Below are 72,089 nucleotides of genomic sequence, written 5' to 3'. Positions count from 1 at the left end.
TGTCAAGAACCAAATTTCCCATGCCAAAGACCATGGTGTGATGGACCATTGGGGTTGTTGGAGAGCAATGGTTGGGTATATTCAACACATTGTTCATTCAAGATGTTCTCAAGTGAAGAAGCCTGGAATTGTTTGAATGATCGCTGGATTTTCTGGTGGGGTGATTCAAATCACTGTGACACAGTGAGAAACATCCTTAATTTCATTTTAGGTGTTGATATGAAGGCTGTCCCAAGAAGAGTTGATATGAACATCAGCAACCCGAGGAATCCATCACAAACAGTTCGATTTACCAACATTTTCAATGGACATCCTAACGAGACAGGCAATTATCAAGGCTTGAATTCGTTGGTGGATGCTGACTATAGAGAACTTTTGAAAGGGTACTTTTCTGGAAATATTGTTCCAGACACTATAATCATGAATTCAGGCTTACACGATGGAGTTTTTTGGTCTAGCCTTAGGCATTTCATTAAAGGCGCCGACTATGCTGCATCATTCTGGGCTGAGGTATTTGATGGGGTGAGGCAGAGAGGGTTGACACCACCAGAAGTAATATATAGGACCACAGTCACCACAGGCGGATACGCTAGAAGATTGGCATTCAATCCAAATAAAATGGAGGCCTTCAATGGGGTAGTCTTGGATAAGTTGAGGGCATATGGTTTAGTTGATCGCGTCATTGATGATTTCGACATGACTTATCCTTGGCACTATGATAACCGATGCAATGACGGGGTGCATTATGGCCGTGCTCCTGCCAAGCTGAAATGGAGGGATGGCCAGATTGGACACCAGTACTTTGTGGATCTTATGCTTGGTCATGTACTGCTCAATGCATTATGTACAAGATAAAAGTTAGGCAGATTGTGATGTCAAGGATTGCATTGGCTATGAGTTTGGATGGCAATTACCAATCTGAAAATGCAAGCCATTTCAAGCTTTTGGATGGTGATATTCTTGATCTGTCTGTATTTTACTGTTATTATTATGTTTTCTGAAGCTTCTTCCACGTTGTAGGTCATATACAAGGTGTAGTGCGAATACTAAAGGTTGTATAGGAGAATATCTGAAGAATAGTGTCTGTGTATTATTCATTTTTGAGCTTCTTGTAGTCCCATTTGCTTGGACTACTGTAGATTGAAATAATTACTAGTATTACAATTTACCTCATTTATTACATTTACTCATTCATTATGCATTTTTGGACAAATAAATTTACATTGTGGGATAAGTGAATTCGGTTTGGTGGTGGTTTTTGGTTCTATGAAATTACAAATTAAATCAAAACCAAATAAGTGGGGTTCTTCCTCTTAAAAAATGAACATCCAAATAATTTTACTTAAATGGTTTCAAATGAATAACTTAGTACAACAATGTATTATAACATCACATCGTGTCCATGTTTTTTTTTTCTGTAAGGGGATGAAATTGCAATTTCTATGTAATGCAAATTGAAATGTCTCGATTGTACCGGAATGTTGAATTATGATCTAACTTTTGAGACAAAAGTCGTCATTCTACAGAAAGATTAGCAAAGATACTTGTAAAAGATCGTAGAAATGGCGTGGGTAGCCACTATTTAAGGTGGTATTTATTTTTTATCCAGCAATTCTAATGTTGAGCAAAATAACCATTACACTATTAAAATTAATTTGAAAAGATATTTTTACCCTTTCTTCCATTATTTTTCTTCCCAAACCCTCGCTTCTCTCTCTCTCAAGTTCGATACCCATTAATGATCTCTCAAATTGTGATATCTCATCATAGAGCGATTTCAACTAATTCTTCCTCTTTAAATTTTGCCAAGTGATATAAATAACTACTAGTGTCGCTAAAACTATTGGTAGTTGGGATTTCCTTCACAAAATGCTTGTGGATGAAAATGAACAGAATGAGTGGCTTTCAGGATTACAAGCACCGATGATTTTTGAGTGATGAAATTTGATATACAGTATACATGAGTCCCAAGGGGAAACTGCAGATAGATGAGTCTCTTTTTACACGAGACTTAGACTAACAAGCTCAAAAGAGTCAGGTTCGAGTTTCAAGTTCAAAAGTTAAGGACGTTTGGTCCTGAACTTAGAATTACAAGTTCAAAAGTTAAGGACACTTGGTCCTAAACTTAGATTAACAAGTTCAAAAGTTAAGGACAATAGGTGCTGAAGTCCTGAACTTATACTAACAAGCTCAAAAGTTAAGGACAATAAGTCCTGAACTTAGGCTAAGAAGCCAATAAGTTCAGGATCTATGCTCAAAAGTTAAGGACAATAGGTCCTGAACTTAGGCTAAGAAGCCCATAAGTTCAGGACCTATTGTCAAAAATTAAGGACAATAGGTTCTGAAGTCCTGAACTTATACTAACAAACCCAAAAGTTAAGGACAATAGGTCCTAAACTTAGACTAACAAGCTAAAAAGTTAAGGACACTTGGTCCTGAATTTACAGTTACAAGTTCAAAAGTTAAGGACACTTGGTCCTGAACTTAGACTAACAAGCTCAAAAGTTAAGGACAATAGGTCCTAAACTTAGACTTACGAGTTCAAAAGTTAAGGACAAGTAGTCCTTAACTTAGAGTTACAAGCACGAAAATTAAGGACAGGTGGTCCTGAACTTCGAGTTCCAGATTCAAAAGTTAAGGACATGTAATCCTGAAGTCCTGAACTTAGAGTTGCAAGTTCAAAAGTTAAGGACACTTGGTCCTGAACTTTATGAGCAGAAGGGTGTTTTCCTCCAGGCAGGTAAAGTTTATTAAAGCAGTGGCTAAAGACTAAAGACATTTTAAACACTGGCTTAAAAGTAAATACATGTGTTATTAGTGGCTAACAGTGCACTTCCCCCTAAAAGATCAGCATACGGAATAATGAGGGGAAAGTGCACGGTTAGCCACTAATAACACATGTATTTACTTTTAAGCCACTGTTTAAAATATCTTTAGTCTTTAGTCACTGCTTTAATAAACTTTACCTGCCGGACGAAAACACCCTTCTGCTCATAAAATTTAGGACCAAGTGTCCTTAACTTTTGAACTTGCAACTCTAAGTTCAGGACTTCAGGACTACATGTCCTTTACTTTTGAACTTGCAACTCTAAGTTTAGGACTTCAGGACTACATGTCCTTAACTTTTGAACTTGGAACTCGAAGTTCAGGACCACCTCTCCTTAATTTCTGTGCTTGTAACTCTAAGTTAAGGACAAATTGTCCTTAACTTTTGAACTTGTAAGTCTAAGTTCAGGACTTATTGTCCTTAACTTTTGAGCTTGTTAGTCCAAGTTCAGGACCAAGTGTCCTTAACTTTTGAACTTGTAACTGTAAGTTCAGAACCAAGTGTCCTTAACTTTTTACCTTGTTAGTCTAAGTTTAGGACTTATTGTCCTTAGCTTTTGGGCTTGTTAGTATAAGTTTAGGACTTCAGGACCTATTGCCCTTAACTTTTGACAATAGGTCCTGAACTTATGGGCTTCTTAGCCTAAATTCAGGACATATTGTCCTTAACTTTTGAGCACAGGTCCTGAACTTATGGGCTTCTTAGCCCAATTTCAGGACCTATTGTCCTTAACTTTTGAGCTTGTTAGTATAAGTCAGGACTTCAGGACCGATTGTCCTTAACTTTTGAACTTGTAACTGTAAGTTCAGGACCTATTGTCCTTAACTTTTGAGCTTGTTAGTCTAAGTTTAGGACCAAGTGTCCTTAACTTTTGAACTTGTAATTCTAAGTTCAAGACCAAGTGTCCTTAACTTTTGAACTTGGAACTTGAACCTGACTTTTTGAGCTTGTTAGTCTAAGTTTCGTGTAAAAAGAGACTCATCTATCTGCAGTTTCCCCTTGGGACTCATGTATACTGTATATCAAATTTCATCACTCAAAAATCATCGGTGCTTGTAATCCTGAAAGCCACCCATTCTGTTCATTTTCATCCACAAGCATTTTGTGAAGGAAATCCTAACTACCAACAGTTTTAGCGACACTAGTAGTTATTTATATCACTTGGCAAAATTTAAAGAGGAAGAATTAGTTGAAATCACTATATGATAAGAGATCACAATTTGAGAGATCAATAATGGGTATCGAACTTGAGAGAGAGAAGCGAGGATTTGGGAAGAAAAACAATGGAAGAAAGGGTAAAAATATCTTTTCAAATTAATTTTAATAGAGTAGTGGTTATTTTTGCTCAACATTAGAATTACTGGATAAAAATTAAATACCACCTTAAATAGTGGCTACCCCACGCCATTTCTACGAATAATGAAGGCAAGTGGGCTCTTAAGCATTAACTGTTTCTGGAATGGTTATATTTGCTCCTTTACTTTGGAAAATAATTTAAATATACTGTTTCTTTGGGTTTTAGATTATGACTAATCATGTCTTGACCAATAGCCTGTTTGGCCAAGCCACAAAAATTAACTTATTTTGAAAAGTGCTTTTTATAAAAGTACTTTTGGTGAAAAACAGTTTGTGTTTGACTAATCTATTTGAAAAACACTTCTCAGCAGCTATTAGTGTTTGGCCAAACTAGGGGTGGGCATCGGTCGGTTCGATTCGGTTGTGAATATTATCAGTTTTTCATATCGGTTATCGATTTATAAATATACTATACCGATAACCGAACCGATAAGATATCGTTTATTGGGTATCGGTTAGTCGGTTATCAATACTTATCGGTTTACCCGATAAGAATAAAAACTATCCAAAAATTATTATAGAAATCGTGACCATACTATTAAGAGAAAGGAATTGAATTTTTGCTCTTAAGAGAAGAGGGATTAAATTTCAACTTAGATAATAAAATTTTCTTTGCATTTGAAAGTCCCAATGAATGATCTCAATTTTCAAAATTATAAGCTAATAGGAGTAAGGGATAAGACATTCAACAATCTAATCTTACTAACTATCTCACTGCGGGTGGGCATAATTCATAGAAAAATAATAAAATCCTAATCTTGTAAATACTAAAGAGTCAGTGCAACAAAAGAAACAAATAGAAAAAACTAAAAATCTGAACAATTAATTCTCTAAAGTTTAAAACTAACAAACTTAATTGAAAATTAAAATGAGAAATTCAGAAGTTTAAAACTTACTCTAAGGATTAAGGTCAGAAGATTAAGAGTAACTACCGAGAGAATTAAGAGAATGAAGCCATAAGATGGTTTTATATACTTAGCGGGTAAAATTATAATTTTGATAAAGCTTATTGGGCTATCGATTAAACCGTTAATAAAATTGGGCAAACCGAGACCGAACCGATAACCCATTAGTCAAATAATATTAAACCGTTATCGAACTATTTACCCAATAACCCAATACTGATAACCCAATAGCATTTTATCGGTTCGGTTTATCGGTTATACCCGATATATGCCCAACCCTAGGCCAAACTTTTAAAAAACTGCTTCTAAGTGTACTTTTCTCATAAGTATTTAAAAAAAGTATTTTCGGAGAGAAGCTACTTTTTTCTGTTTCTTCAAAACTGTTTTTGTTTCTACTCAAAAACACTTTTCCCCCTCTAAAAGCTTGGCCAAACACTTCAACTTTAAAATAAAAAAAGCGAGCTTGGAGAAGCTTGGCCAAACAGGCTACAAATATGCCCCTAAGCCTAACAGAAGGAATACACGGAGGGCCAAAATTCACATATACCTGCTTTTGAGGCCATTATTGCACAAGAAATTGTAAAATATACCCGATCGGATCTGAAGTAGTTCAATTCCTTCAATGCAACGTTAGAAATCAAATCTTAAAGTCTTCTATCTTTCAGATGTAACTTTAAAAATTCGAATATTAAGTAGTTTAATCTTGTCAATGCAACTTCAGATTTTAAATATAAAGTTCTTTTATCTTTTAAATGTAACTTCAGAAATTCGAATCTTATGTAGTTCAATCTGTTCAATGCAATTTTAGATTTCGAATCTAACATATGTAGACATGTGATTTTTGACTCTCCCCAAGATTTTATATATTTTAGCGTGTAAATATTTAGTTTAGGCCAAATATAGTTATTTCAATTAATTTTGACTCTATTTGCCTTATTTTATCACAAAAAAAAAATTACAAAAAATATTTTCTCTTATTTAGCTAGTTAATATTTTTATCTAGTTACTTTTAATTTATCTTCTAATAGGGCTGCTTATCGGGCGGATTAAGCGGTTATTTACTCTTAACGGTTTGGCTTATCGGTTATTGGCTTTTAAATATATTAATGCGCTAGCCACCTGATAAGATATCGGGCGGATTGGTATCGGTTTAGCTCTTATCGGGCAGTTATCGAGTGGTTTATCGGCCTAATTCAATCTATATTACGTGCATTAATTGTTTGTTGACAAGGGTTTAAGGCTTAGGCAACGAAGTAGAGATCGATAAATACTACTGTCTTGAGGCAATAAGAAGAGTTGAAGACCAGTTTATCCCCATCAACAGAAAGCATTGTTACTGAAAGATGAAGCAGAACAGTCAAGATGATAGAGCAGTCTTTATAGTTGACATTATGCTTCTATCACGAAAGTGGAACTACACATACAAAGGTGAAAATGCCATAAGCTCCCTAGTGAGCGCCACCTTCTGCATTTCTTCTTTGATGAAAACTGAAAAGCCATAATCAAAAAAAGGAAACAGTTAACACTCAAGAGCGGACAACAGTAACATTTTACAACTTCCCAGTATCCAATCACGTTAACAAGATTTGTGTTAAAAATCAAATAAAGTGATAGAGTACCGGAAATGGAAGAAAGGTTTTTGATTATTTAATATATATGGATAAATATATATATATTTATATATTCTTAATGGGTTAACGGATTATCCGTTAAGAAAATTGAATAATCCGCTCCCAAACCGATAAATCGATAAACCGTTAACCCGATACCAATAAGCCATTAAGTTTCGGTTTCAGTTCGGTTTTCGGTTTCGATTCGATTTTAAACACCCCTATCTTCTAAATTCAAAAGTACAAAAATAATTCTAGGAATGTTATCTTAATTTTATAATGATTTTTCTATTTTTTTTTATCTTTTAGTACGATATTTTGAAAATACAAAAAAATAGTTTTATTTTAATGGTCAATCTTATTTTAGTAGTTATTTTATTTAAGTAAAATTAATTAATAAATAAGGTAGTATTTTAGTCTCGTTCGCGGAGAAAGAATAAAACTTGGACTCGAGCAATCCATATTTAGGCCTAATTTTTGGACCTAATCAATAATTCCCAAGCCTATAATTACTAGAACCATACCCCTAACCTAATCTCTACACCTGTACAATAGTACCTAATGCCTAAATAGTGACCTACACCTAAAAACCTATAAAAAAAACGTTGAGATCCACCGCTTCTCTGAAAAAGTTAGAAGAAAAGAACACAAAATTTAGAAACCCACCCCTGACCTGGTCTTCTTCACAGAACCCACCACAAACGACCCCCCATTCTTCTTCTTCAATGAAGAGCTAACCTAGAGATCTCTAAGGCTAAGAGATGAGGCGGCGCCGATAATAATACAGAGGAGCTACTCGATCTCCTTCTCCACACGCATCTCCCTGTTCTTCTTCCCAACCAGCAACGGCTCAGTCCAAACTTGCCAGAAGAAGCAGCCATAGCAGAGAACAAAAGACCACCCTTCTAGCGCTAACTCCTTCTTCATCTAACAACTGAAATCAGCGACCATTTCCACCACAGCTAGAGCTTATTACACGAGAGATCTGGCGAGTTTCGAGGTCTGGTCGTAATTCCGTTGAGGTTTCCGGCGAAGCTCTGGTCCTGCAGTTCGAGGATGTCATCTGGTCAGCGTTTTCAGTAATTGTTGCGACTGTAAAAGATCGATCTTCTTTCAGATTATATGTAAGTTCTTGAATTTGTAATCCGTTCGTTTTGGTTGGAATTATTTTACATGTTCTGATTAGTTATTTTATTACTGCTTCTTCTTCGGTTTTGTTTTTCTCTACTATTTTGTTTGAATACTTGGTTTGGTATTATTTCACTTGAGGTTGTGCTTAATTCTCCCACGAAGGTGTGATTTTAAAAGTGGTATATGCTTCAGTAGATGAAATTTGAGATATTGAGTAAAGATAAAATTTGAATGTTTCTGTTGGCTTATTCGTGCCTGTGATGAGCAGCAACACTGGAAGGAACTCATATATTGGTATATCCAACATGATGAATTTGATAACGCTCCACTACTGTCATGAATCATTCTCCAGATGCTTGGGATCATATGCAATTCAAAGATATTGTTGTGAAAGCTGCTAATGTGGTCTTTGTGAATATATATAGAGTGTTTGAGTTTTTTTTTTGTTCTATTTATTTATCATTTTTCGTTCTTTCCTTCTTTTTCTGTTCGGAATTTGCGCAAATTGATTTATGTCATTTTCTGTTTGTCAGTAGTTTAGGAAGAACTTGGTATTTGGTTGAGGCACTGATAGTAGTAATAGTTTTGTTTTGGATACGTTTAATGTGTTGAAGTTATGATCTCTGTTTGTAATTGTTTAGCGGTTGAATCTATTTAATCTGTGGAAGATTTGATCTTTTTGTGATTGTTTGGCGTAAGACAATAGCATAGATGAATTCTTTTCTCTTGAGCTTTAGGCATGTTGAATCTATCACGGTGATTTTGTATACGTTCGCGTGACATAATTACGATTCTAAAAACTAACTCGGAGTATGCGTCTGCGCAACTTCGATCAAACCTTCTTAATGATAAAACTGTTATTAATAGACCTCTAATTTAATTTAGTTCATATAGCTCGAGGTGTGCCATTACTAAATTTTTCATGACCCTCGCAAAGTTAAAAATGCGTAGTTGCTTTAGTCGCATCATTTTAATAACTAATTTCCTTAAATTCGGGTGTGCATTTCATGTGATCCAAATCCAAATCCTAACAACGTTAAATAAAATATGTCGCGGATCGCGGGTGCATTTCATGTGGCGTGATCCAAAGGCGTGTTTTAAATAATGTTGAATCTTCCTAAAAATAATTAAAAGCGGTTTAATAAGTTAAAATATACTATAGGTTAAAACATGTATTAAAATCAGATAATAAGCCAATTGTAATAGTTTAAGCGACCATGGTAGAACCACGGAACTCGGGAATGCCTAACACCTTCTCCCGGGTTAACAAAATTTCTTTACTTAGAATTTCTGGTTCGCAGACTTCAAAAGAAAAGTCAAATTTTCCTCGATTTGGGATTTAAAATAAACCAGTGATTTGGGACACCAATAAATATTCCAAGTGGCGACTCTGAGAAATAAAATAAAATAATTTCATTTTGAATAATGTCACTTAAAGTGGAAAAACTCCTTTATATACCTCTCGGGGTGTAAAAAGGAGGTGTGACAATATAAACTTGTTATTCAAATTTCAACAATCCAACACACGATTCAACGGCCAAATGTGAGCTCAAATTTGAAACATAGCTTTCAAATATCATAAAGAACAAATTTCAATCATCAAATTATCAAAACAACAACAAATTTAACAAACTCATTTTGCAACTAAAAAAAAGAAACCCTAAGTATAAAGAAGAAAAAAGTAGCAACGAAGAGGAAGAGAAAAATGTACGTCTCTAAAGTTACCAAATTGGGTATCAGTTAAACTTTTATTTAAAAGTGAAAACACATTCAATAGGTGGTGCAAAACTGGACGTCACCTGAAAATTTTACAATAAAAATACACAATTCATTTGACAAACCCAATCCTTGAACAATAACCCATTATCCGATTGAAAAATCCTCTTTTCAATTATCTCCTTCGTGGCAAAGTTTGGTTACCAATACCTAATCAGATACACAAAAACTAAATTAGAATCTATATATCTATAAAAAAGGGATGGAAGAGATGACGTGACGCCAAGAATCATATTTATTTATTTTCTCTTGGGCTTTTTCATACTTTCTCGATTTTTACTTTATTTATTTAGCTTTAAAAAGCCCAAAAGTCGTGTCTCTTCATGTCAATTAATAAATAAAACAAACTGTCTAATGAATGGATGTTACCGTTTCAACCATCCATATTCCTCATTTATGGAGTCTCGCAATCACTGCAGTTATAAATAACAAATATAGTTGTGCAACAATTCAAAATGTGTAAACAGAAATTGTCTTTTACTAAAGGTTGCACATCACGTCAGTTCGATATACACATGCTTCCAACAATGGCTTTTCAGCCAAGTTTATTCCCTTATCCTCAATCTACTCATATTACTTCACTTCTCCTTTCCATTAAAAGATGTACGTTGGCTTGATTCCCAAAAGGAGAAACAAAGCAACTACTTTAGTGCTGGAAGAAACAGAAACTCATTGAGATGGGAAGAATTTCAAAGTGGTGCTTTTGAAGAATGGAAATAACGTAACGCCCAACAGAATGTGAACGTAAAGAATATGGTTTGGAACATGAGCTTTCACATTCGTACTTTAAATGGCTGCATGAAAATAAAGTTTTCAAATTTTCTCTTAATATGGTTCTTCTTTTTGGCTTCTTTCTTTCCATCTAAATTTCTCTGATATGGACTTACTCTATCTTTTTAAGGGACTCTTTAATCTTTGATCTCTACAGAAGTTCAGTTTTTCAAAGCACACTCATAATTATATTATATAATGATTCTTACGTTATTTATATTCTTGTAAGGGAATGACACTAATATCTGTAGTGAGTATTTTTATAGATAATATGATTTTCTTGAAAATGAAGTTAATTTCAGTGAACAATTCTGCTTTATTGCAGTTGCATTTTGAAACGTATAATAAATGCATACAACTTACTTGTGTATTACTATATAATTATGAAGGTTTTGTGCTTCATATGCCTCATTAAAAAGTAAAAATGAGGTTATAGTATTAAAAAAAAGAGTTCATTTAGAGATATGCAGTGATACGAACATTTGTATACTTTATTTCTATTTTTTTTCTTTTCCATGTCAATTTTCTATAAGTGTATGTTTTCTTCTGTCCAAAAGGAAGAGTGAAATGATTGTAATAATGACAATAGGTGGCAATTAAAATTGCCACAAAAATTATTGCTGAATATATTCGAAAATGAAATGGTTGCATTTATGATTGTTCGGAGGAGCTATTTCAAGAAAAAAGAGAATCTATTATTGTTTCGCAGAAAATTAAGAGGAAGTAAAAGAGGAATTGACTTGATTATTTTACAAAAAGTAACACTTTCAAAAGTTCTAGATGAAGTAGTGGTTAGTGGGTGAAAATGTACAAAAGAACAAAAAGAGGGAAGAAATGAACAAGGAAGGAAGGAAGAGGGAACAAGGAAATAAAGAACAATGGAGAAACCTTTCGCAAAATAATATTCAACTCTCTAATTAAGGATTTAAACAATACATATATCAAATGGGTAGAAGAAAAATTATTTCGCCAAGATATATTTATCTAGATAAATATATATGTATATTAAACAACAAAGTAAACTAACCATTGTACAATTTAAATAATTAACCGCAGTTCTAAAAAGTAAAATATTATAAACTACGAAAAAATATTTGAAAAACATCTGCGCGCGCATATATATATATATATATATATATATATATATATATATATATATATATATAATCAACCTTGAGGATGATTCTTTGTAATTTTTGCTCTAGGGGTTATCTCAAGAGTAGACCATGACTTCTTAAATTATATTTCTCTCTTTTTGGTTGTTTATTTAGACTAAAAATATAATGAAAGTTCATATGTAGACAATTTTTATTAAAATTTATCCTTTTATAATAAAATAAAATAATTTTTTGTAACAAAAGAAATAATGACATAAAAATAAGATAAAAGAAATAAATATTAAAAAATGCGCGCACGCACATATATATATAATCAACCTTGAGGATGATTCTTTGTAATTTTTGCTCTAGGGGTTATCTCAAGAGTAGACCATGACTTCTTAAATTATATTTCTCTCTTTTTGGTTGTTTATTTAGACTAAAAATATAATGAAAGTTCATATGTAGACAATTTTTATTAAAATTTATCCTTTTATAATAAAATAAAATAATTTTTTGTAACAAAAGAAATAATGACATAAAAATAAGATAAAAGAAATAAATATTAAAAAATGTTAAAACTAGAAATAAAAAATGACAGCAAATTTCTTCTTATGTTTCATCTTTGTTGAGTAAAAAATATTTGAAAGTTAATCTCATCGATTTTAAATATTTTCGTTTCAACTCAAATACATAGATTATAATATAACGATATCTTAAAATATTTTTTTTTAATTTACATTATGTGTCGTTTTTAAAAAATTCTCTATTACTAACAAACTGATATGATATTCGAATTTGAATTGGAATGCAATTTGAGTAGTTTGCATTGAGGTTAAGCCAAGTATGGTATCGAAAAATAAACTACTTGACAATTTTAAGACAATATATGCAATATTTTATAATAATAATCAACTAATTTAACATTTAATGATTCAAAGAACAAAACTTTTGTATATATAGGGTATTAAAAATTCAAATTCTGGGGCTAGAGATATTGATAAACTTAATGTGGAGTCATACTGAAATAAATCAGGCCAAAGAATCATTTAAATTTTTAGATAGCCGATTAAAGTAAATTTTAAATTAAAGATAATATCTTCACTTGCATCATTATAAAGATAATCATTATTAAAATATATAAAGTTTTAGAAATGGAAATTTCAAAATAGAAATAGTTTTTGAAAGATAAAATCATACCAAATAAGAGTTCAAGTCGTAGTATTAGAGTCATGTCGTAATCAAAGAATCGTTTATATCGTGTTAACCTTTGTGCTTTGCCATAAATATGAGTTATTATTTCACTTTGTGGCTATTTTTAGGGTCCAATTACACCTAAAAGAATATTGTAAAAATAAAATTATCACTACGAGAATGAAGAAAATGTTATTTTTTTTTCATGTACTGTTTCTTAATTAATATCTGACAATTATCCATAATTATTTAGAAGGTTTAAATGTTAAGGTTATTTACATATAATTCAAATAACTCAGATATTTAATATGGTTAATGTCAAATATCAAAATGGAGTAAAAAAAATCACTACCTAAAGAATTTTTTATATTTTTAGATAGCCAACTAAAATGAGTTTTGAATTAAGAATAATATTTTCAATTACATTATTATAAAAATAATTACTATTGAAAAATAATGTTTTAGAAACTAAAATTTAAGAAAGAAATATTTTTTAAGAGATATCAACACACCAAATAAGAGTTCAAGTAGTAGTAAAAGAGTTAAGTCTCATCCAAAGAGTCATTCATTGTCTCAATAATTGATAAATATGACTTATTATTTTGCTTCCTGACTATTTTTAGGATCCAATGACACCGGCAAGAATGATATCAAAAAAGAAAAATAGAAGAAATGGTTAATTTTTTTCATGTAGTTAATATCCAATAATTATCTATACTTACTGAGAAAGTATAAATTTTAAGATTATTTACATACAATTCAAATAACTTAAATATTTGACATAATTAGTGTTCGCGCATCCGCACGGGTACTAATACTAGTTAAGGATTTAAACAATACATATATCAAATGGGTAGAAGAAAAATTATTTCGCCAGGATATATTTATCTAGATAAATATGTATGTCTATTAAACGACAAAGTAAACTAACCATTGTACAATTTAAATAATTAACCGCAGTTCTAAAAAGTAAAATATTATAAACTAGGAAAAAATATTTGAAAAACATCCGCACACACATATGTATGTAATCAACCTTGAGGATGATTCTTTGTAATTTTTACTCTAGGGGTTATCTCAAGAGTAGACCATGACTTCTTATATTATATTTCTATCTTTTTAGTTGTTTATTTGATTAGACTGAATTTAGTTTTATTATAAAATCATAAAATTTATTATGATTCTTTTATATAACCTCGCGAAGCGCGGCCAAATTCTCTAGTTTACTAATTATTGATGGACTAACAAAGTTATTATCTCTTTGATAAAATAATAAAGTACTAGTATAATTTTGATTATACGATAGTTTACATGCGAGTGAATTACATTACATAAGTCAAAAGCTAAAAGGAAAAAAAGATCATTCATGAAATAGAACAGAATCTATCCCATAATGCAAATCAAATTACTTAGCTTGAGTGATAGTTAAATTAAAATAAACTATTTGACCCCCCATATCATTTTTAACGGGTACTTTGAGGAAAAAGATACCCCATGAATGTCTAATACTACATCTCTTTGTCAAAATCAAAAACATATTTCCCCACATATGAGTTGGTTTAGTTTTTTTCCTTCCAAAAGTTTCAAATTGATGTTTGTTTTCAAATTTTCGAATTCAAATAACCTCAGAGCTTTGCTGAAATTTGCAATTTTATTTTCTTGATACAATTCTTTTAGTTTTTTTTTTCTTTTAAAAAAGTGTAACCAAAATACAAAATGTTTAATAAGTTAGACTAGTTGAAAAAATATCAAGCCTTCCATACTTTTGATCAATTTCAAGTTGATCTCAAGATGATTACTTAGTTAAATCATTACAATTGTGTAAAATAATTGAAAAGGTGGAATTGAAAATTTACAACAACATAAAATAAGTAACGAGTTTGTAAATGTATCAGAATAGTTCATGTAAAATCCAAAATTTTCCTTGAGAAGATCATAAAATGACATGTCTAATAATCATATCGAACCACTTTATTTTTTTCCATAATTTTATTCCAAGGAACAATAATTTGAAGTACGAGAGTTAAAAAATCTATGTAAAATTAAGTATCAATTCTTCAACTTTCTAAAAATAAAATTTATATATTCATATATGCAGCCCGGTGCACAAGGTATTTCACATTTTCCGAAGGGTCCGGAGAAGGGCCGCACCCAAAGGGGTATGGTGTAGACAGCCTAACCTAATCCAAGGATTAATGACTGCTTTCACAACTTAAACTCGTGACCTATAACGGAGACAACTTTAACATTAATCCAAGGCTCCCCTTCATTTCATATTCATAATTAATTACATAAAAATATTATATAAATCAACATATTATAACTTAAAATATTTAAATTTCATTTTTTGACAAATTATAATTAAATAATATGTAATTTCTCAATTAGTAACACCTTCAAATAATAATCAAATTACTTTTTTTTTTTCCTTCTTAGTATTTGCTAGAGAAAAGTGTAAATATAGCAAAGTACACGAGAGTTTGGAGTAGTTTCACTACGTTACGCCAAAAATAGCAAAAAAGGAAAGCAGAGAAGCTAAAACAAAACCTGTCAAACGCGAAGAAGCTTCTCTTAGCTTAAAAAATATAGATCCACGAGACCTGAAACAGCAACATCAAAATTACTATTCTTGTTTGCTAATGTGAAATGAGGCATTATCAATAATTTAGGTGTGTTTGATTATAATATCTATATCCAGTCATTCAATCTGGCTAATTTAGGAGGATTGAATTTGAGGCCGCGCTTGTGTTTGAAGCAAGCAACTTCTCCAGAGGAACAAGACGAAGAGGAGTGTAGGCCGCGTTGGCGCAAGAGATTATCAATGGCTTTTCATTGGTCTTCCTTTCTCAAATTCACCTTCCTTCTCCTCCTTATTGCTGCCATTGCCACCGCTTGTTTCACTCTCCCTGTTGAAAAGGTTCCATTTTTATCATTTGGGTTTTCTTATTTTTATTTTATTTTAAACTCCTTTTGGTTGATAAAATGATTAATTTGATCTGGGTTTTTGGTAACAAATTCATTTCTTTGGTAATTCTTCATTTTGACTCACCTGGGTTTTCCTTTTATTATTATTTTTTCTTATAAAATTATTCACCCCTTTTGGTTGAGAGACGATTTCTTGATCTGGGTTTTTCTTTAGTAACGCTTACATTGCTTGGTTATTCTTGATTTCTGACTTTTGTTAGGGATGTGAAAGTATCTGCAATTGACATTTGTGTATAGACTATTTATGGAGGAGGATTGATTCATTTGTTCCCAATTTGCTTTTTTACATTTTGCAAATTCGTTATTGATTTGCTAAGAGTCTTTTAGTTTTGCCAGAGATTTGTATGTCAGTGTAGGGTATTAGTGTGAGATTTAGAGAATAACTTAATTTATGAATTATTAAATATTTGAAATGAAACAAGCCCAAATTGAGTGGAATGGATATAGAACATTCATATGGCCAACCCAAACTAATTTGGGTTTGAGGTGGTCTTTTTGCTGTTTTGTTAAGATGATCATCCTTGTCTGAGTGTGATTTACTTGGTTGCATGGATCGTTTCAAGTAGAGAGGTTGTGTTGGCAAGTTTTTATCTTCTCTCACCTCTGGGTTTATTATCTTTGGCTTGGGATGGTGTTTGGTTCTAGGCAAATGCTATTAGCTTCTTTCATAGATATGTTTTACTCGAGCTGTGAGGAAAACACGAGAGCTTATTCCACAGTCTGAAGGACAAAGGTGTAGTTGGACGTCCATTAGAGTCATTGCTGTGTGCAATTCATGTCGACTTACCAGTGCATTCCAAGTTGAATTGATTGTATTACCTGATCATATATGATAAACGTTCATAATGTGTTGGGGTTGACTGTGTTATCCTATCATATGCGTTCATAACGTGTGATCCACATGATGTGACTCCTGAATACTTTTGTGATAGGACTGGATTCTTGGATCCTAACTTCAAGAATAATTTTTAGATGGATGAATAATCGAGTGGAGCTCACTTTTTGGTTGTCGTTTCTGTGAAATTCTATCGATAAGCTGGATACTTCTGGTGCATGATAAGGATAGCTTAGAAACACGTCTATGGGGCCTCGTCGACTCAAGTTATTTATCTCTCCATGGGGCTGTGAAGTTGCATTTTTTTATTTTACTTTTTTTGTGCAGATGCTGAAAAATTTCTTGATATGGATTGAGCAAGATCTTGGTCCTTGGGGTCCTCTTGTTCTGTAAGTTGCTTTTTATACATAAATATTTAATGTGATCATGTTAAATCATTCCCTACATTTGATTAAGTTGAGTGATTTGAGTTATTTGACAAGGTGGGAACAGATATGCATGCAAAATTGAGGTATTCTTGTTAATTTGCAAGGGTATTCCAAAGCAGTCAAAATTGGCGCACTTCATAGAATGGCCATGCGGGGGACATAAATAGTATAGTTATAAATCGAGAAAGTAGCCCCCAGGGCTTTGGTCTAGTGATAACAGGGTAGCTTTTGATGTAAGGTTTAGGCGCAAGTCATGGTTTGAACCCTACCGCAGACAAAAGCCTGGTATTTAAGTGGAGAAGGGTAGTCTCGAACCATGCGTCGCTGGCCCTCAGGGATTTCTCAGTTATAAAAAAATAGTGATTAGTACTATTGCCCTGTAGGCATTATGTTCAGCTGTATGTGAGTGCTCTAAGAACATGGAACATGTAGAGTCTGGTATATCCCCGATCCAACCGTCGCATAGTTGGGCTATGTTTTTGTTCCTTTTTTGTGGTTGGGGGGGTTTTGGGGGGGGGGGGGAGCAAATCTTATAGGGTCCTCCCTTAATTTGTCTCCTTATTAACGTGAAGCTCGTCCTTTGTTTAGACATTATAGAAGTTCAGTTTTGTTCTTTCAATGCTCATCCTCATTTATTACTGTCCTATTGTCATCCGTTTGGCGTTGAGTTAAAGGGCTGATATTGTTTATGTTGCTTAGGCTCCTCACACTGTTCTCTGTACACATTGTGAAATGTGAATGCATGGATTAAAAGCATTATGTTAGACATTGTTATTATTGTTGGGTACTATCAGGAAGTTACTTTTTTGTGCAACCCTGCTGATGTGTTTGTGTTTTTCTCCAAAAAGGAAAAATCAAGGTAAAAGGTAAAAAGATATTCATTCCTAGATGATTCAAGGAAGTTGCCCCTTGGAAAACCTTGTAAAATTTGGATGCATGCTAATTCTTGTTCTAATTAGAAGGACAAGTACTGTGATTATCTTGCATCTGATAGGGAACTCATCAATCCATTTCAAGATCTTTTCATCATATCCAATATTTGCAGGGTGTTCCTACAATTATTGGTGATTGCTGAATATTTTTCTAAGCATTGCTTTTGTATAGAACATGATCTTTTTGTTGTTTATACAAGGTCTTTCCCTAGATTTAACTAAAAAGAAAATTATATAAGGGTTTTTCCTCATCTGGATGAAATAAATTTTCTTACTTTATGTCACGCCCCTAATTCAAAGAGAAACCGTGACCGCCATAGGGCTACCCATATCTGCTGAGAAGAATCAACACTATAACATAATTCATGAAAAGTATATACATATGGGGATTTGGGCACCCCCGTACCATCACCTAGATGCTTTAACAATTATAAATCGAAAACAGTAAACACATAGTTCCACATAAGGCCATGCTATCCGCATGAATCATAAAGTTCTACATCTTGGGAATGTCGACATATATACATACCAAAAGAATAGGTCCCACAAGTCTAGTCTAGTTGTGAGGCGCTAGAGTAAAAAATGCATAAATATGACTAGTCTAGTAGTGAGCCGCTAGGTCACAAAAGAATACATATGTCTAGTTTAGTTGTGAGCCGCCAGAGTAACAAAAGAATACATATGACCACTCTAGTCATGAGCCGCTAGAGTAACAAAAGAATACTTATGACTCCTAGGGAAATACCTCGTGACAAAGAATGATAAGCACAACCTAGCCAACACCGGAGTAGGGGTGTGGCTCACCAAAATCTGTGGAAGGAGGATGCTAAACTCTAGAATGTAGTACCCTCCTCGACCGTACCAATATCTGAAACAAGAAAGGTAAATGGGTAGCCTTGAATGACCTGAATATAATGCCAGTATGTATCATCGACAAGCCGAAATGTTGGGATACGCCTTTATGAAAACATGACGTAAAACATTGAAGTAAACTCATGAAATAATGTTCAAGAATATTCATTTAACACATTTCATTTGTCATAAACATTTATCATCATAAAGACAGGTAAAACGTAAACGCATTACTGTGGGGGCTTTATCTTTTCATGTACATTAGCCCGACCCTCCTTTCATGCCACCTCTAGGCTTATGGACATTAAACTTTTACCTTCTTACATTGGCTTGACCCTCCACTTGGGTCACCTCAAGGCTTGTGGTCATCAATGTATTCTCACGTTAGCCTGGCCCTCTCTTTTTGGGTCACCTCAAGGCTTGTAGCCTTCACATGTCATAACAACACACAATAACTAGCCAAATGGCATCACATAATAATTTTAAATCAAATGAACCATAATGGGCATGAAAACATTTTAAGGCTTTCAAGTAAGTACATTAATTCTTAACACATGCGACATTCATTATTCATGGCAATTTAAAGTGGCATATGCATTAGAACATATCATTTCAACATTTAACATAAGGTCGCGTGGTTATCATTCAAGCTTTCTGTAAAAGATGGTGAATCAAGTACCCTTTCATTCCCACAAGCACTTGATGACAAAATGTTCGTTTATGAATTTTATCAAATACTTTGAAAGCATGAAAGTTGGAACATCACATTTAGAAGGTCAAGTCTTACCATACCTTGGCCTCTCGCACAATTAGCAACTTCTCAAATGGTCCACTACATCCCAAACGTTCAATACAATTCAATCTACACATATGTATGAGTTCTATCTGTACTTGACCAAATAATTCTCATAAAACTCATTCTGGGCTCACAAATTGGCTACAAACCATCCAACTTCGGTCTCTTAATAAATTACAAACTTCGAGTTTATAAATTCAACACATGGAATTACTTATGTCCTTGAAGTCATTACTCAACTCATTACTTAGCCCAAATCATATTATCTTCTCCTTCAACTAACCCTGCAATTCCTTAAACTCAAGACTCTAGGTTAGCTTAATCCATAAATTAAATAGTGTTTCAAGCTCAAGAACACACTAATAATACTTATTCCATCATTATAATTGAAAAAGTTAAGAATTTACCTTGTTGAAGTTACCTTAACTTGAAGATTTTTGGTGTTCTTGGAGATTCTTGCTCAATCTAAGAAATCCATGGCATAGGGGTTGTGTAACGTTTTGAGCTTTGATTTCCTTTGAAGCTTAGCTATGAGCAGCTTGTTTCGCCTCCCAAAAACCCCGAAATAATGTTGCCGCAACTGCTGAAACATGGGAGCTGCTATTCGTTGTTTCAGAGAAAAAGAGTCACCAAATAAAAAATTGGTTGCTACCTTAAAGCACTATAAAGACCCCTGCTGCCTATCTGTTGTTTAAGCCCTTTATGCCTAGCTGAAGCAGAATAAGTGCTGAAAATCTTAAATTAGTGTGTATCCCCAAATGCCCTTCCACGTTGTCATGAGTAATCTTCCTGGTGGGTTTTTCCATTCACACTTTAATCATAACGCAAACACCTTTGGGATACCGCTCTTCTCATTTTGCATTAGTTATTATATTTTTTTTTGGTCCAAAATGCCCCTATAGATAGGATATTGCAATCAACACTGGAGATTTATGCTGCTGTTCTTTTGGTCATGTTGTTTTCTGTCTTACAGGGCTGTTGCATACATTCCTCTAACGGTATTGGCAGTTCCAGCATCAGTTCTTACGGTAAAATTTATGGTGTTTGTTGTTTAAGTCATGTGCCCCTCCCAACCCCCAATTTCTTTAGTCAGATGTTCAAAATTGTTTTATAGCACATATTGACCAATCTGTCTCTGCTTCTCATGGATCATGGACTTAGTTATCAATGATATTTGGCTAATTACTTCATGTCACAAAGTAATAATTTAATGGATCTAGATGTTATAATTTGAATCTGAACTCTACATGGCTCCTGTTTTCAGCTAGGTGGTGGTTATCTATTTGGCTTGCCTGTGGGTTTTATTGCTGATTCTATTGGTGCTACCATTGGTGCTGCCGCAGCATTTCTTCTCGGTAGAACGGTGAGTTCTTCTGTTCCGGAGAGGGATATTTTGTTGGTGCAGTTAGAAATGTATTCACTTGAGGTATTGCTTAGAACAACATGATTTCACCCATAGTCCATTTCAATGAGCTCTGATTGGTACTTTAGTGGTATAACAAAAAATGGACTACCTGAGGTTCAAGGCCGTAGATTTTTCAGGACATTTTGACATTTTGACTGACATTTCGACAGATTGGGAGGTCATTTGTCATTTCCAAGTTGAAGGATTATCCACAGTTTCGTGCAGTTGCAATTGCAATTCGGAAATCTGGCTTTAAGGTTTGTGTGTCTTTCATGAAATGCTTGAAAAGGTCCTTTTAATAGTCATGACATCTTCAGATTGTCATTTTGGCTAAGAAGTGTGTCAGTAATGTGGATATTAATTTCCAGAAAGAGCAGAAGTAAGGATGCAAATTGATTTACTCTGATTTGACAGATTGTTTTGCTGCTCCGGCTTGTTCCTCTGCTTCCATTTAATATGTTGAACTACCTTTTATCGGTGACACCAGTTTCAATTTGGGAATACATGTTGGCTTCATGGTTGGGAATGATGGTAAGTTTTACTCTCTCTCTCTATATATATACCTACCTACCTACCTATACACCCCCCTCCCAGTTGCCTCTAGGTCAAAGTCTCTTTCATGGCTTGCCATGTGATATAGATATGGTCGTGGTGTGTCGTTGATGTCTTTTTACAAGAACTATTTTCATGTCCTTGTAAAGAGGTGTCTTTCCTAGCTTGATTCAGAACAAAGTGGTTTCTCGAATGCAATGTCAAAAGAGTTAGTGGAATGGAGTGGGCAACCTCACCCCATCCCTGCCGGAATAAATTCAATGAGGGTATTGTTTAAAAGCAAATGTTTAGCACTAGATTTAGAGAAACCAAGTTATACAGCCACCAAAAACCTAAACCGTGATGACTAGAGGCGGATCCGGGATTTCAAGAGGGTGGGTGCACTGTAGTGAAGAGGTGGATCTAGAATTTACATTTGACGGGTTTAACTTTAGTCTTTTATCATGAACCCACTACACTTTTGAAATTATAGGTTCAAAATTATATTCTTTTTGAAATTTTAGTAATTTTCACACATATATATATATCTATACTCCATGCCGAAAATAAAACCGTTCAGAGTGGAAATTGAACCGCCAATTTCACTTGTAGAGGTGCACCCAATAATAATTGCATCATAAGAGTCTTCGAGCATGGGTTCACGCACATATATTTAAATAATTCTGAAGAAATATACCATTGTTATACATGGTTTAGGGAGAGGAGTATGGTTCACGTGAACCCATATCCGTCAACATGCATACGCCTCTGGTGATGACCTGTAACGACCCATGTAAAATGGGATATTAGCAAATTTGGCTATGACGTAAAGGTTGCATGCATATGTGCCAGGTTTGAATTGGATGGCTCTATACAACCCCTTTATATTATATGCGGGGACATCCTTAGTCCTTCCTCTTGGGAGAGGGTTTTCCATTGGTTTCTGTGTTTAACTCGGTGCAGATGCTATCCATGTGAAATGACCTTGACCAAAAATCCATTTTTGGTATAGTAGGATCAACTGAATGCCTTGATCTTTTCAATAACTCTTGAAATTCCACCAGGCATCCTTTCTCAGCCATGTCGCTTTGATTACTGGTTGATATGTTAGGAAACTGGTCCTTTAGTTATGAGTTAATCTTTTCCATATTATACTGATGAATCTATTTCTTTTCCTTGCAGCCAATAACTTTTGCCCTGGTGTATGTCGGCACAACTCTGAAAGATATTTCTGATGTTACTCATGGATGGGGTGAATTTTCGAAAACCCGCTGGGTAAGAGCTAAGTGGTTATCTGTGCTATATAACATTTAACAAATCCTGTGCTAATGCCTAATAGTAATTTAGTCATGTTCATATATTGGAAACTGGTCTTTTGTGCCTCAAAGTGAATAGTAGTATTCTGCAGTCATATAGGACAAATGATTAGTTAACGTAAGGAATTTTGGTATTTTTTTTTTGCTACCACACCAGGATAAACTTTTGGGGCAAGGAACCCCCAAGGGTGTTCTAGCAATCAAAGAGTTGGAGTGACGACCTTGGAACCAAGGTTCAAATCCTTGTAGAGGCGAATTCGGTGAACTATTCCTATCTACCTAAGTCTTGGTGGTAAGAGTTATTCGGTACCTGTATTGGTGGGAGATAGGAGCTAACAAGGTTACTAGTAAATTGGTCGTGCACAAGCTGGAAAAAGAAACCTTTGGGGGACAAGGGAAAATTAAAATAAGCGACCAAGGTTGTATGCGTATTTAAATTCCAAACTACCATCAAGTCATTTATGAAGTAGTTTCCAAAGGATTTGGTTGGATGGATGTGATTTTCTTTGCCCATCTAACCAATAGTTGATAATGACACAACACTCTCGACATACTATGTCTTGTTGGAAGTGGTAAAATGTGAGTACCACTTGACTATTTTTGTGAAGTTATGGAGACATAAGATTTTATTATACGGTTACTGATAAACTAATGAATGCTTGCTAAGAAATTGAAAATCCAAAGTGGGTAGCTAATTGTGAAACTCATTATCGTTCCACGAATTGGAGTGATCTATGTACTAGGTAACATTAGTTATAGCCTGTTTGGCCAAGCTTATTTTTGGCCAAAAGTGCTTTTTTTTTTGATCAATTTGAGGTGTTTGGCCAAGCTTCTGGAAGGAAAAAAAGTGCTTTTGAGGAGAAGCAGAAGCAGTTTTGGAGAAGCAGAAAAAAGTAGCTTCTCTCCAAAAGCACTTTTTTGAGAAGCACTTTTGAGAAAAATACACTTAGAAGCAGTTTTTTAAAGCTTGGCCAAACACTAATTGCTACTCAGAAGTGCTTTTCAAACTAATTAGCCAAACACAAACTGCTTCTCACCAAAAGTACTTTTGAAAAAAAACACTTCTCAAAATAAGCTGATTTTTGCAGCTTGGCCAAACGGGCTATTAGTGTAAAATCAGTGATTATGTATAGGCAATTTATACTAAATCGAACAATTTCTTGCACAATCATTGAGATGAGAGTGGAAACAAGTTGTATTCTGTTATAGTAGTTTAATGATTGTTGTAGACATGCGAATATTAAGGTTGATATACAGTTATACAAAATTAGACCAGATAAGAAATTATCACATTTAGTAGAGAATGCAAGTAGCACACAAAAGATAAAATAAAAGAATGTCATTTGAGGTGATTTGGCCATCCTAGTAGATCTTCAAATGCGCCGATTCTTAGGTATGTGACAGTGTGGTGATTGAAGGTGCTAAATAGGATGGGATAGACGTAAAATCACATGGATAAATTTGTCTCTATCCCGGATTACATGCTACTTTAGCTAATACTCCCTAAATTTAATTCTATGTGTCTTAGTTTGATTGAGCATGAATTTTAAAAATGTAAAGAAACTTTTTGAATGTCGTCTTAAGCTAAAGATGTATAACATACCAAAAATATACTCCCTACGTTACAGTTTATGTGAACCTATTTTTTTTTTGGTCCGTTCCAAAAAGAATGACCCCTTTCTAAATTTAGAAACAATTTAGCTTAAATTTTCAAGTTTACCCTTAATGAGAAACTTTTATAACCACACAAATACTCTGGACCCCTTTCTGACTTGTTTAGGATCACAAATTCCAAAAGTCTTCATTTTTTCTTAAACTCCGTGCCAAGTCAAACAGGTTCACATAAATTGGAACGGAGGGAGTACTTTGAACCTTGTGATCTTAAGCATGCCACGTCATTTCTATAAGAGTGTATCATCAAGGGTAAAATGGGAATGTTAGAATTAAGGACTTTTTAAATAAAGAAATATGACATCCCTTTTTAACATATTTAAAGGAAAGTAAGAATTGAACTCGAGGGAGTAACAGAATAGATTAAAGTAAAAGATCCATTTAAAGTATAACAACTATGTGGGATTCAGACTAGTAGCCTGTTTGGCCAAGCTGGAAAAATCAGCTTCTTTGAAAAGTGCCTTTTGCAAAAGTGCGTTTGGAAAAAGTATTTTTGGAGAGAAGCAATTTGTCTTTGGCTAATCAATCTGAAAAACACTTTTGAATAATAATTTGTGTTTGACCAAGCTTTTCAAAAAGTGCTTTTAAGTATCAAATTACGAATAAGGACATGAAGAGATTTACTTAATAGTTGATAGTATAGTAAATAAATAATCTCAAAAATTTATTATTAAAGACAATAATTAAATCTTTTCATTTTATTTAGGCAAAATATGAAAATAAAAATGAAAACTACTTTAATTCTTTTAAAATGATTTTAAAAATTATTCAACAAATATAAAAGCAGTTACCCCTGAATTCACTATATATTAGAAAGCTATCCTAAAAATAAGAAGTACTTGTACATTAATATCCTAAGTATTAAGTTTAAGATAAGTAAGGTTATTTTGGTATATATTATATTTTGTTAAGAGTATTTTTGGTAAAAAGAAAAGTCAAAACTACTTCCGGAGAGAAGTTAATTGCTTCTTAAATTGGCCAAACTTGCATGGATTGGCTTAGTAATATGCCGAGTTTAGTTACCATTTTTAGGCTTATTCTACAAAATGGACAAGCGGTTTATTTAGTGCTTCTGAGCTTCAAGTGAGCATTGTTAGACAAGTGCTCATTTTCTACATTCATATTGTTTATTCAAATAACATTTTGGCCTTATTTTTGAATTCTTTTTTCATTCATTGGTCAGTGTTCCAAAAAGAGTTTAAGTTATACACCATCAACGTAATGATTTTTTCATACTATTAGGTCATCCAAAGGATATTGGTAAGCCTCCTTAAAATGTGGTATAATCTTGTAAATAAGACAAGCTACCTGCGACAACAGATAAAGGTGACTTGATAGTGTATAATACACTGACGGAACTCACTCAAAAATTGAATTCGTCCTAATAGTTTCTTGCATATGGATGTCCACTCTACATTTGTCGTAACATTCACCAATTATGTATTTTCATATGAAGGCAACAAGTATATTGCATAATATATGTTCAGCTGAACGTATTACTCCACCTCACTAATTGAACTCTAACCTACAGTTACTAATTCTTTAGTGGGTGCATGTTTTATTTTTTCAAAATGAATAAATAGATCACATGAATGCCTATAAATACTTGATCAAAAAGAAAAAGAAAACATATTACGTAAATGCGAAAAACAAGTCCGTTGTCGGCAACTAGTAATGAAACCTTCATAAGTATGTAATTTTTTCTAGGTATGCAAATTTAGCCCAATCCACTATTTATCAGCCCTAGTAATCGTTGTAGCCCTACTTTGCAATGGACCCTGATCCATAAAATGGATGATTGTATTAGCTCCACTTTCATCATGCAGGCTAAACCAACCGATCAGTTTAAAAGAACTGGACCTATCCCTTTTAATTTTTTTATTTTTATTTTTTTTATAACTATTTTCCATATTTTAGGTTTCTGGATGATATTGAGGACCAAATATTCCATATCCTTGTTTGTTTCTATAGATTTTTTGACAGCTGCTTTTTCTTTTTGTTTTCTTTGTGGCCAGGCTATGATCATATTGGGCCTATTGGTCTCTGGTGAGTCTCTAATACTTTATAAATTGCTTTTATTTTTTTGTAACTGAACAAAAAAGATCTTTATATGCAAAATCACTGTAAAAAAAGATGTTCTTATGTTGTTAGAAAGTGAAGATCACGAGTCAAATCCTTTTTACTGAGAGGCTCTTTAACTTGAAACCTTGCATAATGTGAACTTTTAATTTGACTCCAACTTAATTAATTTGAGAAAATGCTTAATGAGTTTAGCTCATAACTCTCTTAAAAATTGAGCATACTCTCTTGTGATGCTGTTAGCATTTAGCATAACCTAATTTGTCAAACAAAAGACTGACACTCAAGTATAGCATATACATAACTATTTATCCCCAAAAAGTACTATTCGTAGCTACAGCTATTCTAAAACTATTCATCCTTGCCAAAATATTTTCACACCAAACATCTTTTGCTCCCTCCAGCTTTTCTGTCGTGAAAGTCTCTCGGAATATTAATATATAGTTGTGTACTTAAGTATTACCTGTTGAGTTCTTTACCAGAAAAGTATTACCTGTTTAGACTATTTGACAATGATGTTAGGATAGAGGTTGCTCCCCTAGCTTGTTCCATTGTGAAAGTGTCTCTCAATATTAACATATACTTAAGAATTACGTTGGTAATGTATTTGCAAATGTTGTTAGGATAGAGTGATATTGCTTGTCGATGAAATGCCAACACATTTGAACATAGTGTTTCAATATCCCCAAGAATAACCTTGTTTGCATGTATTGCAGTGTTTTTAATAATTTGTGTCACAAGAGTTGCCAAGGCTGCTTTAGAAAAAGCATTGGCTGAAAATGAAGACATTGATGACATATTGCCATCGCCAGAGCTACCAACGGTGGCTGATCCTACTGCCCATCTCGGCCAGCCGCTTATAATCAAGATAGATTCTGCTCAAGACAATCATGAGAAATAGGACCCATCTTATCTTTGTAAATTTGATACTCATGCTACTGCTATAGGTGTTATTTCTTCTTGATGGTTTTGGCATCCTTTTGGTGATGCATTTCATAGTCTTCATTTGTACAGGCAGATTATACAAATCCATGTAGTTTGGATAGAAGTGAATTCTTTAGTTTGTTTAGGCTACTTTTTAAGTCTACCGAGTCTTGGATTGCCACGAGCTAGCAAGTGTAATAAACTCGGGAAATAGTTTCCTTAATGTACCCTTTGTCTACTTCTTAGTACTAAAGAACCCTTTATCATGTTCTTGGATTGGATTTGATAAAGCATTTGCTTCTCATAGCAAACTAAGACAACCAATTGATCTGGTTGCTCAGTTGTGCACATAGTTCATGAGTTCTTGCCCCAGTTTGCTTGGATAATCTGTTTATACAGAATGTAAATAAGGTAATCTAGATTGTAAAAATTATACATAGTTGAATTACAGGAACTGAGAGTGATGTTTTTTTTTACCGTCACTTTTGGGACCATATATAGAATGAGGAACTACTGGAGGTGACTATGGTTGGGCCTGAACTCGTGCCACTTAAACGCACATTTCATTTCGGGATGGTTCATGGATAGTCATCCAACTTTTACTTTATGGCACTATATTTTTTTATAACGTAAAAATCGCTCACTGTGCTAGAGTATTATAGAAAGTCACTGAACTCTCTGTTAAGTGGCACCAACTATGGTTGCCCTTGAATTGTCTTCAACTAGATAAGATCCACTGGGATTCAAACATGTGATATTGCAAAAAACATTGGGACATTCACAAATGCATTTTGAAAAGGATTTCATGTTCTTATGTTGGGCATAGTGCATTTTATCAATAGTACCATATGGAAATACAAAGTCACACTTTAACTACCACCACTACATTTTCCCCTCTTTGTACTGCAACAAACATCATAACAAGGGTACAAAGGTTTTGGTGTGGCCTAACCTTTTAGGACTACTTTTACCACCAAATGGCTGGTAGGTTCAAATAAAAGGCAGCCCGGTGCACTAAGCTTTCGTTATGCGTGAGGTCCGAGGAAGGGTCGGACTATAAGAGTCTATGTATGCCGCCTTATCCTGTATTTCTGAAAAAGGCTATTTCCATTACTTGAACCTGTGATCTCCTGCTCCCATGATAACAACTTTACACGTTATGCTATTCTAAATATTTGGAAAATTCTTTGCCTGGCACTGAAGTTTCGAAAGAAAGAGATTAAAGGTGCTTCTAAGAAGCTTATAATTAAAGTAAAAGATTAAAAAAGAACAAGCACAATGATGATAGATAAAGCAAAATCATTTGAGGCTTAATCAATAATTCACTATAAAAATACTTACTGTCCCCAACATTCTTCTTTTCTTGCTTTTCTGACCCTAAAGACAGTTGCTACCAAGAATGTCCTTTATCTTGTTATTGTGCAAATTATGTGCTACCATACAAATGAAGGTTGGATTTTTTTTTTTAAGCCTGTCATTTTTAAATCTAGCTTGAGATTTGTATGTAAGGATACGTGTGAGACTTAGAGAAGTTCTAGTTTTATAGCATCCTTAATTTGAATTAAAAGATACAATATTTTATATTGAAATGAAATTGTTCTGAATAGAGCATAATGCATATAAATGAGTCTTTATAGTTGACCTCAAAATAGTTTAGGATTAGGTATAGTTAAATGATTGTATGATAAATGGTAATAAATGGTTATGGTTTACTTAGTTAATTAGCAGCTATATATTCTTTTTCTATTATGTATACACTTTTGTTTTCTTGTTTTATTCCTCAATTAACCGAGATATTGAGTTTATTCGGCTGCATAAAAAGGAGAAGTTATGATTTAGTTGACAAACTTATAATTGTTTGGTTTGAAGATAAGTTATGTTGGGATTAGTTATCCTAATATTATTTTTTATTGACTGTTTGATATGTTGTATTAATCCCGGGATTGTCAATTTTACTGATTTATTCTAGGATTACTATTCTATCATCTAACATGTATAAGTTATCCCAGTACAATTTTTAATCTTAGAATTAATAATCAAATAAGAAATATGGCGGTACTAAATTTTTATCCAAAGTTATTTTTGCTTATCCATCGTACCAAACGACCGTGTATGTAATTTCAAAGTGTGGAGAGACACTTCTCTATCGCTGAAAGATATAGGTGTCTTTATGAAATTGTTCATATTATACATATCATGTTACTCCTTAAAATAAAAATAAAAAAGTGTCATAGTCTCACAGCTAATAAAATTAAAATTTCTCACTGCCTAACCAAATAAGTAACATTTCCAATGGCCCACAAATCCAAGAATATCAGAATCACTTAATAGCGAAAGTTTGGAATATATAGCAATTGGCCGAAAGTTACAGCACATATATGATTATTTTCGTTTTCTCTAGACCCTTTAAAAAGCTAGCCATAGTGACCAAAAAATTCCAAACTTTCATACACATAATGAAATGGAAGGTGGCAGTAATTTTAGCCTAGTTTCTTTTGTAAAATGCTTCAATGGGTGCAAAGATCAAGCTCAAGTCTCTAGTTTTGGTACAAGAATTTGGAATTTTAGTGATAAACCAATTGAATTGCAGATAAGGGTTGGTTCAATCTTGAAGAAAGTTCATACTTTGAAGGCAGGATCATCAAAGAGGCTAAATTCCAAGAAAATATACAAGGCTTATATGCCAGGTGGTAATAAATTTGGGAATAATAATGAAAGTGGAATGAAGAGTTTGCTTTATTATTATGATGAATCTTGTCACCCTTATATTTGGATTAATGATACTGGTTGTGATTTCTCAAGAATGGTGAAGCAGCAGTATATAAGTCTTGAGGATTTGAGGGATTGTTCTGAGATTAGAATATTTAGAGATCATCAAAGAGGTTGTATTTCTGTTAGGAAAAAGACAAGAACTGAACTTTGTTGATTGATTTCTTTCTTCTTTTTCCAGTGTTTGCTAATTGTAAGTGTATAAAAATCATCTTTGTTACCTGTTTGTTTGGGTATTTGTTTTATTGGTTTTTTTCTTCTTCTTCATTTTGCCTTGTAAGACAACATTTTCCATAAGGATTTGGGATTTGAAAGCTTCAATATGTTTGATCTATGTACTAGTAAGAACTGTGATATGTGGATTGTAGATTGAACATTTTTTTGTTCGTTTTTGCAATAACTGTTTAAGAGAAAAGTCCCATGAGAGAACTTTGTCAACAAATTAAAAGAAAGAAAAGAGACAAACAAATGTTTTATTGTATGATTTTAACTACTTTGTTCTATAATGTATCAACTTTTAACAACTTAATATTTACAAATTAGAGAAAAGAAAAAAGAGACAAATTGAAAAGATGTTCTCCAGTTGTGCAATTTATGATCCAATGCTCAATTTATATTGACCGAAGCAAATTTAATAGTCGAGTCATAAAACATTATGGATTTCAGTAGGAAGGGTCCGCCCAAAGAGCAACTAGTCTTTTTCTGCCATTCGGCTTAATCTATATTACTTCCTCAATAATAAAGTGTATCTAATATTGCGTAACAGGTTCGGTTAAGCCTAATTTTCGGGGCAGTTTCCACTATGAATAGAAAACTACAATACATTCTTTAAAATTCTCAACTACAACCCCTATATATAGATCTCAAATAGTCCCAAACCTATAAGAGAAAGATTTCCCAATTTGACAAGGGCAATAACTTTTCCCAAACCTATAGGAATTATGGGTTTTCTAAAAATATAAGAAAAAAATTCAAGCCACGAAATAATAAACCCTCTCCTTGACTTGAATTCTCTTCATCAATAGGAACAACATCTCTCTACCTTGCTCTCAGCCCTCGCAAGAGCTCTATCCATTTTCGCACACATCAACCAAGTCTAGGCAACGCCTAAACTTGTTAAGAGACTCAATATCTACAGCCATATCACTAATATGTCAATTCGGTTCTGTACTAAGAATAGCTTCTGGGTAACTATAACAAGCAAAATCATCAACGGTCTCTGCAAAGCAAATCCCACAGGATTCATATATCCAAAAAGATTTCCATCAACTACGTTTGCAAATCTTTGCGGTCGGTTGATCACTCTCTTCTCTCTGCCTGTTACAATGCTACATGGTTGATGTTGCATAGGTGCATCAATATTATCATCTTGATCAATATTTTGCATCTCCTCCACTTTCTTTACTTTGAAATTACTGGGTTGACCTAATGGAGATTCAATTTCTAGCTCTATGCAGTCACTGACACCGCAAACTATTTCTGCTATTGCCTTCTCCCTCTGACTGTCCAGTGAGGAAGATTCATTGAATGTTACATCCCTACTAATAATTAGCCCTGTAGTCTTTTGATCTGTACACCACAATCTATCACCTTTCACTCCAGTTACATACCCTAGAAATATACATTTCTTTGCCCTCGGCTCTAGTTTTCCATCCCTCACATGAGTATAAGCAGGACAACCAAATATCCTTAAATTTGAATAATCAGCATGCGAACCAGACCATACCTCAAAAGGAGTTTTGAACTCAATAGCTATGGATAAAGATCTGTTAACCAAATAACAAGCTGTATTGATTGCTTTAACCCAAAAATCCTTGCTAGCTAACACGTGAGTGTGAAAGCATGCTTCTTTCCCAATCACAAAGTATTCTGTTCACTATGTTATGTAATACCATTCTGTCGTGGTGTTCTGACAAAAGTGTAGTGTCTCACTATGCCCTCTCTGCTGCAGAAATTATTGAACTCAGAATTACAAAATTCCAATCCATTGTCAATTCGAAAACGCTTATGTTCTTTCCGTCTGCCTCTCATCATCGTCTTCCAGTTAACAAATGTCGAAATGTTTCATCTTTTGTTTTTAGAAAATACACTCACACTATCCTTGAGTAATTATCAATAAAAGTCATAAAATACCTGACACTACTATTGGAGGGAACTCTGTTTGGACCCCACAAGTTTGAATGTATATAATCTAACTTGTCTCTACTTGTGATCGACCTTCTTGCTAAACTTCACTCTTATCTATTTACCAAACACACAATACTCACAAAAATTCAAAACTTGATTTTTGTACTCATCCAACAAATTTTTCTTACTCAACAAAGACGTTCACTTATCACTCATATGACCAAGTCGCAAGTGCCACAACTGAGACTGATTTAGACTACTTTTCCCAAAAGCTACAACAACTTCCCCTTCAACTACACTGGCCTGAAAATAATATAATTTAGAATATAGTTTACTCTTCATGAATACCATGGAGCCTTTACACACTTTAAGTATTCTATTCTCGGAGTTAAACTTATACCCTTGATCATCCAATATTGAAAGAGAAATCAAATTTCTCTTCATCCGAGGAACATGCCAACACTAAATGTTTCTGATAATTCCATTAAATATTCTCAATCTGAAGTTAACAATTACCACTGGTAATGGATTATCATGTCCCATGTAGACAATCCCATTCATCTGCTTGTAAATTACAAATAAATTCTTTTGTGGACACATGTGAAAAGTAGCACCAGAATCAAGAACCCAGTAGTTCTGCCCATGACTAGAACTCATGGCACAGACTTCCTTTACATAATCACTATCATTAGAATTATTGTCAGTATCAACAATATTTTCTGAATTATCTATTTTCTGCTTCCATCTTTTCTCTTTCAGCTTGGGACAATCTCTCATGTAGTGACCTTGCTCCCCGCACTCATAATAATTCTGCTTCCTTGCTTTAGACTTCGATCTTGTGGTTGGTTTTTTTCTGTTAAAGTCCTTTTGTTGTGTTCTTCCTCTACTCGCAAGACCCTTACCTTCAGTTCAGCTATCTGGAAATCTCTTTTTCAACTCTTTATATTTTAGTGCATTAGTAACATCTTACTGTAAAATATTGTCTTTCATATATAGCAGCCTATCGACAAAAGTATTATAAGACTGTGGTAAAGAATATAACACAATCAAGGCCTGATCCTCACTCTCAATTTTGATATCCACGTTCTTCAAGTCTATTATAATTGAATTAAATGCATCAAGGTGAGTATTAACAAGTGTACCTTCATTCATACGGAGATTATATAACCTCTTTTTCAGGTAAAAGTGGTTTGTCAGCTGATAACTAGGGATTCTTGTCTATTTTATGCTCCTTTTTGCTTGAGTTTTGTATTAAAAATGTATACAAGTATTCCCAAAAGCTAACTTATTGTGCTTGCTTGCAGTGTTTGGTCAAAAAGAGACAAGAAAGTCAAAACCAGCTCAAAAGGGAGTGAAACCTGCACAAGTCAAAGCTGAGTCAATTGAGCGCTACAGCGGAAAATCCACTGCGGACGCGAAGGATCCACAGTTGAGGCAGTCTTGATTTTGTGGTCCACGGTGGCAAAGATTAGAGAGTTTCAATTATGAACTTTTCAAGTCACTGCTGACCGTGATGCGTTTATGCGGTAACGGTGCCTCCACCGCGACAACGGTCCTTTTACCGCGGTCCACGGAGAAGAGGTTCAGAGAGCCTGAAGTTGAGCTTAAAGTTGAAGACCGCGGTCCGCGCTTGATTTTATGCGACGGGGTAGCCTTACCGCTGCAGCGGTCCATTTTTCGCTGTCAGCGGTACCTCCGTTAGGGGCATTTTTGTCCAAAAAATTTAGCTGTGTATAAATACTTCTTTTTCAGATTTTTAGATCATCTTTTGTTTCGTGAGCACGTGAAACCACCGTTTTTGCTTTTTAGAGTAAATTTAGAGCTTGTTTAACAATTAATCTTAGACTTTTATCTTGTAATTAATTTTTATGGTTTATTTTTCATCTCAATCTATGATTTCTTCTTCAATTATGAGTAGCTAAACCCATTAGCTAGGGTTGTGGCTCAACCCTAGTGTGGGTATTTTATGGGTCTCCTATTTTAGGGCTTAAATGTTTATGGGTGATTGATATTTGGCCTGATTTGTGCTTTTTATGTTGAATTGGTGGTTGCAAACGCCAATTGTACCTTTTTGACTTAGGCTCTTCTTGAGAAAGAGAGCTTAAGTCGAGGAAATTCAGGCCAACAAGGAATTGGGGTCCATTCAAAAGATTGATAGCCCCAATTAAAGGGTTAAACCTAGAGATAGTAATACCCGACTTGAGCCAACTTTGCTTGCACAAATTGAACACCCAATTGGGCTTGAGAAAGCCAATTAGGGAAAAGTCACTCAAACTACCGAGAGGTATAGAGTGACTATCTTCGTGCATTGGCTATATCATGATCCCAACAATAACATTATTGCCCTAAGTTCTAGATTCCGTTAGATATTCACCTAGGAGTAAGTCACTTCCCTAGTGCCTCTTTACCCATTTAGAAAACCCTAAAAAAATATCTACTTAGCTTAATTTCATGCATCATTAGTATAAAATTAGAAATAGGAAACAAACAAAAGAATAATTGGAAGTGCAATCAAGAGCACTACACACTGCTAGATTAGATAGGAATCCAACTCCAAACATTATATTAGCTCCCTATGGATTCGATCCCGACCTTCTCGGGTAAAATCTGCATCGACCGCTCGACACATTTTGGCGCCGTTGCCGGGGAGCTAAACGGTTTTGGCTATCTATTTTACTAGTTTTGTGTTTTATTTTTCTTTTCTTCTGTGTTACTAACGTGTGTGTGTCATTAATTCAGGTATAAAATGGCAAACAACGATAATCTTGGAAATGCTATTCAGGGGGAGGAGGTAGATGATAATATTGATGATGAGGTACCTATAGTGCCTCAAGCTCAAAGGAGAGGCTGCCAGGCCAATGATAATGTTCCAGACCCTCCCCCGCCACCTCCAAGAGTGACTCCTCGCATGCTTCCAAATAAAGGATACGCAAGTGCAATTGTCCCATCCCTAATCTGGGCGGGCAATTTTCAAATTACAAATGTGATGTTGACTTATTGGAGCAGCGAGGGTATTTCACAGGTGCTCCCCATCAGAATGCATATAAACATATTAAAGGCTTTATGGATACCTGTTGGGGAAGCAAGCAAACAAATGTGTCAGAAGATGCACTTCGGTTGAGATTGTTCCTTTTCTCACTTAGAGGGAAAGCTTTGGACTGGCTTGAAAGGCTTCCCAACCATTCCATCACTACATGGGATGAGTTGGCGGACAAGTTAATAGCCAAGTTTTTCTTGCCAGGGCATATGGCGACTTTGAGAGATGAGATTTTGGCCTCCAAACAGGAACCTAATGAACCACTTCATGAGATCTGGGAGAGATATTGGACAATGGTGAAATAATGTCCGAATAATGACATGACCGAAGAAATGATTCAACAGACATTCTACTATGGAATTAACACGACCAATTAGTGTATAGTTAACCAGCTAGCAGGGGAAAATTTTATGAACACACCTTATGCTAAGGCGTGTGAGATATTGGATGAGATGACAGATACTTCCTCAACTTGGCAAAGTCGAGTTAATGTGCCACAGAGTGACCCCACTGTCATCCACTTGCACAAAGAGCTCCATGATCATGGCCATGCAATAGCAGAGTTAACTACAACAATGAATTAGTTGGCAAAAGCTCAATTGCAACAAGTTCAAGCTCCTATACAAGTAAATGCTATGGAAGGTGTCAACATGTTGTTCAACAAGAGGCGACAAAGAGGTCAATAAGGTCAAGGTAGTCCCGATCAATATGAGCAAGGTTGTGGTGGTTTCAATCAAGATGATGGCTATGATGAGCAAAGTGAAGAGGTGCAGTGCGTGAACAATTACCAAGGACAAAGGGGCAATGCTCCTAACCAACAACAATAGTGGAGATCCCAAGGAAATTGGGGAATCAAAACCAACAAGGCAATGGCAATTGGGGGAACAACAATCAGAATTGGGGCAACTTGAACAACCAGGGCAACTAGAGTGGCAACAACAACAATTGGGGAGCAAACAACAACCAAGTGGGTTGGAATAATGGCAACCAAGGGAATCGGGGGCAAGACTTTCAAAGACCTTCGATGTTTCAACAACTAAACAACCTACCCCCATTTCCTTCTCAAGGTCCTAGCTCGTCGAACAATGAGATGGGAGGGATTGAGATGATGTTTGAACAAATGATAAAGAAGAACGCCGACTCTGATGCCCAGTTGGCATCCCACAATACTTCAATCCAACATTTGGAGGTTCAACTTGGCTAGATTTCACAATCTTTGAATACTCGACCTAAGAGGGCGCTACCTAGTGATACGGTAGTAAACCCAAAGAGTGGGAACAACACTGGGCATGCAATGGCGGTGATTACTAGAAGTGGCCGAGGTGGTGATGTGAATGCCTCCAAGAAAAAAGAAATTGTGAGTGATGTGGTTGAAGTACAAGATGATGATGTTCCTATAGTTTATGAGCAAGTGAGTGAAGAGAATTTGAATCCGGAAGTGAGAATTGATATTAATGATAATGAGGTGGAGACTTAAGATAATGTGAACCAGTCTAGGGAACACGTAATAGACATACCGGAAACGGTAGTGCCCTGGGCTAAGGCTCCCTTGCTAAGGCCTCCTCCACCTTACCCTCAAATGCTTGCGAAGCAAAAGAATGAGAACCAATTTAGGAAATTTATTGACATGATGAAGAGCTTATCAATCAATGTTCCTTTGGTGAAAGCTCTTGAGAAAATGCCGGGTTACGTCAAGTTCATGAAAGACTTGGTGACTACAAAGAGATCCATGGATTGTGAGACCATAAAAATGACTCATTGAATAAGTACAATTGTGCACTCTATGGTTCCAAAGCTTGAATATCCCGGTGCTTTCACCATTCTATGTACCATTGGGAGCCCGGATTTTGCAAAGGCATTGTGCGATTTGGGAGAGAGTATCAATTTGATGCCTTACTCCATGTTCAAAACTTTGGGTATTGGTCAACCGAGGGCTACTTCAATGAGGTTGCAAATGACGGATAGAACAATGAAGAGGCCGCTTGGTATTATCGATGATGTTCTTATTCGAGTGGACAAGTTTATTCTACCTGATGACTTTGTGATTATGGACTGTGAGGTCAATTATGAGGTTCCGATCATATTGGGAAGACCTTTCCTTGCTACTGGGAAGGCATTGGTTGATGTGGAAGCAGGGGAGCTCACCTTCCGGGTGGGTGATTAAAAAGTGGTCTTTCATGTGTGCAAATCAATGAAGCAGCCAAATAATACTGAAGTGTGCTCTTTTGTGGATCTTGTAGTGATAGTTGATGATACTGGTACAATGATCAATGTGGAGGACCCTCTAGAAGCAGTATTGTTGAATCTGGATGTGAATGAGGATGAAGGTGGGGAAGAGTGTGTCAATGCTTTGCATGGAATGGGCTCTTACTCTTATGAGCCTCGAAAGCTCTCTTTGGATCTTGAGAACAGAAAGACTCCACCAACAAAGCCCTCAATTTAGGAACCTCCCATTTTGGAGTTGAAGCCTTTGCCCTCACATCTCAGGTATGAATTCTTAGGCCCTAGTTCAACTTTACCTGTTATTCTTTCGTCTTGTCTTACTAATGTGCAGGTAGATGCGACACTGGAGGTGCTCCAAAGAAGAAAAAAAGGCAATTGGATGGACTCTAACTGATATTCAGGAAATAAGCCCCACCTTTTGCATGCACAAAATTATACTTGAAGATGATGCCAAGCCCTTCGTGGAACATTAACGAAGGTTGAATGAGGCTATGCAAGAGGTTGTCAAAAAGAAAGTGATCAAGTAGTTGGATGCAAAGGTTCAGTGTTGTGGATGACTCTTTTGATGAATGTTTGAGGAATCTTGACAAGGTGTTGGCCCGGCGTGGAGAGACCAATCTTGTGCTTAATTGGGAAAAATGCCATTTTATGGTGGAGGAGGGCATTGTCCTCGGCCATAAGATCTCAAAGCACGGCATAGAGGTGGACAAGGCTAAAATTGAAGTGATCTCAAAGCTTCCTCCTCCTACTTCAGTCAAGGGGGTGAGGAGTTTTCTTGGGCATGCGGGGTTCTACTGAAGATTCATCAAAGACTTTTCTAAGGTAGTGAATCCTTTGTGCAAGTTATTGGAAAAAGATGTCAAGTTCGTATTCAATGAGGAGTGTATGAAAGACTTTGAACTTCTCAAGTACAAGTCGACAACCACTCCCATTATTACCGCACCCAATTGGAGCTTACCTTTTGATCTCATGTGTGACGCAAGCGATGTTGCGGTAGGAGCGGTTTTGGTTAAAGAGGGAATAAGATGTTTCACCTGGTGTATTATGCAAGCAAAGCAATGAATGATGCTTAAGTGAATTACACGGTGACGGAAAAAGAGTTGCTAGCAATTGTGTTTTCAATGGAGAAGTTTAGGCCTTATCTCATGGGTTCCAAGGTGATAGTTCATACCAACTTGTAGCACTCCGCTACTTGATGACAAAGAAGAATTTCAAAGCTTGATTGATGAGATGGGTTTTATTGCTTCAAGAGTTTGAGCTCGAGATTGTGGATCGGAAGGGGAGTGAAAACTAAGTGGCGTACCACTTGTACCGCTTGGAGGAGGAGGTGAGGCCTTGTGATGGCCTCAAAATTAATGATTCATTACCTGATGAACAACTCCTCTCCGTATCTGTAAATAGCATGCCTTGGTTTGCGGATGTTGCCAACTTTCTTATGACTGGTATTGTTCCGTGTGAGCTCTCTTCTAACCAAAGGAAGAAGCTTAAATGAGATAGCTTGGACTACTACTGGGATGAGACCTACTTGTTCAAAAGCTGTAATGATGGTGTGATTCGGAGATCTGTTCCAGAAGAGGAGCAAATGAGTATTCTAGATGCTTGTCATTCCTCTCCCTATGATGGTCATCATGGTGGGGCGACGACAGCTTCAAAGGTGCTTAGTTGTGGTTTTTATTGGCCCACATTGTACAAGGATGTAGGCGAGCTTGTGAAGAGATGTGATGAGTGTCAAAGAACGGGTGGAATTCCAAAGAAGGATGAGATGCCTCTCACCACTATTATTGAGGTTGACATATTTGATGTGTGGGGCATTGACTTCATGGGACCTTTCATGAGTTCATGTGGCAACACGTACATTATGGTGGCCGTTGATTATGTTTCAAAATGGGTTGAGGCCGTGGCTTTACCCAACAATGAAGCCTGGAGTGTGGTGGCTTTTCTCAAGAAGAGTATCTTTACTCGGTTTGGCACTCCTAGAGCAATCATCAGTGATAGAGGGTCTCATTTCTGCAAGAAGGCATTTGACACTTTGCTTGCAAAGTATGGTGTTAATAACAAGGTTTCTACCCCTTACCATCCTCAAGCTAGTGGGCAAGTTGAGGTCTCCAACAGGGAGATTAAGAGCATATTTTTGAAGAAAGTCAATGCAAATAGGACCGATTGGTCAAAGAAATTGGATGATGCTTTGTGGTCTTACAAGACTACTTACAAGACTCCGATTGGTATGTCTCCGTATCGATTGGTGTTTGGGAAAGCTTTCCATCTACCGATTGAATTAGAGCACAAGGCTATGTGTTCTTTGAGGAAGTTAAATCTTGAATGGATGTGGCAACAAATATTCAGGCGGAGCAGCTTAATGAGCTTGATGAGTTCCAGTTTCATGCCTACACCAGTTCGTCCTTGTATAAGGACAAGATGAAGTACTTACATGACAAGTATGCTCGTGGCAAGGAGTTCAAAGTGGGTGATTTGGTTCTCTTGTTCAGCTCCTGGTTACAACTGTTTTAGGGAAAGCTTAAGTCAAAATGGAATGGACCTTTTGAGGTGGTGCTCGTGACTCCGTTTGGTGCTCTTGATTTGAAAAACAAAAATGGTGAAATCTTTAGAGTTAATGGGCATAGATTAAAGCACTACATTGGCAAATTTGATGACAGCCACGTGGTGGCAATGATCCATCTCAAGTGATTAATAGTAACCTGCGACGTGCCGCGACGTTAAATCAGACGCTTCTTGGGAGGCAACCCATGTGTTTTTATTCTTTATTTATTTTGATTTTCTTCTTAGTGTAGGATTTGTTTTTGGACTAACTAGTTGGGAGATGTGTGTAGGGATTTTTGATGCAGTGCAGGGCTAAGCTGAAAAAATTTGTCACTCTATGAAGTTTGGACCGCTGCCATGCTCTATTTTTCGCGGTGGCGGTGGCCTTATTGCTGAGGCGGAATTTGATGGCGGTCAGCGGTGCTAAACAGTCCAAAATGGGGGTTCTCTGAAGTTTTAGCCGCTGCCGCGATGCATTTTTCGCAGTCAGCAATGTCTTACTGCTGTCACGGAGCATTTTTCGCTCTCAACGGTGGTCTCATAATTGCAGCCTTTCAATTCTACACCAGCGCGGACCGCAGTGATTTACCGTGGCCGTGGTAGGTAAGATCGTGTGGTCCCCTGGCTATTTTCTATAAATAGGCGGTAATAAAGCCTTTTACACTTTTCGATCATTTTACTCTCAAACAACATACAACACTGTCCATCCATGCCCTAGTTTGCACAAACACAAACATTAGACTGCATTGTTCACCACTCATCTCACATATGGTAATTCCACTCATTCCTTAGTCTTTAATTTTGTAATTATTTACTTTTAATTGATAGTTCTTACTTCTTCTTCTTCTTCTTCTTCTTCTTCTTCTTCTTCTTCTTCTTCTTCCTTTTTTCTTTTAATTTTGACTTAGGGTTTCATAGTATTAACTAGATTAAATTTAAAATAGTTAGAATTGGTTAATGACTACCTAGTGGAGTTTTTAAAATGTAGAAATATTGCTAAATGCATGATTAATTGAAACCATAGGTTTGCTGAGCCCTAATTTGACTTCCGCAGCTGCGGTTGATTTTCCGCGGTCCGCGGTTTTATATTTTAGCTAAGATTTTAAGTCTTGATCACCGCGGTCAGTGGTGGAAAATTCCACTGATAGCGGTGCCTCTACGCGGTCGCGGTGCTTTTTCTGCAGTCCGCAGTGCTAAAGTTCAGAGAGGTCTAAACAAGGGACCGCGACCGCGATTGATTTTCCGCGGACAGCGGTGCAACTACCGCGGCCGTGCTCTTTTTTCCGTGATTCGCAGTGCTATTGAATCAGAGAGTGGGTAGTCTAAGTCCTACACCTCCGCAACCACGATGCATTTTTTGCGGTCCGCGGTCTGCAATTGTTTTTCATTACAATGTGAATTGTTCTGCTGTTTTCTTCAATGCTTCTTCTAGCAACTAACAATATGCTATGGATTATGTTTGCAGACGATGGTTAAATCTAGAGGCGGTGGTGAGAAACAAAAGGGTAGAGTAGAGTCCTCGCAGGGTAGGGGACGAGGATAGATTAAATTGGCCCTAGCAGTTCGAAAATCAATTGGGGAAATGAGTAAAAACATCAGAGCTGTAGATAGAGCTACTTCCCATTCTGAGGGAAGTGAGTACTTGCCCTCTTGAGAGGTCTCAAAGTCTGATTCTGTGCTAGCTTATGTACCCGACTTCCCAGAGAGACATAGATTGAGAGATGAACCTACACCCCCAACCTCTCCTACTGCTCATGCTTCTGTTCAAATTTTTTCTGAGTCGTCTGATGGATCAGCAGAGAGCAATGATAGTTCAGCTTAAACCTCACCTACACCTTCGTCACCTGGACAGGATGTAGATGCTGGGGTACCGGATGAAGAGGGAGGGTGTGTGACCCAAACCGGGGGTGTGTAAATGACTAGAAACCCTAAAGTGTGGCAAAGGAGGTTTGTCAGTAAGCTGACATATCACAAGTTCCGAGAGTGGTGGCCTCTAAGGTCACTTATTCATGAGCGCTAATTCATAGAGCGAGATCTTCTGCCTCACAACCCCCAACGTGAAACAGCATTTCAATGATCGAGCAGGACGGGATTACTTCACTAGTAGGTTTTCATATACAAATGAGCACTTAGTCAAGAAATTCTACGCCAATGCCTCTACCATCAAGAAGGATACAAAAGTGACTAAGGTGTGGAACTTGAAAGTGAAGTTTGATGGAAAAATAATCAATGAATACCTGGGCTTCAATGATGAAGATGAGACATTATACTTGGAGAAGGTGGCGATGGATAAGGATTCCCGCCCGTGGTTGGCATCATACCTAGCTCTCCCGGATACCACCCCAACATGGTTGACAGCAGGGGTTCCTATCTTGAGGAACACCCTAAACTTTGAGGCGAAGGGTTGGGAAACTTTTGTATGCAGCAGGCTAGACCCCACTACCCAAGAAAACACCCTGCCGGTCTCCCGGGCGATATTAGTGGCAACTATTATGGCAGGGTTTCCAATCAATGTCGGGAATGTCATGTCTAGGGTGATCACCAGAGTGGTCAATGAGGGTGATAGATCATACCCCTTCTCGAACTTCCTTACCATGTACTTGGAAGATCAGGAGGTGGAGAAAAGAAACTTTGATGTGAAAGTAAAACCTAAAATGTCCTTTTCATGGTACAACCTCAAGGGTCCAGACAACCCCAAATCCAAGGGATCCAAAGGCAAAGCTACTACATCTATTGGCCAGTCTGAAGAGCCAGTAGTGGTAGTCACTACTTCTCAGCTTTCCACTACCATACCAGATCCTGCCTCCAGACCATCTACCTTATTGCCTCCAGAAATTCCATCCTCCTCAGCATACCCATTGACTGCCCACCGATTGAGCCAAACACTCTCCAAAATTAACAACTGGATGTAGGCCGCAACTTCTAAGCTGTCTGTGTTATCCAGTTTGGTGGTATCCCAATTATCCCCCACAGCCATAGATACCAGCTTTGGTAGAGGAGTCTCTCAAGGAGCTTCTGGACAACCAGAAGAAGCTCTTGGAGAACCAAAAGATTATCATGGATGCTTTTGAAGATCAAGGAAAAACACTTCAAGAGCTGAGCAAGTACACAAAGAAGCTGAAGAAGACTCGGGCCTCGAAGGAGTCGGTTAAGGAATTGAGGGGAGAGGTGGATAAGATGAAGGCAACTGATCACCTACCATTGGAGCTACTATTGCAAGACCAGCCTCCAGCAGCTCAGACAGAGCAGGTCCAAGAGTAGGGGATTGAGAGAGAGCCCAAAAGGAGGAGAATAGTGCCCAGAGTCGATGATGTAGTTTCAGCTAGAGGAACCTGAGGGAGGTGCCTCTAGCCAGCCACAAGCCCCAGAGTAGACAGAGGATCTAGGGACCCAACCACATGACCCCATGCAGATGGAGGATCCATAGGGAGTTTTCTTTACTCTTTATCTTTTTTTGAGCTTATTTTTGGTTAGTTAACATTGAGGACAATGCTAGCTTTCATTTGAGGGGGTGGCCCTACTTTGATAATTCGGTAGTTGATTTGTAATTATGACACTATTTTCTTTCTTTATGCTTATTTTTTTCACTTTTGGTATGTATATAACTTTACCTTTTATTTCATTTTTCATTATTTTTCGATCTTGGTATATATATAAAGTTACTCTCTCATGTATATATTCATTCCCTCTTATGTATATTCATTTAAACCCCCTATTGTACATATTTAGTTTACTTTCCGCATTTTACTTCGTAGCTTCTTTTGCAATTTCCCTTAATAATATAGCTTCTTACTTCATTTAATAACTTCTTTTTCGGTTTGTAGCTTCTTATTTTACAATTTTGTGTGATCAATAAGCCTTTGAGTTTCTTAATGCCATGGTTCTTTCTAAAGGTGGAGTTTGTGTGAACCAGGTGGCTCTTCCCGATGATGGATGACATGACAACCTTCTTAAGGGTTTGAGTATGTTTTTCTTTTCATTTTTGTGTTAATAGTAGTTAGTGAGCAATGGTGCCTCAGGAAAAGCTTCACTCGGGTCTAACACATTTACCTTTGACCTTATGGTTAAAAACAAATTGATGTGTATAGGATGGCGATAGTTGTGACCTTGAGACTCTTGTGTTGACTAAGCAATCATCGAGTGGTTTCTCGGAACCATTTGTGTTGCTCAAATCTTAGCTAAGGTTGTTGTGGGCCCCCAACTCTATTTCTTTAGCAATCCTATAGCTTGTGTGGTGAGGTATTGATTTGCAAGTCCAAGTCCTGTGCCAACGAGTCTAGAACTTGCCTTGAATGTTTGTCTAGTCGAAATCCTAAGTGAAGCTCGACTTGAGAAGTGATTATAGGCTCTCCTTGATCCTAATTGAGACTTGAAAACATCCATAGCCTACCAATGATGATATCCCTAGTCAACCCCATTGAGTCATAGCCCTTATTCTTTCAATAGCCATGATACAAGCCTTTATCCATTCTAAAATGATCCTCTCTTGTCACCCTATATTTCCTTAGCACAAGGCAAAAACATAAGTTTGGGGGGAGAGATGAGGAATGCAAAAGTGATAAAATGTACAAAATGAAGAAAAGGAAAGGCAAAAAAAGAAGAAGCCAAAAATTCAAAAAGAAAGTGAACAATGTAGAAGAAATGAAGGGGTTAAATAAAAACAAAAGATGAAAGACATGAAAAGATTGGAAAGGAGAAAAAGGTTTGAAATGAAGAAGAAAGAGTGACAGTGTATCTCTCTATCCCCTAAAGAAGAAGTAAATGACTCAAAGAGTTAAGAAAAATATGTGCATAAATGAAGTGCTTAAGGGAAGATGAAACCTTCTTAGACCAATATATCCTACCCTAAGCCAAAAGCATTCATTACATCACCACAAAAGCCCTATATGATCTTGAGTTGGGTGAGCTTACATTAGTGGTGACTCACATAAGAGGCAAGCTTATGGTACTTAGAGCCGGACTTGTGACATTCCTTTGAGAGAGATGAGTGTGTTTTCCACAATCCTCGTTCTGAGTGCTACAATCTAAAAGTGAGGTTTGCTTGTGGAGATTTGAGGAGTATGAGTTTGGGCTCCACAACGACCAATGTAACAGAAAGAGTTTCCTTGATGAGTTGAGTCAACTCTTGATGCTTTTGTGTCACACTATAGCCATGGTGCTAAAAGGTTGTGTATTGTTGATAATGCATTTGAGTTAAGGGTAATTGTTAGTCCCAATTGATTCTTGATGAGGTTACTTTAGGACAACTGAATTTTCCTTTCTTTTATCTTGAGGAGGTGGGAATTACTTTGTTTGCTTGAGGACAAGCAAAAGCTTAAGTTTGGGGGAGTTGATAACTAGGGATTCTAGTCTATTTTATGCTCTTGCTTGAGTTTTGTATTAAAAGTGTGTACAAGTATTCCCAAAAGCTAACTATTGTGCTTGCTTGTAGTGTTTGGTAAAAAAGAGATAAGAAAGTCAAAACCAGCTCAAAAGGGAGTGAAATCTGCACAAGTCAAAGCTGAGTCAATTGTGTGCTACAACGGAAAATCCGCCGCGGACGCCAAGGATCCATAGTTGAGGCGGTCTTGATTTTGCGGTTCGTGGTGGTAAAGATTAGAGAGTTTCAATTACGGTCTTTTCAAGTCATCGTTGACCGCGGTGCTTTTATGCAGCAGCGGTGCCTCCACCGTGACATCAGTCCTTTTACCGCGGTCCGCGGAGAAGAGGTTCAGAGATCCTAAAGTTGAGCTGAAAGCTGAAGACCGCGGTCCGCGCTTGATTTTATGCATCTGCGGGTAGCCTCACCACTGTAGTGGTCCATTTTCCACTGTTAGCGGTACCTCCATCAGGGGCATTTTTGTCCAAAAAAATTACTTGTGTATATATACTTCTTTTTCAGATTTTTAGATCATCTTTTATTTAGTGAGCACGTGAAACCGCCATTTTTGCTTTTTAGAGTAAATTTAGAGCTTGTTTAACAATTAATCTTTAACTTTTATCTTGTAATTAATTTTTATGGGTTATTCTTCATCTTAATCTATGATTTCTTCTTCAATTATGAGTAGCTAAACCCATTAGCTAGGGTTGTGGCTCAACCCTAGTATGGGTATTTAATAGGTCTCCTATTTTAGGGCTTAAATGTTTATGGGTGATTGATATTTGTCCTGATTTGAGCTTTTTATGTTGAATTAGTGGTTGCAAATACCAATTTTTGCCTTTTGACTTAGGCTCTTCTTGAGAAAGAGAGCTTAAGTCTAGGAAATTCAGGCCAATAAGGAATCGGAGCGCATTCAAGAGATTGATAGCTCCAATTAAAGGGTTAAACCTAGAGATAGTAATACCCGACTTGAGCCAACTTTGCTTACAAAAATTGAACACCCAATTGGGCTTGAGAAAGCCAAATAGGGCAAAGTCACTCAAACTACCGATAGGTATAGAGTGAGTATCTTCATGCATTGGCTATATCATAATCCCAACTATAACATTATTGCCCTAAGTTCTAGATCCCGTTAGATACTCACCTAGGAGTAAGTTACTTCCCTAGTGCCTCTTTACCCATTTAGAAAACCCCAAAAAAATATTTACTTATCTTAATTTCGTGCATCATTAGTATAAAATTAGAAATAGTAAATAAACAAAAGAATGATTGGAAGTTCAATCAAGAGCACTACTGTTTACCGCGAAAATAGTAATAATAATTAAATTTAATTTAGTGGTTCTAAAAATACGTGATCTATTTTTATGCTAGTTGTTAAGCAGTTGATGCTATGTGAAAGACTTAGAAACGAGATAAGATCTTGAAATCAAGGTGATAACCAAACCGAGTGATTAATAATCGAGGCCTCGAGCTTGCCTATTTGAGGGCCTCGGGGTCGAGTCTGAAGCTCGGTTGGGAGCTATCGAGGGTGGTCGATGGAGACTAACAGTTATGAATAAATCAATGACGTCTCTTTATGACCAATAATAATCAAATAATGATGAACTATAAGTAGAACACAATAAATATGAGCAATAAATGAGGTAATGAGATCAAGAGAATGTGTTAGAGAGCAGAGAGAATGTTCTTGTGTATTTAGTATTGAGCAACAGATGTTTACAAAATGACAAGGATCCCCTTTATATATGAGGGGGAATCCCAACATAGTACAAGTTCATTTATTATATAGATACGGGGATGGGACGATTCAGGGCTGAACTTAGCTCACTAGACTTTGTCAGCCCTAGTTGTGTGCCTTGGGAACTCACCACTTTTCCATCATAGCCGTTGATCTGCATCGCCCCGAGGTCGAGCATCGATAACCCTCAAGGGTAAACCTCGACCCTTGTCTCGAACCTTATGAAATATGCTTACGAGGCACCACAATGACGAAAAATTGGACCCTCCGATTTTACCATATACAGATAGTCCCCGAGTTTCTTAGAGTGTAAGTGATAAGAAAAGAACTTGAATTCCTTCCCTTCTGGTACTTCCATAATGACGGCATTCACAAGGTGCCAAAAGACGACGTACACACAGCCCCTAAAAGCCTTCGCATTGATTATGAAGGTTGGCTGTCCCTTGGCCTCCTTCAGTGTGTGTATGAGGCCTCTATAAATACTTCTCTTCTCGTTCTTTACAACTCACTGCACCACCAAGCCCCCAAAAAGGTTCCTTCTACCTTTACTTTTGTTCTTTCTTCGAAACACAACTTCCCTTTCTCTTATGGAATTTTTAGAAATGGTAAAAACTTCTGCCTCTGCTTCTCAGAAGAACGTGACCTCCTCCACTTCGCTTCCATCTAAAGGAAAAGCGGTAATGCCTCCTCGTGCTGAGGAATGCGTTCCAGAATTTTTGGCAACGACTTCCGATTTCATGGTTGAGAGACCTTCTTCGAAGCCTGGGCATCATGAGCCTGTGTCTCAGTATATTAGCTCAGTAACAAATGTCGAAAGGGTGAGGACTGATTTCCGCTGGGGCGACGCGGTGCTTGTGGTGATCCCTACTCGGGAGGAGGATATAACGACATACAAAGCCGATCTCCTCAGTGTGTATTCTTACCCATTTACCTTTGGGCCAGCGGGGCCATCCTTGCCTCCGATAGACCCCGTGATTCTTGACTTCTTCCAACGGTATCAAGTTAACCTCGGTCAAATTCACACTTCATTCTGGCGCACTATCTACATGATCAGGTACTATGTGAATATGATTGAGGAGATGCCCTTCACCCTCGATCACCTGATCAGTATGTACAGCCCCTGTCCTTTCCATGGAGGTCTGATTAAGCTCCACTGCCAAGCTCTAAGGGCCCTCTTGGCTTGCATCGAAGAAGTTTAGAATGGAGGATGGATGAGCTGCTTTGTCCAAGTAAGGACTTCAAACCTGATCCCGGTGGAAAGGATGTCGTTCCCCGAAAGGTGGAATATGGAACGTAAGTAGATACACTATCTAGCATTTCCTTGCTTCTTTTTAGGTACATCTTTCCATGTGCTTAATTTTTTCTACTGATGCAGCCGTGGCAATTTATCCTGGCGCGGTCATGGACCTCTTGGGCTGGGTCAGCCGACTGGACTCGATTTGCCCATATGCCGAGCGAGTGTGGCGTGACCTGTCTTGAGTTCGATGGGAAGCTAAGGACCACAGTGAGCTTTTACCCCTGTTGTAGTTGTACCTTTCAACCTGAATCGCTACTGATAGCGCTCTTACTCCCTGTACTTACCTCTTTCATTTGTGTAGGTCTGGGGGAGATCTCCTTGATGAAGAGAACATCGCTTGGTGAAGAGGGTACTTTGGGACCCGATGAAGGGAAGAAAAGACAAAGGGAACTGTCGAATGAACCTTCGAAATCCAAGAAGATCAAGGTGGAAGAAACTAAGGCCGACCCAACAGCCCTAAATTCGGGAGCATTGGGAAATCCCCGAGTTGAAGGCGAGGGGGAAAATAGTTTCTTGATAGCGCCCGAGGGAGGGGAAAACCTGACCATCCCTCAGACCATAAAGATGGTGGCTCTTGAGCCAGAGGTTGATATCGTTGCGGTCCATCTTCAGAATTAAGAGGCCACTGAGGGGATATCAGGTGATGTCCCCGAGCCGACTGATAGCCAAAATACCCCTCGATATAGAACGCATTCGTTAGGCGGTTCGGAGGAGCCCAGTTCTGGAGCCCTTTATAGACAAGAGATGACCCTGATTGGCCTTGCGTGTGCTATTGTCGTGAGTGATTCCCCTCAGAGAATGACCTTACCCCATAAGGGAATGAAAGATGTCCCAAATGAAGAAACGTCCGATGCGGGTTGCCTACCGGAGGAAGAGATGCGCTTGAAAGGCCTTCAACCATTCCCAAGGGAATTCCTGAGCTCAATGCTTCACTCGTCTTCGGCGAGATGAGCAGGTTTTGTGAGTAGGTAGTTTTTGTAAATCCTATCTGTCATTATGATCTCTGTCACTCTGATCTTTGTCTTTCTAACTTGTCTTTTTCATGGCTTCAGGACAAGGTGCTTTATGATCAGACTTTCACCTGGTTTCAGGCCGAGGTGACCCGTCATGAGCGTGAGAAGGCCTATATTGTTGAACAGGTTACCCAATTTCCGTTTGCTATTGTAAGAATGTTTTCCTGCTCCTAGTGTTTTAGCATCTTGGATCTGACTCGTGCAGTTTGAGAAGGAAGGTGCCCTGCTGAGGGAGGAGCTCCGAGCCAGACACTCCGAAGTCCTCGAACTCAAACAACATGTGAGAGAAATAACCTCTGAGAGGGATGCTTTTCAGGAAAAGATGGTCTTAGTCGGGCGTTAGCTTTAAGATGTGAGGGTGGGTAGCGACAAATATAGAGGCCTCCACTCTGAGTTAGTTGCTGCACTTCCAGGATCAAAACCAAAGTTGAGGCACTTATATCTGTGCACAAAGAGGGTACCATTGTAATAAATGCTCAAATCGATAGAGTGCCTAAGGAGGCCGAACTGAAATGGACTCAAGCCGTGGAGCACGCTCGGTTAGAATCTTGGAGGTGGACTCTTGAGGACATACACACGGGGGATATCAATCTATCTGCCGAGCTCGAGAGGATGAAGACCCTGGAGAAGAAAGCTGCTACCCTGTTTGCTTTTGGAGATGTGCCGGGTAGTGACTTAGAAGATGATGAGAATGGAGGCGGGATCCCTCAAGGGGAAGTGGTCGTTGAAGGTCCTAGGACTGTAGCCGGAACCGTTGGGGCACAAACTCTGGCGGAGCCGTCAAAGATATAGGCTCGATGATAGATTAGGATTCTGTTTGGCTCTTTCCTTGTAAGGGGTTTTCAAAAAGCCTTTGTAAACGTAACTCTGCGAGCAATATGTATAAAAAGCCTTTCGTTTTTTATCACTTCTTTTCTCCTTTGCCTTTTGAGAATAATGTGCGATATTTTTGATAATCGATCCGAGATCTTAGACCTTGGGTTAGACCCTCGTGTTTTTGCTATTGCTGAGTGACTTGTAACGGTCAAAAGTCAGTCCCCGAGTGTTCTCGGGTTATACCAGGCTTTTATACATTGGGTCACGACGACCTTCAATTTTAATGCTGGCGATAGTGGCTCTTACGCGTTTGGTCGGTACGACCTTCGATTTTAGTGCTGGCGACAGTGGATCTTATGCTTTTGCTCGTAGGCATATTTAATTCACTATTTTGGGTTCAGTCTCTAAATCAAGTTTCGACTCAAGCTCATTCGACCCTCAAGTTTTTGAATTTAAAGCTGGCCCTTAGGCTTTTACGTGTTGGGTCGGTGCGACCTTTTGTATGGGATAGCAACAATGGCTCTTACACTTTTGCTCTTAGGCATATTTAGTTAACTGTTTTGGGTTCAGTCTCCGAATCGGGTTTCGACTCGAGCTCATTCGACCCTCATGTTTTTGAATTTAAAGCTGGCCCTTAGGCTCTGACGCGTTGGGTCAGTACGACCTTTTGTATGGGCTGGCGATAATGGCTCTTATGCTTTAGGTCGGTGCGACCTTTTATATGGGCTGGCGACAATGGCTCTTACACTTTAGGCCGGTGTGACCTTTTATAGGCTTTATTTTTCCCTCGATAAGGATATTTTGAAATAGTGTTTACTTGACTCTTTGATGGTTTAATAAAAAACCTCGATTGTGAGTCGTTATATGGCGATGATTAAGCACCTCAGGAGGTTTGGCTCGGAGGCTGAGTATCTCGAAGCCAGTGTTTAGGAGCTGACATGGTCGAAGCTCTTTTGCCTATATCGAGGGTAGCGTGCTTAACCGGTTCTTTTCGAAGTATATTCAATGTAATTGAAGGCCTGTGATTTTATAGTGACAATTGGGCGTCCCCGAGTTACGTTAGTTTGGCTGGTACAACCTTGTGAGCGTGGTCATTTGTGTTTGGCCGGAGCCTTTTAGTCTCGAGTGAAGTAGTTTCAATGTCTATATCGAGGGTATGCCTTTTTAGGGGTCTTACAAGTTTGATATATAGCCTAAACTTTGAGATCGGGTTTATGCCTTTAGTAAGGTCTTACAAGTTTTACATGCCTTTGAGGTCTTACAGTTTTGGATACTTGGTACAAGTAAGGTTCATGCCTTGCTTGAGGTCTTACAGATATTGCCACTTGGTAAAACTGTGGTTCATGCCTTGCTTGAGGTCTTACAGATATTGCTGTTGCCTTATATAGGTCTTACGAGACCGAGGCTGCCCGCAAGTGGTCTTATGGCCTCGGGTTTTGATAAGTCGATGGAGATGGAGATTGATGGTAGTCCCCGAGTCGTCGAGGGTTTCTTGACTCGGGAGCCATTACTTGTAAACTTGGTATTGCCTCATTGAGGGCTTACGATTTCGGAATTTCCGACCTAGAAGTCATGTGGTATTGAGTTTTTGACGCCAGTCCCTGAGTGTTTGGGACATTTTTTGGCTCTGGAGCTATTTTGTGATCTTGTTATTGCCTCATTGAGGGCTTACGAGTTTGAAGATCCAACCCGGGGGTCGCATTGTTGTGAGTTGTTGACGCTAATCCTCGAGTGTTCGGGACGTTTTTGATAGAGGAGCCATTTTTGCAAAAATACCGATTTCCTTTGATTACTTGGTACAAGTATACATGTTTTTGCTGTTACGGGCTCGGTTGTTCTATGCGGACATGGTTCGTTCGATCGTTTGGCCAGGTACATTATTTTCCTATCGAGAGCCCAATTAGCGCATCTTGGCTTCTCCGAGTAGGTGACCTTCCGCGGGGATACACCCCAGTATTTGAGGTTGATTGCGAGAGAAACCTTGAATAATTGTTGGTTCTCCCTTAGGTAGCATATAGATGTTGCCTCGTTAAAAACCTTGCCGGTAAAACCCTTTTAGGGACAAAATCCGGCCGAAGGAAAAGAGTGCAACTTATGCCTTAGCAGTAGTATCGTTTCGGCATTGATATGTTCCAATTGTTTGGAAGCTGCTCGCCTTCCATGGTACCGAGCTTGTAGGATCCTTTGCCGATTACTCCGAGGATGCGGTATGGTCCTTCCTAATTTTGGCCTAGCTTTCCTTCATTAGTGTTTTGGGTGTTGAGGGTGACTTTCCTTAGGGCCAAGTCCCCGACTCCAAGATGTCGGAGGTTTGTTCTCCTGTTATAATACCTTTCGATCCTTTGCTTTTGGGCGGCCATTCGGACCGACGAGATTTCTCGCTTTTCATCTAATAGTTCGAGGGCCGTAGTCATGGCCTCGTTGTTCGAGCTCTCAGTGGTGTGTCAGAATCTGGAGCTTGGCTCCCTGACCTCCACTGGTATCAAAGCCTCAGCGCCATACACTAGAGAGAAAGGTGTTTCCCCTGTGCTTGATTTTTAAGTTGTTCGTTATGCCTATAGCACTTCGGGCAATATTTCTCTCCATTTTCCTTTAGCGCTTTCCAACTTCTTTTTTAAGTTTTGGATGATGGTTTTGTTTGTGGACTCAGCCTGGCTGTTTGCACACGGGTGGTAAGGCGTCGACAGGATTCTCTTGATTTTGTGATCTTCAAGGAACTGTGTTACTTTGCTTTTGATGAACTGCCTCCCATTATCGCATGTTATCTCGGAAGGAATCCCGAATCGACACGTAATGTGATCCTAAATGAAGTCACTGACTTCTTTTTCTTTTATCTTCTCAAAGGCCTGCGCTTCCACCCATTTTGAGAAATAGTCAGTCATAAATAAAATGAATTTAGCTTTACCTGGTGCCGTTTGTTAGAGGTCCGACAATGTCCATTCCCCATTTCATGAATGGCCATGGCGATAAAACCGAATGTAGTTGTTCGCCGGGTTGGTGAATCATAGAGGTAAATCTAGTGCATTTGTCGCACTTTCGGACGAATTCCTTAGTGCCTTTTTCTATTTTGTCCCAGTAGTAGCCTGCCCTGATCACCTTTCGGATTAAGGAATCGGTGCCAAAGTGGTTTCCGCAAGTACCCTCGTGAATTTCTCAGAGTACATAATATGTGTCTCCTGGCCTCAGACATACTGCTAGGGGGCTGTCAAAAGTTCTTCTGTATAGAGTCCCCTTTTCATCGAGCGAGAACCAGGCTGCTTTGGTTCGCAGAGCCCTTGATTCCTTTGGATCTGTGGGTAATTTTCCGTCTTTCAGATAGTCAATATATTTATTCCTACAATTCCATGTTAGGCTATTTGAATTAATCTCGGCATGACCTTCCCCGGTCACTGATTTGGACAGCTGAATAACAACCCCGGGGAGTAGGTCATCTTCTTCAATATATGATCCCAGGTTGGTGAGGGCATTAGCCTCGTTGTTCTTCTCACGAGGTATGTGGACCAGGGCCCATTCTTTGAAACGGCATAATGTGACTTGGATTTTGTCCAAACACCTTTGCATCATGTCTTCTCGGACCTCGTAGCTCCCATTTACCTGGTTTACTACCCGGAGTGAGTCGCACTTCGCTTTGACGATCTGAGCTCCCAGGCTTTTGGCGAGTTCTAGACCTGCAATCATAGCCTCATACTCGGCTTCATTGTTAGTCAATCTTGCTATTTTTATAGATTGCCTAATTATGCCACCCGTAGGCAGCTTCAGGACTATACCGAGTCTGTATCCTCTCATGTTTGTGGCATTGTCAGTAAATAGGGCCCATACACCGGATGATGTGCCTGATTTTAGTAAGATTTCCTTTTCTACCTCGGGCATGAGGGAGGGTGAGAAGTCGGCTACGAAGTCCGCTAGAATTTGGGACTTGATGGCCGTTCGGGGTTGATGCTCGATGTCATACCCCCCGAGTTCGATGGCCCATTTGGATGATCAGCCCGATAATTCGGGCTTATGCAATATGCTTCGGAGAGAGTACATTGTTAAAATGTAAATACAATGGCATTGAAAATATGGTTTCAATTTTCGCGATGCGCTTATTAAGGCAAGAGCTAATTATTCTAGGTGCGGATACCTGGTTTCGACATCCCCTAGAGTTCGACTTACATAATAGATAGGGAATTGCTTAACTTGCTCTTATCGAACCAACACACCGCTTACCGCTATCTCTGATACGGCCAGGTATAGATACAACGTTTCATCCTCTTTTGGCGTATGGAATAAATGTGGACTAGTCAGATATCGTTTCAATTCCTCTAAGGTGTGTTGGTATTCTGGAGTCCACTCGAAGTTGTTCTTCTTTTTGTGTAAAGAGAAGAAATGATGACTCCTGTTTGACGATCTCGATGTGAATCTGCCCATAGCCACTATTCGCCCCGTCAGCCGTTGCACGACCTTTAAATTATTTATCACTGTGATTTCTTTGATGGCCTTGATTTTGTCGGGGTTGATCTCGATCCCCCTGTTTGATACTATGAAGCCTAAATATTTGCCCGAACCCACTCCGAAGGCACATTTCTCGGGGTTAAGCTTCATGTTGTAGCTTCTGAGGATGTCGAATATTTCCTGCAAATGAGTCAAATAGTCCTCTGCGCGTAGGGACTTAACTAGCATGTCATCAATATAAACTTCCATGGATTTGCCTATTTGATGCTCGAACATTTTACTAACTAGACGTTGGTACGTAGTCCTTGTGTTTTTCAGCCCGAAGGGCATTACATTGTTGTCACGACCCAATTTAGGATTGTGACCGGCGCTTAGGAGCAAGTGCTCCCAAGTAAGCCTCATCAGAAATTTTACAGAAAATCGGACAGAGTTTCCCCTATTTTTGGACCATCCCAAAAATATTCCTGTCTCAAATCAACAACCAAACATCCTAATATCATACCAAGCAATTGACAACTTGTCAATTAACCAATACAAGTCTCCACCATAACTAAACCACCACTAACCACTAGAAAATACTAATTTATCTCCAACTTTGATAAATGAGAACGATACTCAACATAAGACTATAATAATGAAAGAATACTCATGACATTAAAATAATGACTATGGAGCGACTCTAAGAGTTCAATGAAAAGACCATAACAATAAATAAAATCTCTGCCCACGCAAACAAGTGCGAGGCTCACCGAGAACTATCAACCTGTGCGCTCTAATTAACAAAATCCTCGCCTGCGTCAACTGGTGTCTCTGTAAAAAAAAATTAGCGGGGAATGAGTCGCTATCTTAGTGAGTAATAACACTTAACCACAACCGTTTTTATTGGGGAAAAGTTAGAAAACATGCTAGTATCTCAAACATATAACATCAAAATGCCCTTCAGAAACAATAAAAAAAATTTCAGTCTCATCATGGTTTTCTTGTAGTATAATACAATTAACAGTTCAGTAATAAGCTCGTTAACTACTGTATAATATCAATATTCATATTTGGGAGGTTTCAATGAACAGATCATGTAATCGGTATAACTGTGGACTTCTTCGCAAGAAGTCAAATATAACGGTAGTCCCTACTCGAGGGAAGTCGGTAACGGTATGCTAGTTCTACCTTCCCACTAATGAGGGCTATAACGGTAATATGTAATTACAAGGTGCACCAGGTCTAACGAACCCGCCGTTAGCTACGAAATCCTTCATTGTCTACTCCTATTTATACTTGTCTCTGTAATCCTTATATACTCATAGAAAATATTTTAAAACAATATAGGGCATTTCGGTTCTTATCAAATCTTATAATTGCTTTTCGATAACAGTAAATTCAAGTAACGGTAAAACAGATCTAGTGACTACGAAAATATTTAAAACAACGACTATCTTCTCAAATAACTATTTCGGTATCATATTGAGTAAAGACTTGTCCCACATGCAATTTAAAATAATCGGTAACATATTCATATTAAAAATCATGTGTAAATCATGCAAGTTATGAAAACACAAATTGCAGTAAGATTACTACTCACTGTACTCGTGCAGAAATACCAAACGCGTCACCTCGAGCACTTCATTCAACTTCTTCAACTACCTACTTGTAACAAAACCAATCTATGTATTAACTTCATGAATTACCAATATAGTTGGTCCAATCCTTCAAATCTTGTTAATTCCCCTTCTTTCATTCTTATGGAACTGAGCATTGATTCTTTGTCAATCACTTAAGTAGCACATATATAGATTGAAGTTGTAGCTTGTTCTCTATTTGTTCTTACACCCTGATTAATACAACTATTTGTAAAAGAAAAGAAGAATTTTGTTTTGTTTGCATAAAAAAACTATGTTCTTCTCATCAATTAGTACTTGTACCCAATACTCCAAATCTGTACACTAGAGTGCTTGGTATAACTTAAAAGAATCTTTATTCAATCTAATAAGAAATTTATTATTTTGCTATATAAGAACACCTTAAGTTGTTAGTGTTGTTTCTATCCCTTGGTTAGTGAAATAATAACTATCAGTAAGTTAGGGAGTAAGAAAATATAGTTTACCTTGTTCTTCTCTGATCTGCAAATCCCTTCGCTGAAAATAGGTACTCGATTTTTTTTCTTTTGACTTTGAATGGCTTCAGCCGAAACACCAAAGCTTTATTGCTTCAATGCCTAGGCCTTTTGCTTCTTTACTCTCGTAGTGGGCTTTGGCCCTAATCCCCTTGTTTTATTTGTTTTTTGGTCTTGTTTTATTTGTTTTTTTTAATTCTATTTATTTAGGTAAATAACTAATAGCCCCTAACTTAAATATGAGGTATTATATTCTCTCCACCTTATGAAATTTGGTCCCCGAATTTAGCTCAGGTGCGTACTTGTAAACTAAAAAAAATGGGGGTACTTGACTCGCATATTATCCTCTATTTCCCAAGTAGTTTCTTCAACAACATGATTTATCTATAAAACCTTTACGGACACAATTTCTTTTGATCGTAGCTTTCTTACTTGTCTATCAAGAATTGCCATCGGCTCTTCCTCGTAAGACAACTTCTCATCAAGCGGTATAGTTGGTGCTTCAAGCACCTGAGATGAGTCTGATATACATTTTCCTAGAATTGAGACATGAAATACTGGGTGAATAAAAGATAACTTAGGAGGACGTGCCAACGATAAGCCACAACTCCCACTCGGTCTAGTGTCTCATACGGTCCTATAAACCTGGGGCTCAACTTGCCTCTTTTCCCAAACTGCATCACACCTTTCATAGGGGAGACTCGTAGGAACACTTTGTCCCCACTTGTAAACACTAAATCTCTTCTTCTCTTATCAGCATAAGACTTTTGTCTACTTTGAGCTGCAAGCAATCTCTATCTGATCAACTGGACCTTGTTCATAGCTTCTTGTACTAGGTCGGGTCCCAATAAGTTAGTCTCACCAGCTTCAAACCATCCGATAGGAGAACGATATCTTCTACCATACAATGCTTCGTATGGTGCCATTTGAATACTGGACTGGAAGCTATTGTTGTAAGCAAATTCAACTAAAGGTAGATAAGCGTCCCAACTACCTCCAAACTCAATAATTCAAGCTCTCAACATATCCTCCAAGATCTGTATAGTACGTTCAGACTGCCCATCTGTCTATGGATGAAATGCGGTACTGAGATCTACTTATGTACCCAATGCTTCTTGAAAATATTTCCAAAAGCATGAGGTAAATTGCGATCCTCTATCAGAGATGATGGATATTAGAACTCCGTGAAGTCAGACAATTTTGTTCATAAATATTTGTGCATACCTGACTCCACCATATATAGTCTTCACCAGCAAAAAGTGTGCTGATTTCATCAATCGATCTACAATCACCCATACAGAGTCATAACCTCTAAGAGTTCGTGGTAGCTCGGTGACAAAATCCATAGTAATTCTTTCCCATTTCCACTCTGGAATCTCAATTTTTTGTAGTAGTCCTGTAGGTCGCTGATGCTCAGCCTTGACCTGCTGACAAGTCAAACAACAAGAAACAAAGTTAGCAACATCTTTTTTCATACCTTCCCACCAATAAAATTGCTTCAGGTCATGGTACATTTTTGTGGATCCAGGATGTATAGTGTATTTAGAGTTGTGGGCTTCTTCAAGAATAGCATGTCTCAACCCATCTACGTCTGCTACACATAGCCTATCACCCATTTGAAGAACACCATCACTTTCAACAATCATATCCTTGCTTTTACCAGCTAAGACCTCATCTCTGTATTTACATAATCGTTCTTCCTCATATTGGGTGGCCTTAATGCGCTCAACTAATGAAGACTTAGCCTGAGCACAAGCCAACAATGCTTCTAAATTTCCGACACCAAATCTGATACCTGTATCTTCTAGTCTCTGAATATCTTTGGCCAAAAGTCTCTTTGCAGGGGCTATATGTGCCAAACTCCCCATAGATTTTCTACTCAATGCATCAGCCACCACATTGGCTTTTCCAGGATGATACAAAATAGAACAATCATAGTCTTTGAGTAGTTCCATCTAACGGCGCTACCAAAGATTTATATCTCTCTGCTGAAAGATATACTTCAGACTTTTATGGTCAGTATAAATCTCACAAGTTTCGCCGTATAGATAATGTCTCCAAATTTTTAAAGAAAATACCACTGTAGCCATCTCCAAATCATGTGTAGGATAATTTTGCTCGTGCCTTTTCAATTGTCTCAAAGCATAAGCTATAACACAACCATTTTGCATGAGAACACATCCTAATCCCACCCTCGAGGCGTCACAGAATACTTTAAATCCTCCAGAACCTGGTGGTAAGGCTAATATGGTGCAGTTGTCAAATATGTTTTGAGTTTTTGAAAGCTCTGCTCACATTCATCTGTCCACTGAAACTTTGCATTTTTTTGTGTTAGCTTTGTCAGCGGCACTGCTATTCTGGAGAAATCCTGCACAAAATGCCTGTAATAGCCCGCTCAGCCTAAAAAGCTGCGAATCTCTATAGGAGAAGTAGGTCTGGGCCATTTCTGCACAACTTCAGTCTTCTTAGGATCTACCATAATTCCATCTTTGGATACAACATGTCCCAGAAATGATACCGAGTCTAGCCAGACTTCACACTTCGAGAACTTAGCATAAAGCCGATGTTCTCGCAATGTCTGCAACACAGTCCTGAGATGATTCTCGTGTTCTCCTTGGCTACGAGAATATATTAGGATATCATCAATAAATACTATTACAAATCTATCCAGAAACAGCTTGAACACCCTATTCGTTAAATCCATGAATGCAGTTGGAGCATTTGTTAGTCCGAAAGGCATCACAAGGAACTCATAGTGCCCGTATCGAGTTCTGAAAGCAGTCTTAGAAATATCTTCATCTTTGATTCTAAGTTGATGATAACCAGAACGGAGGTCAATCTTTGAAAAGTGGGCAACTCCTTGTAACTGATCAAACATGTCATCTAAATGGGGCAAAGGATATTTATTGCGTATTGTTATCTTGTTCAACTGCCTGTAGTCAATGCACAATCTCAGGGATCCATCTTTCTTCTTTACGAATAGTACTAGTGCACCCCATGGTGATACACTAGGTCTAATAAAACCCTTATCTAGCAAATCTTGTAACTGTTGCTTTAGCTCCCTCAACTCTGCTGGTGCTATTCGATATGGGGGTATCGATATAGAACTATGTGTCAGGTAGAAAATCAATACCAAAGTCTATTTCTCGTATTGGAGGCAATCTTGGTAAATCCTCAGGAAATACATTAGAAAATTCTCTCACTACTAGTACATTCTCTATACTAACTATTTCCTTTATTGTATCATTTACAATAGCTAAGAGACCCAAGCAACCTTTCTTCAGAAGTCGTTGAGCCTTCATAAAAGATACAATTTTGCAAGTCTCTAGAACCTGACTCCCTCTTAGAATAAAACTGGGTTCATTTGGTATCTCAAACTTAACTATCTTTGCATGACAATCGACTATGGCATAGCAAGAAGATAACCAATCCATTCCAATCAGCATGTCAAAGTCAATCATATCAAATACAATAAGGTCATCTAGAGTATCTCTACCCTCAACCCAAATCTGACAAGCACGATACACGTATTCAGCTAACAAAGACTCTCAAACAGGAGTAGCAACTAGAAAAGGATCATTCAATAGCTCGAACTGTCTACTAAATCTCAAAGCAAAGTACAAGGACACATAGGAGTGAGTAGATACCGAATCAATCAATGCAAGTGCATCAAATGAACAGATAGAATGAATACCTGTAACCACTGTATTTAAGGCCTGAGCATCCTATCTAGTAAATGCAAAAACTCTCGCCTGACCTATACTAGAATTGCCTTGTCCTTGATTCACAATAGCACGGTCTCCAGCACCTCGACCTCTATTTCCTGTACCTGTAGCACCTGAAGTATTACGAGTAGTCTGAGTTGGTGCAGCTGACTGAATAGAAGCATGGTTGAAATTTCTCAGAGGCTGAGGGAAATCCCTCAAGTGATCTCCCAACTGGCCACACCGAAAGCACTATCCAGTTAGAACACGACATTGGCCCAAATGTGATCTACCACAAATCTGGCAGACTGGAGTAGTGGCATATATCTGCCCAGAATTATGATGTCCAGAAGATGATGGTCCCCTATTACCTTATCTGTAATGTGGTCTGTATGTGGACTGTGAAGACATGTATGTCCTTGTCTGAGAACCCTGTTGTTGTTGTTGTCCCTGATTTCCTGCTCTTCTATTTTCACTAAAACCACCACTGAAAGCCCCTCCTGTCTTGGCCTTCTTACGTAAATCACTAGCTGCATGCTCCTCACTTCCCTTATTTTCAAACTTTCTAGCAAGGTCGACTATATCAGAGTAGGATAAAGTCTTTATCTGTAGGGCTACTACAGTGTATAGACGACCAACCAATCCATCAACAAAACTTCTGAACTCGAGCTTCTTCGGTAGGCACTAAGTGAGGAGCATATATAGACAGCTTACAAAACTTAGTGTTATATTTTGACACATCCATATCTGGAGTCTGAACCAATCTCTCAAAGTCTCTAGCATATTGTTGCATCAGACTGTCTGGAAGAAAATGATTCTTGAACAACTTAGTGAACTTGTCCCATGTCAATGGTGGTGCTCTTGCTGGCCTTCCTAGCAATACCGTTTCATACCATGTGTTGGCCATATCCTCTAGTTTGTATGCCGTGAGGTCCACGACTCTCTCACTAGAACATCCAAGAGCACTTAATGCGTTGAGTGTCCTATCCAAGAAACTTTGTGGATCTGCTGAATTATCAGAACCTGTGAATTTTGGTGATTTCAATTTTAGAAACTCATGTAGGGATACTTCCTTATTCCCGAAAGGCCGAGTCTGTGTAGGTACTTGTGTCTGTAAAGTAGCCTGAGTAGCTGAACTTTTGCCTTGAGTTTGCACCAATGCCTCTAACACATTCAATAACCTTGCCACTGCATCTGCAAGTAAGGCAACAATAGGTACAACAGTTGGCACTGGTGGTGGAGTGTTCTGAACTCCCTGCTTTTGCACTTGATCTGGCATAACAACTTGGGTTTGACCCATGTTCCCAACTTGAGGTTGAGGGGCAGTCTGTCTTCTAGTTTGATGAACCCCAACTTGACCGCCACCCCGGTACCACGTCCAGTAGATGAGGGTGGGCGTGTCCTAGCCATCTGCGAAAGAAATATTCCAAAGTCAATCTCGAGTTATCTCAACGCACGATCAAAGAATGAAAGAAGGGAAAACATTCCTAAATGTCAGTAGCCTCGAGATCATAAGTATGGGCGCCTATATATCCATGAACAAGACTCTACTAAACATTGCTCCATGACTCGGGACTTAAAGCCTAAGCTATGATACCAACTTTGTCACGACCCAATTTAGGATTGTCACCGGCGCTTAGGAGCAAGTGCTCCCAAGTAAGCCTCATCGAAAATTTTACAGAAAATCGAACAGAGTTTCTCCTGTTTTGGACCATCACAAATTTCTTTTTGTCTCAAATCAACAAGCAAACATCCTAATATCATACCAAACAGTTGACAACTTGTCAATTAACCAATACAAGTCTCCACCATAATTAAACCACCACTAACCACTAGAAAATACTAATTTATCTCCAACTTTGATAAATGAGAACGATACTCAACACAAGACTATAATAACGAAAGAATACTCATGACACTAAAATAATGACTATGGACCGACTCTAAGAGTTCAATGAAAAGACCATAACAATAAATAAAATTTTTGCCCACGCGAACAAGTGCGAGGCTCACCGAGAACTATCAACCTGTGCACTCTAATTAACGAAATCCTCGCCTGCGTCAACTGCTGTCTCTGAAAAAAAATTAGCGGGGAATGAGTCGCTAGCTCAGTGAGTAATAACACTTAACCACAACCGTTTTTATTGGGGAAAAGTCAGAAAACATACTAGTATCTCAAATAGATAACATCAAAATGCCCTTTCAGAAACAATAATTTTTTTTCAGTCTTATCATGCTTTTCTTGTAGTGTAATACAATTAACAGTTCAGTAATAAGCTCGGTAACCACTGTATAATATCAATATTCACATTTGGGAGGTTTCAATGAACGGATCATGTAATCGGTATAACTGTGGACTTCTTCGCAAGAAATCAAATATAACGGTAGTCCCTACTCGAGGGAAGTCGGTAACGATATGCTAGTTCTATCTTTTCACTAGCGAGGGCTATAATAGTAATCTGTAATTACAAGGTGCACTAGGTCAAACGAACCCGCCGTTAGCTACGGGATCCTTCAATGTCTACTCCCATTTATACTTGTCTCTGTAATCCGTATATACTCATAGAAAATATTTTAAAACAATATAGGGAATTTCGGTTCTTATTAAATCTTATATTTATTTTCTATAACAGTAAATTCAAGTAACGGTAAAACAGATCTAGTGACAACAAAAATATTTAAAACAACGGTAATCTTCTCAAATAACTATTTCAGTATCATATCAAGTAAAAGACTTGTCCCACATGCAACTTAAAATAATCGGTAACATATTCATATTAAAAATCACGTGGTAGTCATGCAAGTTATGAAAACACAAATTGCAGTAAGATTAATACTCACTGTACTCGTGCAGAAATACCAAACGCGTCACGTCAAGTACTTTGTTCAACTTCTTCAAGTACCTACTTGTAACAAAACCAATCTATGTATTAACTTCGTGAATTACCAATATAGTTGGTCCAATCCTTCAAATCTAGTTAATTCATCTGCTTTCATTCTTATGGGACTGAGCATTGATTCTTTGTCAATCACTTAAGTAGCACATATATAGATAGGAACTGTAGCTTGTTCTCTATTTGTTCTTACACCCTGATTAATACAACTATTTGTAAAAGAAAAGAAGAATTTTATTTTGTTTGCATAGAAAAACTATGTTCTTCTCATCAATTAGTACTTGTACTAAATACTCCAAATCTGTACACTAGAGTGCTTGACATAAATTAAAAGAATCTTTATTCAATCTAATAAGAAATTTATTATTTTGCTATATAAGAACACCTTAAGTTGTTAATGTTATTTCTATCCCTTGATTAGCGAAATAATATCTATCAGTAAGTTAGGGATTGAGAAAATATAGTTTACCTTGTTCTTCTCTGAGCTGCAAATCCCTTCGCTGAAAATAGGTACTCGATTTTTTTTCTTTTGCCTTTGAATGGCTTCTGCCGAAACACTGAAGCTTTATTGCTTTAATGCCTAGGCCATTTGCTTCTTTACTCTCGTAGTGGGCTTTGGCCCTAATCCCCTTGTTTTATTTCTTTTTTTTTGGTCTTGTTTTATTTGTTTTTTTTAATTCTATTTATTTAGGTAAATAACTAATATGCCCTAACCAAAATATGAGGTATTACAATTTTAGCAGTAGGTACCACACTTCGTGATGAACGAAGTCTTTTCCCTATCCTCGGGGTTCATCTGAATTTGATTATACCCCGAGTAGGCGTCAAGAAAGGTGAGGGTCTCGTGGCCGGCTGTAGCATCGATCAGACGATCAATGTTAGGCAATGGTAACGAATCTTTGGGGAACGCCTTATTTAAGTCTTTATAATCTACACACATTCTTAACTTATTTCCCTTTTTGGGCACTACCACTACGTTGGCTAGCCATTAGGGGTACTTTACCTCTCTAATAGACCCTATTTTAAGGAGTTTCGTTACCTCTTCCTTGATGAATGCGTGTTTTACTTCGGACTGTGGTCTTCTTTTTTACTTCACCGGTTTAAACCTGGGGTCGACACTCAATCGGTGGGTGGTTATTTCCGGCGGGATTCCTGTCATATCCAAGTGGGACCAAGAGAAATAGTCGATGTAATTAATAAGGAATTGAATGAGTTTTTTCCTGAGTTTGGGGTTTAATCCCGTTCTCAGCTATACCTTCCGATTCGGGAGATGCTCGATCAAAATGGCTTGCTCTAGTTCTTCAATTGTCGATTTTGTTGCTTCCGACTCTTTGGGGGCAACGAAAGTTCCAGGATCGAGGAAATCTTCTTCATTATCCTCGGGAGTCTGTACACTCCCAGGCTCATCCGAGGTGGAATGTATGGGATCCGGCACCTCCTGGTAAACTGCACACATTTCTTTTTCCGCATGATGTTCTCCATATATGGTTTTTATGCCATCCTTTGTTGGAAATTTTATCATCTAGTGCAGAGGTGATGGCACTGCCCTTATGCTGTGTATCCACGGCCTACCGAGCAATGCATTGTACCTTATGTCACCGCCGATGACGTGGAACTTGGTGTTTTGAACTGTACTAGACATGTCAACCGGGAGGGAGATCTCTCCTTTCATGACTTCGCCGGCCATGTTGAAGTCGTGGAGGACCCGGGAGGCGGGTACGATCTGATCAAGTAACCCAAGTTGTTCTACTACCTTCGACCTGATTACGTTTGCCGAACTTCCTGGATCTACAATGGATCTACAAGCACACATTTAATTCGAACGTTGCTTAAAAGAAATGAAATTACCAGCGCGTCGTTGTGCGGTTCTGCCAAGGTCTCGAGATCCTTCACGCTGAATGCAAGGGTGTCATCGGTCATGCAGTTTCGGATCAACCCTTCAATTGCAGCGAATATTTTTATCCGTTTGATCACGGGTCCTTAGGGAATCTCAGTCCCCCCGATAATCATATGAATGACATGCCGAAGAGTCTATCTTTTTGCCCAGGTCAGATTTTTTGAGTTTCCTACTGAATTTCTCGATGCGCTCCCTAGTTAATGTGAGGACCAACGTTAACGCTTTGGGCACCGTGCGAGGTTTTACCCTTGGGAATCGGCTCCGGTGTGCTCTCAGGGTTTTGCGATGGCACACCCATACCTGGAATAGCCATACTGCCCTTTCCATAGTTTTCGAGGATGCTATTTTCAGGTACATTTACTAGTTTAGGCATTTTGACATGAAATCAAAGATCTTGGACAAGAAAAAGTGTGAAAGATAACTTGCGTTACGTAGTAAAACTAACAAGAAAATAATTACTATTATTTTTAGCCCCACGGTAGGCACCAAACTATTTACCGTGAAAATGGTAATAACAATTAAATTTGATTTAGTGGTTCTAAAAATACGTGATCTATTTTTATGCTAGTTGTTAAGTAGTTGATGCTATGTGAAAGACTTACAAATGAGATAAGAGCTTGAAAGCAAGGTGATAACCAAAACGAATGATTAATAATTGGGGCCTCGAGCTTGCCTATTCGAGGGCCTCGAGGTCGAGTCTGAAGCTGTGATGACCCGGCCAGTCATCTCATGAGTTACCGCTCAGTTTCCCCCATTTCTGCATCTTTATGCTTCGTTATTCATGTTTTGTGGTGTCGGGTTGGTCGGATCGAATTCAAAATGATTTTGGCAAGGTTTGAGACACTTAGTCTCTTTTAAGGAGGTTTAAGTTAGAAAAGTCAACCGGATGTTAACTTAGGTGTTAGTGGGATCGTATGTGAGTTTTGACGGTTCGGTTATCTTCGGGAGGTGATTTATGGCTTAGGAGCATGGTCGGAATGGGTTTTGGGGGTTTGGAGTAGATTTAGGCTTGAATTGGCGAAGTTGATATTTTGGCGATTTCCGGTTGGTAGGCGAGATTTTGATATAGGGGTTGGAATGGAATTCCGAGAGTTTCAATAGCTCCGTTATGTCATTTGGGATGTGTGTGCAAAATTTTAGGTCATTCGGTCGTGGTTTGGTTGGGTTTTTGATCAAAAGCGGAATTTGGAAGATTTTAGAAACTTAGGCTTGAATCCGATGTGTTTTGGTATATTTGATGTTGTTGGAGGTGTTTTGATGATTGGAAAAAGTTTGAATAAGGTATTGGGTTGTGTTTGTGCTTTGTGTTGAGGCCCCGGGGGCCTCGGGGTAATTTTGGATGGCTAACGGAGGAGTTGAGATGTTATTGCAGCTGCTGAAGTTTTGTTGCTTCTGGTGTTTTCGCACCTGTGGTTTAGGGACCACAGGTGCGGCACCACATATGAGATGGAGTGGCCACAAAAGCTAATTATAAGGATTTGTCAGTGATCGCAGAAGCAGTAAGGATGGCCGCATCTGCGAAGCTACAGATGCGGAAGGCATATCGCAGATGTGACTTTTTGGCTGTTAGTGATTTCCGTAGAAGCGGGTTTTGGACCGCAGATGCGGGTGTCCCTGGGCAGAAGGTATATAAGTCTTCCTTCATGATTTTGAAGGTTTTCACCATTTTTGAACACGGATTCGGGAGCTTTGAGCGATTGTGAAGAGAGAAATCAAGGAGACTTCGTTAAGGTAAGAATTTTGGACCTAAAACACATTTCTATGGTAGTATTTCATGGATTAAGGGTGTAATTAAAGGAATTAACGGGCTAAAAATGGAGGATTAGGGCTTGAGTTTAAGAGGCCTTTAAAGGAGGATTTGAGGGGTCATTTGGACTCCGATTTTAGTATTCTTGATATGTATGAACTCGGGGGCCCGGGGGTCGGGTTTTGGTAATTTGGGGATTTGTGCCATTTATTGATCATTTTTGCATGGTCTTTGTTCCCTTAGTATATTTTGACGTCCTCGTTCTGATTTTGGATAGGTTCGACGTGCGTGGAGGCCGATTTGAGGGCAAGGGAGTCGCGAGCTAGAAATTTAGCCGGTTCGAGATGAGTAATGATTGTAAATGATATCCTAAGGGTATGAAACCCCAGACTTGCACATCGTGTGCTATGTTGAGGTGAAACACACGCTTGATGACGAGCGTGGGGTCGTGCACTATTGGGGATTGTGACTTGGTCCGTCCCGATTGTTGATTTTACCGCGTATTTGACTGAAACTTAATTGCTATCATCATTATTTGGGCTGAATGCCATATTTTGGGCTTCGTGCCAACTATTTGAACCCTTCGGGGATTTTTATTACTATTTCCTTATTGTTTTGACTTATTACTTGAACTCAGTCATTTTATTTTCCACTGTTTTACTACTCAGCCAATTTTACTTAGTTTTGAGACATAAATGATATTTTAAACGATGTTTGGGCTGAGAAACACTATTTTACTATTGCCCGAGGGGCTTGTGATGATTTTTGACTGAGTAAGACTGAGGGCCTAGATTGTGAGGAAACACTAATACTGATTGGAGGCTGAGGGCCTGAGATATGTACGCTACGAGGTGGCTTGATTGATATGAGGCCGAGGGCCTAGATTTGATGCCACGAGATGGCTTGTTATTGCGCTTGGGCCATAAGGGGCCCCTCTAGGAGTCTGCACACCCCCAGTGAGCGCGGGTACCCATTGTAATGTGAGATTGAGCCCGAGGGGCTGGTATTGTTCTGAGATGTTGCCCGAGGGGCGAACTTCTATTTGTTTACTTTACCTTAATTACCTGTCAATTACTTGTTTAGTTGTTGAAAGAAGTTTTACTTGATTTTTCACTGGTTTACTGCTTTTAAATGATTTTTACTGCTTCATTATAGAATGTCGTGTGCCTTATGTGTTTTCTTACTTTTAGTCGTTATTTATGTTTGTTACTCGCTGAGTTGGAGTACTCACTTTACTCCCTGTACCCTGTGTACAGATTCAGGCATAGCTGGTCCCGTTCCTGAGTGCTGATTTATTCCAGCTTCAAGCGGATCTTCGAGGAGTCTTTAGGTAGCTGTTGGTGTTTCGTAGCCTGGAGCTCCTCTCTATCTATTTCCCTTATGTTCTTAGTTTAGTGTTTAAAACTCTGTAGTTACATTTGAGGATTCAGTACTGTTAGATGCTCGTGACTTGTGACACCCCGGTTAGGGCTGTGTCGGGTTGTATTTCCGTTACTTATTATCATTAAATCATGTTTCAGACTACTTTTATGTTTCTTAACTGCTTTAACAAGTGAATTGGGTTTAGTTGGCTGGCCTTGTCTTCACGAGAGGTGCCATCACGATCGGGTTTGGGGTTAGGGTCGTGACAAGTTGGTATCAGGGCCTAGGTTACATAGGTCTCATGAGTCATGAGTAGGTTTAGTAGAGTCTCGCAGATCGGTACGGAGATGTCTGTATTTATCCTCGAGAGGCTGCAGAACCTTTAGGAAAAACTTTATATTCTTGAAATTCTTATCATGTGAACTTGTTGATCCGAGTACTAAACTTCTGTTATTCTATTCTCTCATAGATGGCGAGGACACGTGCTACCGGACAGGGTGGACAACCATTAGTGCCACCAGCTGTGGCCACTAGAGGCCGTGGACGCGGTCATGATCGTGGTAGAGGCAAAGCAGCGAGGGCAACACCTATAGATCCACCAACTGCCCCAGCACAGGATCAGGCTCCAGCTATGGATGCTTCAGCAGCACCAGTTCAGGCACCAACTGTGCCCATCGTGATTCCGGGTCTTCAAGAGGTCTTGGCGCAAATCTTGTCATTTTGCACTGGCCTGGCTTAGGCGGTTTCAGCCACTACAGCCGCAACTACTTCTCAGGCCAGGGGAGGCAATCAGACTCCTATCGCTCGCACACTTGAGTAGGTCGTGCAGGGACTTCAGATGCCAGGGCGCGTCCAGCCCAGCCGATTGTAGCTGCTCAGGACTATGTGGTTCCTGGCATGCCAGAGTATGAGCAACGTAGGTTGGAGAGATTTGGCAGATTGCAGCCTCCGACCTTCAGTGGCGTAGAGGGTGAGGATGCCCAGGGCTTTTTGTATAAGTGTCAGAGGATGCTTCGCACTGCAGGTATTCTAGAGACCAGCGGGGTCGCTTTTACCAGCTATTAGTTTTCAGGAGCTACTTTCACTTGGTAGAAGGATTTTAAGAGGCATAGGCATGTTAGTGCAGCACCCCTTTCCTGGCAGCAGTTCTCTGTTCTCTTCCTGGAGAAGTACGTGTCGCAGTCCTGCAGAGAGGAGCTGTGTAGGCAGTTTGAGTGGTTATGACATGGGGAGATGACCATGTCGCAGTATGAGTTGAGGTTTTTTGAGTTGGCTCGTCATGCCATCTAGTTGGTTCCGACAGATCGAGAGCGGATCAGGAGGTATGTTGATGGTCTTACTTATCAGCTCCGTATTCTTATGACTAGGGAGAGGGTATTTGGTGCTACTTTCAAGGAGGTTGTTGATATCGCCCGTGAGATTGAGTCGGTTCGCCGTCAGAAGCGAGAGGAGAGGGAGGCCAAGATGCCTCGAGGATCTAGCAGCTATAGTGGTGCTCTTTCGAGGGGTCAATTTCAGCACGGCAGAGGCCGTTCATTTAGATCTGCTCAGCCAGCTCACCTAGGTTATCGTGGGGCATCTTCGGGTCATGGTTATCATGGATCTCTACAGGGCCAGTCATGACTCAGTGCCCTTCCAGCTCAGAGTTCATCCTGTGCTCCATCAGCTCAGGGCTCTTCTATGCTAAGTGCATCTGCTAGTCACTCTGGTGCGAAGGGTTCCCTTTAGTTCCCTTCTCTAGCACCTGGGAGTTGTTATGAGTGTGGTGAGATGGGCCACATATGGAGGCAGTGTCCTCGTCGTGTTGCTAGTTCGTCCCAGCAGAGGGGTCAGTCATCGACTTTAGTTCCAGTTTCTTCGCCACCACAGCCAGCTAGGGGTGGAGGTCAGTCATCCAGGGGTCGCCCCAGAGGGGGAGGTCGATTAGGTGGTTGTCAGGCCCGTTTCTATGCACTTCCAGGCAGACCCGATGCTATTGCTTCAGATGCTGTCATTATAGGTATTGTTTCAGTCTGCCACAGAGATGCCTCTATATTATTTGATCCTGGTTCCACCTTTTCATATGTATCATCATACTTTGCTCGTTATTTGGGTACGCCCCATGAGTTTCTTGCTTTACCTATTCATGTATCTACCTTAGTGGGCGATACTGTTGTTGTAGACCGTATGTACCGGTCGTGTGTGGTGGCTATTGGGGGTCTAGAGACTCGAGTGAATCTATTACTATTGAGCATGGTGGATTTTGATGTCATTTTGGGCATGGATTGGTTATCTCCGTGTTGTGCTATTCTGGACTGTCACGCTAAGACAGTCACATTGGCTATGCCGGGTGTGCCACAGATCGAGTGGCGAGGTGTGACTGATTATGTTTCTAGTAGAGTTATCTCTTTCTTGAAGGCCCATCGTATGGTTGGGAAGGGTTGTCTTTCATATCTAGCGTTTGTGAGGAATGTTGGAGCTGAGACTCCCAATATTGATTCTGTTCTAGTTGTGAGGGATTTTCCTGATGTGTTTCCTGCAGACCTGCCGGGCATGCCACCGGACAGGGATATTGATTTTGGTATTGACCTAGTGCCGGGCACTCAGCCCATTTCTATTCTGCCATATCGTATGGCACCAGCAGAGTTGAAGGAGTTAAAGGAGCAGCTTCAGGAACTCCTAGATAAGGGGTTCATTCGGCCTAGTGTGTCACCTTGGGGTGCGCCGGTTCTATTTGTGAAGAAGATGGATGGTACAATGATATTGTGCATTGAATATAGGTAATTGAACAAGGTATCAATTAAGAACAAGTATCTTTTGCCTCGCATTGATGATCTATTCGACCAGCTTCAGGGAGCGAGGGTGTTCTCCAAGATTGATCTCCGTTCGGGTTATCACCAGTTGAATATCAGGGATTCAGATATTCTTAAGACGACTTTCGGGACCCAATATGGTCTGTAGACACCGGATTTTTGACCCTCCCTGAGAATTTTCACATTTTTAGCGTGAATATGTGAAATTGGGTCTAGTATAGCTATTTTAACTATTTTTACTTTATTTTGTTGCAAAAAGAAAATTACAAAAAATATATATATAAATTTTAGTTTATGTATATCTTATAAACTTGAAAAATACAAAAATTGCACTTTATTTTTGTACTTTATATAATTTCGAAAATTACAAAAAAATATAATTCTATTAATGTTTTGTAGTCATTTTAATTTGGAAAAAATGCAAAAATATTATTTATATTTTATCTTTATATAAAAAACGAAAATTACAAAAAAATAGTTTTATTAACATTTTGTAGCTATTTTAAATCTTGAAAAATATACTTAAAAAGATATAATTTTGTTTAAATATTAGTCTTATTTTTGTTAGTTATTTTGCTAGTTGAGCAACGTCATGTGCCTTTTCTCGGGTCCGGGCATAAGAATAATATTCGGGTTCAAACTACTCGGTTTTAGGTCTAATTTTTGGACCTAGCCCATAATAAACCGAGTCCACGACACATGGGGAACCCCACCACGCGTGGGGGACACAAGTCTCGAACCCCACCACGCGTGGGGCTCATTTCCCTGGGCAAAACCATACTAAATACACGGGGGAATTTTTGAAAGAAAA

General features: G+C 38.1%; 3 protein-coding genes and 1 long non-coding RNA gene across 4 annotated transcripts in view; all 4 read left to right on the top strand.

The window, feature by feature from the left end:
* Positions 1-1,174, top strand: part of LOC107809456 (uncharacterized) — a 2,791-nt gene extending 1,617 nt beyond the window's left edge. The window contains exon 1 of the mRNA XM_016634096.2: positions 1-1,174. This exon is cut by the window's left edge and continues 1,617 nt beyond it. Within this exon, the coding sequence (XP_016489582.2) occupies positions 1-855 (855 nt within the window). The 3' untranslated portion in view covers positions 856-1,174.
* A 6,158-nt stretch (positions 1,175-7,332) lies between these two features.
* On the top strand, positions 7,333-8,426 carry LOC107799537 (uncharacterized). Its single transcript, XR_001651157.2, has 2 exons — positions 7,333-7,822; positions 8,098-8,426. It is a non-coding gene; the product is annotated as an uncharacterized LOC107799537 (long non-coding RNA).
* A 6,736-nt stretch (positions 8,427-15,162) lies between these two features.
* On the top strand, positions 15,163-27,687 carry LOC107799536 (uncharacterized). Its single transcript, XM_075257236.1, has 9 exons — positions 15,163-15,584; positions 16,815-16,876; positions 20,469-20,523; positions 20,760-20,858; positions 21,071-21,157; positions 21,315-21,431; positions 22,614-22,706; positions 26,434-26,464; positions 27,214-27,687. Exons 1-9 carry the CDS (start codon positions 15,489-15,491, stop codon positions 27,396-27,398), a joined length of 825 nt encoding a protein of 274 aa, XP_075113337.1. The 5' UTR covers positions 15,163-15,488; the 3' UTR covers positions 27,399-27,687.
* Positions 27,688-29,882: 2,195 nt separating this feature from the next.
* LOC107799535 (uncharacterized) lies at positions 29,883-30,347 on the top strand. The gene has a single exon (XM_016622656.2). It carries the CDS (start codon positions 29,883-29,885, stop codon positions 30,345-30,347), a length of 465 nt encoding a protein of 154 aa, XP_016478142.1.
* The last annotated feature ends 41,742 nt before the right edge of the window (positions 30,348-72,089 follow it).

This window comes from Nicotiana tabacum, chromosome 7, assembly GCF_000715075.1.
Source record: "Nicotiana tabacum cultivar K326 chromosome 7, ASM71507v2, whole genome shotgun sequence".
In the NCBI taxonomy this organism is placed as follows: Eukaryota; Viridiplantae; Streptophyta; class Magnoliopsida; order Solanales; family Solanaceae; genus Nicotiana; species Nicotiana tabacum.
The sequence above is the reverse complement of the archived record's forward strand: the minus strand, read 5'-3'. Positions and strand labels throughout refer to the sequence as shown.

Excerpts from the sequence above, each read along its gene's own strand:
- LOC107799535 (XM_016622656.2), top strand. The coding sequence starts at position 29,883 with ATGGAAGGTGGCAGTAATTTTAGCCTAGTTTCTTTTGTAAAATGCTTC.
- LOC107799536 (XM_075257236.1), top strand. The coding sequence starts at position 15,489 with ATGGCTTTTCATTGGTCTTCCTTTCTCAAATTCACCTTCCTTCTCCTC. Across the intron at positions 15,585-16,814 it reads TCACTCTCCCTGTTGAAAAG|ATGCTGAAAAATTTCTTGAT; the intron begins GTTCCATTTTTA and ends TTTTTTGTGCAG. Across the intron at positions 21,432-22,613 it reads CTTCATGGTTGGGAATGATG|CCAATAACTTTTGCCCTGGT; the intron begins GTAAGTTTTACT and ends TTTTCCTTGCAG.